Source organism: Mus musculus, chromosome 2, assembly GCF_000001635.26.
Source record: "Mus musculus strain C57BL/6J chromosome 2, GRCm38.p6 C57BL/6J".
In the NCBI taxonomy this organism is placed as follows: Eukaryota; Metazoa; Chordata; class Mammalia; order Rodentia; family Muridae; genus Mus; species Mus musculus.
In genome coordinates, this window is record NC_000068.7 from 54,051,315 (window position 1) to 54,123,403 (window position 72,089).

The following is a 72,089-nucleotide window of genomic DNA, read 5'->3' on the forward strand; positions in this document are numbered from 1 at the left end:
GTATATGATATAAAAACATGATCATTTTTCTGAAGTGTGTATGTGGCTGTCTGATCAAATCATAAATTGCAGAATTAAAGTATGGACTTTCCATAATATATGAATAAAACAGTATAAGTGCTAAATCTAGCATTAACTACTTTAATAAATTATTTTTGCATAGTGGCAAATCATTTCAAGTTGGAAATAATTTCTTCCTATAAAAGAACTGTATTCTTAACCTCAGCTTTTTTCCTAAATACCCAGAACTTTAAGTAATTCCCAAACCAGGCTACTACTCGTTGAGACCACATTTTCACAGTTGGTTACAGAATAAAGTAGGCAGCAGAGACCTGGTCTTTATATTCAGGTAGTTATTACCTAATTATTACTGCAAGGCTCTATCTGGATGATCTGTGGAAGAGTAACCTTTAATCTTTAAATATCTGAAACCACAATTTTCTCTTTAAAAGGCATTTCCTGCTCCAGTATCTTTTGAGTCAGTGAATGCTTCTCCACCTGTTACCTTTTCTTTTTCCATGAAACAAAGAACGTAGGGAATTTTCCTACTCATTCTGTTTCTCTTGTGTATTTAATTGCCTGCACTTCCACTCTTGCATCCCACTGCCAATGACTTGGTCTAAGACTTCAGTGTATCTTGAATTCAAACTATGGCAAGATGCCTGAGAAGATACATGGCAGTATCTGCACATGTGTGCATTACCAAATACGCTAATGTTCGTAATGTATGACAATGAAATATAATATATAAATAATGCGTACATACTACCCTATACAAGAGATACTGTGCACACATTACAATGTTGAGTCGAAGAGATCTGAGACACAATTCCATTTGTAAGTAAAAACATAGAGACAGTCAAATAAAATGTTTTATATTTTCAAATATCTTTATGATAGAGATCGTAAAGCAGTGTTTAGGAAGACTGTAAAGAGTTGAATGAAGAAGAAAGTTTTTCCTATTTATATTAGATGATGTTTGAATGTTTCTCTTCATTTATTATCTTTTTTATTGGTTATTTTACTTATTTACATTTCAAATGTTATTCCCCTTCCCAGTTAAATTCCTACCCCTACCTCTTCTCCATCCCCCTTGCTTCTATGAAGATGCTCCACCACCCACCCACTCCTTTCTGGAATTCCCCTGTGTTGAGTCATCCAATCTCCACAGGACCAAGGGGGCTCCACTCCCAGTGATACCAAATAAGGCAATTCTCTGCAACATATGCAGCTGAAGCCATGGTCCCTCCATGTATACTATTTGGTTGGTGGCTTAGTCCCAGGAAGCTTTGGTGGCTCTGGTTGGCTGATACTGTTTTTCTTCCTATGAGGTTGCTAAGTCCTTCAGCTCCTTCAGTCCTTCCCCTAAGTCCTCCATCAGGATCCTCACACTTACTCTAATGGTTGGCTGCCTGCATTCATATCTGTATTGGTCAGGCTCTGGCACAGCCTCTCAGGGAACAGCTATACCGGGCTCCTGTCAGCATCAACAGTAGCTACAGGGTTCGGTGTCTACAGATGGGATGGATCCCTAAGTGGCACAGTCTCTGGATGGCCTGTCCTTCAGTTTTTGCTCTACTCTTTGTCCCTGCATTTATTTTTGACAGGAGAAATTCTGGATTAATATTTTTGAGTTGGGTGGGTGGACCCATCCCACAACGGGGGAGAGGGGAGCAGGCCTAACTTCTGGATATGGGCTCTACAGTTTCTGTTTCCTCTTTGTGGGTACTTCAGCTAATGCCTTCTCTGTTGGTTCCTGGGAATCTCTTGGGTTCCAGGCATCTGGAACTTTCTGCTGGATACCCCAACTCCCCATCTCCCCACTGATATACACCTCCTTTCAATTTTCTGTACTTCTCTCCCTTCTTCTCCCATACCTGGTCCTGCACCCCCTTTTCCCCTCTCCCTCCTCTCTCCTTCATAAGTCCCTCCCTTCCTCTACTCCTTTGATTATTTTCTTCCCCCCTTTTGAGTAAGACTGAAGCATCCACACTTTGGTCTTCCTTCTTCTTGAGTTTCATATGATCTGTGAGTTTTATCTTGGGTTTTCTGAGTCTATTTATTTATTTTTCTTTGCTAATATCCACTTATCAGTGAGTGCATACCATCTGTGTTCTTTTGTGACTGGGTTACCTCACTCAGGATATTTTCTAGTCCCATCAATTTGCCTAAGAATTTCATGAAGTCATTGTTTTTAAGACCTGAGTAGTACTCTATTGTGTAAATGTACCACATTTTCTGTATCCATTCCTCTGCTGTAGGAAATTTGGGTTATTTCCAGCTTCTGGCTATTATAAATAAACTTGATATGAACGTGATAAAACATGTGTCCTTTTGAGTATATGCCCAGGAGTGATGTTTCTGGGTCATCAGGAAGTACTATGTCCAATATTCTGGGAAACACCAGACTGATTTCCAGAGGGGTTGTAACAGCTTGAAATACCTCCAGCAATGGAGGAGTGTTCCTCTTCCTCTACGTCCTCACCAGTATCTGCTGTCACCTGAGTTTTTGATCTTAGCCATTCTGACTGGTATAAGGTGGAATCTTAGGGTTGTTTTGATTGGCATTTCCCTGATGAGTAAAGATGTTGAACATTTGTTTTGGTGCCTCTTTCCCATCCGAAATTCCTCAGTTGAGAATTCTTTGTTTAGATCTGTAACCCATCTTTAAAAGGGTTATTTGGTTCTCTGGAGTCTAACTTCTTATGTTCTTTGTATATATTGGATGTTATCTCTCTACTTGTTCTTTTATAAAGTTTCTCTAAAATAGAAACTTTGTAGCATTTTAGTTATTTATTTTAATATAATTATTTAGTTTATTCTTCAACAGTTTCATACGTATAAAAATGTACCATGATCATACCCACTTCCATCTCTCCCATGCATCCATGACCAACTTTTTAAGTTTTAGTTAATTCAGGTGCAGTCAAACTGACAATGAAGCTCAGTCATCATATTTGATGACCCGAAGAGATTCATTTATGTATTGAGTGTTGTCAGAGGAACATGTGAGAAAAATATTTGTGTGATTCCACATTTTTTAACTATAAGCACTAATATGTTGCTCAATGGCTTCATATACATATTTCATATATTTTGTTTTAATCTTCATATTAGTCTTATCTTTGGCATTATCCATATTATTACATGGCAGATGAAAATAAACTAAAGAGGAGATACAAAGGACCTTGGCCATGACTAGAGAATAATATCAGAGCCTGCAGACACAGTTTCTGAAGCACTGATGAACTGACGGGACAAAGGGAACATACCTGTGGATGAGTGCAGATGCAGACAGGTAATCATGAGCATCCCAGAGAACCAACATAAAGTAGCCAAACAGAAGTGCTGGAAGCTTCACGAACCAAAAACTTTGGCACATACCATCTGCTGCTGGGTTTCAGTTCCTAGAAGATAGTTTCCAGTAAGGGCACTTCTCCATGATCAGGCCTTTCTGTTCCACTTTGGGTCAGTGATGAATTTGAGAATCATCTTGACACAGAGTAGCCTGGCTTTGTGCTATTTCCTTGTTATGCAGCCACTGTACATAGCTTGGGATTCTTAATGCCTCTTGAGAGCCATATACTGGATGTACTGTCAAAATAAATGGGACTTGCTTTCATTTTGTATGGAGACAATTTAAATAACGTTGACAGAGCAGGTCAATATTTTTTTTTAAATCTGTCTCAAAATGTATTCCTCTTGAATGTGCCAGGAAAAGGCTTTCCTGCCTTCCAGATAGTAGTAGAGAGCAGACTAAGACAATAAAAGTCTTTGGCTTGAGACAAATCATCTCATCTCCTCTCCTTTCCCAAACATCTGAGATGAAAGCCGCGATGAGCGATGTGTAAGGCTGCAGCCCAGCTTGAAATCAGGACCATTCTTTTCTCTCTCTCTCCCCTGACTCTTAAAAAAAAACTGATTAGAGTCTTATTGAACTAGACACTTCATCCATATTATTCTATTTAATCTGAATAAGTACACAGTGAGCAAATATTCCTTTTCACTGAGAAAAATGAAAAGCCAAGATTCTGAGAAGTAATTCTGTATTTTTTTTAAATCACCAAGTGAATGGAAGTCTTGGAATTCAAACCTAGGTGTGTGTGATTCCAAAGATCGCTGCCTAATTTTCATTCTTTTCCTTGTGACTCCAGGTTTCATTCCCAATGTGTCACTGACTGTGAGCATCCTCAGCTGTTGCCAGGTTGGCCTCAAGCTTTTACCGGCGGAAAACCTGACCACTATCTCTAACCACATTCAAAGCTCCAATGCTAATTCCTTCGTATGCAATACCATCTTCATCCCATTGAAGTGACTGGGAAGCACAGAAAAGCCACGGGCGCATTTATCTCCTGGCTTCTCTCATACTCAATCAACCTTTAAGCCATGTTAGTTTTCCCTCTTCAGTGTTGTTCAATTAAAAGACATTTTTCTGTGTAAAGGGCTGTTACTTTAGATGAGACTACTGTAAGCTCTTGTCTTGCCCTCCCGTGGTAGTTTCCTTTGGCTATGGCCTCATGGCTCCCATGTGTTCTCCACAGAAAGCCAGGGAGATCCTGTACATACTGAAGTCAATCACCCTTATTCAAGCTGAAGTCCTTGCTCTCTCTAAATATTTCAACAGTGCTTTCTATCACTCTAAGTACAAAGATCAGAATCTGTAACAGGACCTAAAATACCACCTCGGCTGACTCTTGTGTCCTTGCCATGACTTCACATGCTGTGAGACCTTTTCTCCTGCTCTCTTCATTTTAGCTTCAAAGAGAAAGCATCACATTTCTGCCATGTTTGGGCCTTTGTACAAAGGGTTCTTTGTGCCTAGTAAACTCCAGCCACCCCTGTGTGAAAAAATACTTTGTTTTGTTCTCAGTTTATCTTCCCAAGGGAGAAAAGTTTCCAGTACCCATAGATGGATTCCTTCCACTATTTGATGCCCAATTTAACTTCTTTTGCACCAGTACTAAATTTAAAATTTTGTTTAACAGTATATAATTATCTGATAAATTCTAGACCTCATTGTATGGAGTTATTTTTACACACTATTATGTTTCCAAAACACATCTAATTTGTTGGAAAGAAAATTTGATCAAGCCTAGGGACGATGAATAAAATGCATTTGTAGCTTCTATTCCTCCCATGGAATTATGAAATAGTCTTCCCTCATATAACTACTGAAAAAGGCTTTTCCCACCCCTTTCAGTGAGCAATAAGATACACCTTTCCGTCTGACTTGCTTGCTGATTCCTGTACTACACTGGCAGCTTTACTTTAATACCTGTACTTGTGACACAAATAAAACACTCCAAGTTTAGATTTAGCTCTAAGTAATTACTAATTAATGGCTATATACGCCTCACTAGGAAAGTCACAGAAAACTTGAGGAAACAACTCTGACTGATAAGTACTGCTCTCTTTTACTAGGTTTTCAAGGATCTGACCTTTAACCACATATGAAATTCTTTTAAAAATTGAGATTCCACCTCATTCCAGTCAGAATGGCTAAGATCAAAAACTCAGGTGACAGCAGATGCTGGAGAGGATGTGGAGAAAGAGGAACACTCCTCCATTGTTGGTGGGATTGCAAGCTTGTACAACCACTCTGGAAATCAGTCTGGCGGTTCCTCAGACAGTACTACTAGAAGATCCAGCAAAACCTCTCCTAGGCATATACCCAGAAGAGGTTCCAACTGGTAATAAGGACACATGCTCCACTATTTTCATAGCAGCATTATTTATAATAGCCAGAATCTGGAAAGAACATAGATATCCCTCAACAGAGGAATGAATACAGAAAATGTGGTACATTTACACAATGGAGTACTTACTACTCAGCTATTAAAAACAATGAATTTATGAAATTCTTGGGCAAATGGATGTATCTGGAGGATATCATCCTTAGTGAGGTAACCCAATCACAAAAGAACTCACTTGATATGCATTCACTGATAAGTGGATATTAGACCAGAAACTTAGAATACCCAAGATACAATTTGCAAAACAGAAGAAAATCAAGAAGAATGGAGACCAAAGTGTGGATACTTCATTCCTCCTTAGAATAGGGAACAAAACACCCACGGAAGGAGTTACAGAGACAAAGTTTGGAGCTAAGACAAAAGGATGGACCATCCAGGGACTACCCCACCTGGGGATCCATCCCATAATCAGCCACCAAACTCAGACACTATTGCATATGCCAGCAAGATTTTGCTGAAAGGACCCTAATATAGCTATTTCGAGTGAGTGCCTGGCAAATACAGCAGTAGATGCTCACAGTCATCTATAGGATGGAACACAGGGCCCCCAATGGAGGAGCTAGAGAAAGTACCCAAGGAGCTGAAGGGGTCGGCAACCCTATTGGTAGAACAACAATATGAACTAACCATTACCCCCAGAGCACGTGTCTCTAGCTGCATATGTAGCAGAAGGTGGCCTAGCTGGCCATCATTGGGAAGAGAGGCCCCTTGGTCTTGCAAACTTTATATGCCCCAGTACAGGGGAATGCCAGGGCCAAGAAGTGGGAGTGAGTAGGTAGGGGAGCAGGGTGGGGAGAGGATATAGGGAAGTTTCGTGATAGCAATTGAAATGTAAATAAAGAAAATATCTAATTTAAATAAATAAATAAATACATCAAATAAAAAATGAAAATTGAAAATAGGATTTATCTGTCAAAGTATTAATGCTATTAAAAAATAGTAAATATGGCAAAACCCCGGGAAAGTTTATATACTGCTTAAATAGTAGGTTTTTGTTTCTTGTTCTCTTTCAAAAAACTAATTTCCATTAATTTAATATATCAATTATATCACAGATTTTTATATACCTTACACATTTTCAAGCATCTGTGTCCTTCCCATGTCTTACAGAAGGTCTATGACAACACAGGGGGAAGAGATAAGAATTTATGAGCTTTGGATTCATAAATTTCACAGGAAGGAAGAAGTAGAAAGAGTTTAAAAAGTGGAACACAGATTAAAGAGACGTTATGAAGTGAGCAGATAGCGCCCTGACCACTTTCTCCATCAGGGAGAAAACCAGACTTAAGGGACTGAACAGTCAGATACAAATGAATAAGGACTCTCCCACTTTCCCTGGGACTAAAGCACATTAAAAAAAAAAAAAAAAGGATGATTTTGGGCATCTAGAAAGAGTAAAGAGAGAGGCCTTCTTCAAGTGAAGCAGGTATGACTTCCCAGTGGAAGATCATAAAACTATTGGGGATGGGGTGGAGAGGCATTGACATGAATTTAACACTTAGTCCTGAAAGTTGTGTGACTATGCCCTGCAAAGGCTCAGTAGAGGAAGAGATACTATGAACCTACAACTCAGGACCATTTTATATAGACAGAAGCTATCTCAGTAAATGTCCCTGTGGCTCAAGACCATACTGCCTCTGTGGTTGAGCCCAAAGCATTGGCAGCCTCATAGCTATGGGTTGAATTCTGAGGAAGGAAACAAGGACTGATGGAAGGGAAGTAGTAATTCATGGTGGAGAAGTCTCTATTAGAGCTAAGTTGCAGGGAAACAAGTTACTGGCTGTTGTACCTGAGTTTTCTGGGCAAAATCTGAATTACCTTCTGCCTAAATCTCTGTTTTTCAAGTTATTAGAATCCCTAGTTCTTACATTCGCAAATAAGATTTTAGGAAATAAGAAATTTTAATTTGTTTACATTTACATTTGTTTTGGTGAACTTTTCATAACAATGCACATTTCTCTTGTAATTATAAAGTAATAAAATAGTAATTGGCATTTAATACCATATGCATAAAATACTAAAATAAATATTCAAATTCTCTGCTGAAGGTAACCACATATTTCCAAGGTAAAAATTCTTACTTTCACTGAGTAATTATTCATTGTGATTCCTACCAAAAGCTATGCGAGTTTTGAAAGAATTACTGAAACAAATCGATGCAACTGGTGACAGGAACCACAGTCATCTCATTATCTGCTTCTTCTTCTTAGAATTCACAGAAACGAAATTCTAGTTAGACTCTCTGAACCACAGGACTCAGCCTCCACTCCCAGGGGTTTGAATTTTGTGACTGTTGAAAAGACTTGTCTCACAGGGAGGAAGTAGAAGCTGCTGTCTTTGTATACATACTTGAAAGTGATGGAGCATGCCCCATAGTCCTGGACCATAAACATGCTAGTCAGAACAGATCTGTGAAGTCATGACTTCTATCATTGCACAGAAAAAAAAATGAGTTTTTTTTTTTTTCAGAATCTAGAAAGGTGATTTCTTAGGAATCTTATAATTTACTTCCCTAAATCACATCAAATTTAGTGGAATCTTTCTCAAAAAGATGCCTTCTGTTTACTTTTAAATATACAGAGGAAAGAAGATTCTCTAAAAATATAAATTACCAACTTCACGTATAGACTCTCTTCCACATAAATCATCTCATGGGAATGATGAGGGAGCTACCAGGATGCAAGAGTAAACAACTTAGAAAGCAATTTAACCTTGCCTTTCAAATTGTGGAAATACTAAAAAACAAAGGACAAGCCTTTCTTAGTTGATTCACCTCAAAGGGCTTTTCATAGTCACCATTTCTCAAACTCGGGACCCAAACATTGTTTTAAGTCTTCTTCTTGCCCTGTCTATTTTGAGCATGTAAACTCTTTCAGCACTATAAAAGTGAGCTAGGGCCTCATTTAATTTATAAGCATAGGGAACAGCATAAACTAACAATGACTCCCTGGCTAATACATGTAGCCAGGATGGACTTGCTGAGGCTGTAAGACCCCAAACTCTTGAACCCTCTGAACAATATCCCTTTTCTGATTTTACTTGTCAATATGCCTTAGCATACCAAATCGAGGTTGAACGTGTGCTGGAGTCTTCTTGCAGATTAGAGTAATAGGAAAAGAAAAGAAACTTGTTTGCAGCTAACTCAGCTTTAACTTTTGGCTCCAGGTGAGCAAATCCAGCAGCCATCTAAACCGATGGATTCCGAAGGATGTTGTAAGTTTGAGCTCCTTCAGAGTACATGTTATAGCTGTTGTGACAAAGCTGTCCCCAGGTAGTGTTGTATTTGATGAGAAAAGGCAGTAGTTCTGAATGTTAGATTGTTCCTTGGAAAAGATAAGGGTCCACCTGAACCAAGTTTGAGTGGAAAGTTTGAATGGGTGTTAGGATCAGTCTGATAGTGTTTCAGAGAAAGGATCTGGTGTGTTACCATCTCCTTACTGTGACAAAATATCTGATGGCAGTAACTTAATGGAGAAGATGTTTGTTTTGACTAGTGATTTTAAAGGTTACAGTGAATTCTAGTGGGGAAGAATAGCAGAGTCCATGTTGGTGGGAGTCTATGGCCAGGGCTTTGCAAACATCTTACAGATCAGGAAGTAGTGAGTTAGACCAAAACTGGAGGTAGATAAATCCTAAACCTCACCACTAGTGTTCTTTATCTTCCAAAATAGTGCCATCATCTGGGGACCAAAGGTTCCATCACATGAGTGTTCAGAATATCTCACAGTCCACCATATCACATGGACTGATTAGATAGACACAAGACTGCTAGAGGAAAGGTGTGGTTCTCTAGACTGGTTGTCTATATGGCACTGTTAGCATAAAAATGGGAAGATTTGTGTGCTAAGATCACATTTGTGATTCCCTGGCTGCTGCTGTGACATTGTAGTCTGGTCACATTTTTACCCCAATTCTGAGCAGGAATGATCCTTTAGGTTGAGGCCTCAGACCTGAACATCAGCAGAGCTGAGAAAGTTGTATCATTCATTTCTATAGCTCTCTGATTGTATCTTCTCCTGACCAACTCTTGTGCTTCCAGATGCCCAGAGGACATGTGACATGGATAAACCCCAGGACTCCTTCTAGGAAGCATTTCTCTCTGACAGTTTGAGACACATCATCTGTTATTTTTAAGTCTAAGCTGGAAGATGATTTATTGTGGCTTCAAAGCATATGCTACTTTGTGTTTTATAAATGGAAACTGGGTGAGATGTATCCTCTGAAATGCTTGGTTGGGCTATGTTTAATCAAGCCCTAGTGCTAAGAAAGATGGTGTTCTTGGCAGAATTTCAAAACAAAGGCCACTTTGAGGACAGGACATGAAATTACATTATAGCAAGGAGTATTTAAGCTAGATACCCAGATGACAATGCCAATTACAGTGACTTTGGACTAGAAGACTCTGAGGTCACACAATGTTATAAAATTAGGTCAGGACATTTTTGATAATAAAATACACTGAAGGGAAATGCTACCTAGATACAGACAATTTAGGTCTTATGAATTTTTTATTCTTTTCTCCCCTCTTTTGCTATAAAATATAAAATCTATCATTAAGAAAATATTTAACCAATACAAGTGCATAACATTTTCTCTACTAAAATAAACCCTGGTAAGAAGCAACATGTATAAATCATAGTTTTGCCACAATTCAATATTTGCATTTTGGAAAACAAATCCTGGAGGATGTGTGCCAGCATTTATCAGAAGCAGAGAATGTCATCACCCCAGAACCAGTGTTGCTTCAGGAGAGATTGGTGGTTCCTGCTCTGTAGCCTACTCATCTGTGTCCACTAAGAACACCTCTACCACCTAGAAAGCCATCTAGACTCATGCATTTCTCTTGCTGGATTTGTATTGCTATGTGTTTTCTCGGAGATGTGGCATAATAAACAGCCACAGAAGAGTAGAAAAGTGTTTTGGAGTTTCAACAGAACACTAGCAGAAATCTCATACCCTTCAGACCAGGGTCTACTTTCTTCTCAAATGTTCCAAGAGACAATGCTGTAACCACACATTTGAATTTTGTGTTTGCCTTCAAGCCTTTAGACAGAGATTTAGTTTTCCTCCTTAGAAGCAAAAAAACATTTTTCTTATATTTGACTTTTAGTGTGACAGAGACCACATCATGTACTGGATTAGAAGAAATGGTTTACCCATTACATCTTTTACCCATATGATTAGAAAACAAAATCCTGTTAAATCCCAGAGCTGTCTGCCTCAGGGATCCTTTTGTTTTGGATGAATAGGTGCCCTCAGCCCATTTAATTTCACTTTGGACGCAGAGAGCTTAATATAAGGACCAGCCTTTGAACTTGGAGAAAGCTGAGAGACCACAGCTACACCTGCCTATCAGTAAAATAATCTGAAAGCCATTTTGAGGGGGACCATCTGAACAATCCTATTAGGAGTGATCCATTTAGAAGTGGGATCAAAGACTTAAGATATTTATGGCAGATATACATGGGGGAGTGTGAGAAGAGACAGGCATATAAATGAGAAAGAACTTGCTAATTTTTCTTACTGTGCTTCTGAGCTTGTTAACTCAATAAACACCCACATCCACTCAGGGCACACATTCTCCAGTTCCCAAAAAGGTTATTGCTTGTTCCAGCCAGATAGCACAACCACCTGCAACGTGTCTGAGCCTTCCTGTGTGAAAAGAAAGAGGATGAAATAATAAAGCCACAAGATAAGGCATTGCAGTGACATAGAGTGTGACCACCCATTTAATTTTTAACTCTCCTTTTAACGTGTCCTCTATGTGGATAACCACAAACAGAAAACATATTGTTCCCCAAACAGTTTATTTGGTACTCACATACCTCCAGTTATTTAAAAATACCATAGTTGTTAAGATGTTTTTTTTTTTTCTTGTGCTCCCTCAATTTCTCACTGGTCAGTTTTACTACGTGAGTTTATTGCATTTGTGCAGCTGCATATAGGAACTCATAGTGGTGTGCACAAAATCTATGCAAACCTAAACCATAGCAAATCCCAGCATGAAGAAGGGAATTGGGTACATAATCCCACCCTTAGCACTGGAGCTATTGGCAGTTGTTAGATGCTAGAAGGAGACTCAATTTTATCTAAGAGTTGCTCCTGGTGAATCTCCCATACTCCAGAGGAATACCATGTATCCAAGAATGTTTGGGCAGCACAAACTGGCCTTGATGAGTTTAATTTAAAAAAAAATATTGACTCAAATTTGGAAGGATGAATAGATCTGGGAAGAGTTAAAGAGCTGAATATTATCAAACAGAATATAAAACTGAGAATTCTTGTGCACGTGTATAGTTTGCCTCTCTGTTTGAGGCAGCTCTTAAAATTGGAAGAGAGAAATATACTATTAGCCCTAGTCTCTTTGCATTCCTTTCCCAACATTACAAGCTACCAGATCATTTAGCTTTTAAAAAATCTAGTGCAGTATTAGAACCATTTCTAGTTGCTTTCCTTGGAGTATTTCTGAGTTTGCTTATGATGGATAAAATGTGATATTGTGATCAGACCCATTTTAAAGTTGGAATAAAGAAGGAACAGAAGTGTTGGAGTCTTGCTTTCCACTTAAAAGATTTCTTTCTTCTGTCAGTGCAAATTAAACCCACTTTGATTGAAATCATTCAGTTGACTTTTCTTTTTGGCTTCTTCTGAGGAGTAGCCTGTGTCTTTTGTGCTTAGAATTTGTTGAGAAGACCTGCTTTTCCTCTTCTGTACCGAGTAGGCAGTTTAGACTCAAGTATAGGAACTTGTATATTTTGGAGGGAGTGAAACATTAGAAACATGGATTTAGATGAGTACATCAAAGAGGCAGTTACAGCAAGATGGAGGAAGCCTTTCTGTAGGGCTCAGATGCTATTTGATGACACTTTTAGCTTTGGGTTTGGTGGAAGCTAGTGGTCTGTGAAGTTACTAGATTTCAAAAAGGTTTAATGTGTTAGTCATAGGATGCTAGTTCTCACACAGAGTTGGGCAAGCATAGCTTGTGTACCCACCAGGTATTTCAAACTTGCCTTGATTTATGGTCTTCTTTATTCCTTAAAATTATAGAGAAATTGCTTCTACATTGAAATGTGGAACTTGGGGTAACCTAAATCTTCATCCAATATGGCTTCAGTATAAGCAATACCTTATTCTCTTTAAAAAAATTTAGATGATGAGAATTATGCCTGCTTATGAGGTGGAATGTGGCACTGCAACCCACATTCATGGTGTGTGATGATCCAATTAGAATGATTGGCATGCTCATCAACTAAAGCACATCGCTTTTTTGTGTTAGCAGCATTAAAAAATCCTCTCCATTAACAAGCTTGAAGTATGCAGTGGGATATCTTCAACCAGAGTTACCTTCCAGTGCCACAGAACGTTAGAAAGTCTTCTTATCCAATGACACCCTTGTACCTAATGATCTCTCTACAGGAACATTGCTTCTCAGTCACTGGCAATCATTACTCTCTTAGCTTTAGGCAAATGTTAAATGTCTCAGGAAGTTCTCATTTATGTTGTCCCTGTCCTGGCTTACCTCACCTAATATAATATCTGCCCTTTCTAGTCACACTGCCAGAAATGATGGAACCTCACTGTTCTTTATGGCCAAATAACACTTCATCATGCCCCTGTGACATATTTTCTTTATTTAACCATCCATTAGTATATTCTTAGGGTGATTCTGTGTCTTGGCTAATGTGACAGGCACTGATGTGGATATGGGAGTGGAGCTTATTGAAATCATACCACAAATCAAGCCTCAGGCTCTTTCCTAACACACACTTTTATATGTTCTTTCTCTATGCCGATTACTTAAGTAACTGCAATAAACTCACCTTAAAAGATGTTTATGGGTTCCAGGACTCAGCAGAACTTAGGAAATTAGTCTGAACAGGTTAGAGGGTGCGCCAGAGAACCGGACAGCTTCTGGGACGGGCGGAAGCACAGAGCCGCTGAGGCAGCAGCCTGGGCGGGCCGCAGACAACCGGCCACCATCCGGACCAGAGGACAGGTGTCCGCCTGGCTTGGGAGGCGGCCTCAGCCTCAGCAGCAGCGGTCGCCATCTTGGTTCCGGGACTCAGCAGAACTTAGGAAATTAGTCTGAACAGGTTAGAGGGTGCGCCAGAGAACCAGACAGCTTCTGGGACGGGCAGAAGCACAGAGCCGCTGAGGCAGCAGCCTGGGCGGGCCGCAGACAACCGGCCACCATCTGGACCAGAGGACAGGTGTCTGCCTGGCTCGGGAGACAGCCTCAGCCTCAGGAGCAGCGGTCACCATCTTGGTTCCAGGACTCCCTGGAACTTAGGATTTTAGTCTGCACAGGTGAGAGTCTGCACCACAGAAGCTGACAGCTTCTGGGAACTGCCAAAGCAACACAGCTTCTGAGAGAGGCCCTGTTTTGGGCCTTCTTCTTCGACCAGGAGGAGGTCCAAAAACAAGATATCTGCGCACCTTCCCTGTAAGAGAGCTTGCCAGCAGAGAGTGCTCTGAGCACTGAAACTCAGAGGAGAGAATCTGTCTCCCAGGTCTGCTGAGAGACGGTAACAGAATCACCAGAAGAACAATCTCTAAACAGAGTCAACTATAACTACTAACTCCAGAGATTACCAGATGGCGAAAGGTAAACGTAGGAATCCTACTAACAGGAACCAAGACCACTCACCATCATCAGAACCCAGCACTCCCACTTCGCCCAGTCCAGGGCACCCCAACACACCCGAAAACCTAGACCTAGATTTAAAAGCATATCTCATGATGATGGTAGAGGACATCAAGAAGGACTTTAATAAATCACTTAAAGAAATACAGGAGAACACTGCTAAAGAGTTACAAGTCCTTAAAGAAAAACAGGAAAACACAATCAAACAGGTAGAAGTCCTTACAGAAAAAGAGGAAAAAACATACAAACAGGTGATGGAAATGAACAAAACCATACTAGACCTAAAAAGGGAAGTAGAAACAATAAAGAAAACTCAAAGTGAGGCAACACTGGAGATAGAAACCCTAGGAAAGAAATCTGGAAACATAGATTTGAGCATCAGCAACAGAATACAAGAGATGGAAGAGAGAATCTCATGTGCAGAAGATTCCATAGAGAACATCGGCACAACAATCAAAGAAAATGGAAAATGCAAAAAGATCCTAACTCAAAATATCCAGGAAATCCAGGACACAATGAGAAGACCAAACCTACGGATAATAGGAGTGGATGAGAATGAAGATTTTCAACTCAAAGGACCAGCAAACATCTTCAACAAAATTATTGAAGAAAACTTCCCAAATATAAAGAAAGAGATACCTATGAACATACAAGAAGCCTACAGAACTCCAAATAGACTGGACCAGAAAAGAAATTCCTCCTGACACATAATAATCAGAACAACAAATGCACTAAATAAAGATAGAATACTAAAAGCGGTAAGGGAAAAAGGTCAAGTAACATACAAAGGCAAGCCTATCAGAATTACACCAGATTTTTCACCAGAGACTATGAAAGCCAGAAGAGCCTGGACAGATGTTATACAGACACTAAGAGAACACAAATTCCAGCCCAGGCTACTATACCCACCAAACTCTCAATTACCATAGATGGAGAAACCAAAGTATTCCACGACAAGACCAAATTCTCACATTATCTCTCCACAAATCCAGCCCTTCAAAGGTTAATAACAGAAAAAAACCAATACAAGAACGGGAACAATGCCCTAGAAAAAACAAGAAGGTAATCCCTCAACAAACCTAAAAGAAGACAGCCACAAGAACAGAATGCCAACTTTAACAACAAAAATAACAGGAAGCAACAATTACTTTTCCTTAATATCTCTTAACATCAATGGTCTCAACTCCCCAATAAAAAGACATAGACTAACAAACTGGCTACACAAACAAGACCCAACATTTTGCTGTTTACAGGAGACACATCTCAGAGAAAAAGATAGACACTACCTCAGAATAAAAGGCTGGAAAACAATTTTCCAAGCAAATGGTATGAAGAAACAAGCTGGAGTAGCCATCCTAATATCTGATAAGATTGACTTCCAACCCAAAGTCATCAAAAAAGACAAGGAGGGGCACTTTGTTCTCATCAAAGGTAAAATCCTCCAAGAGGAACTCTCAATTCTGAATATCTATGCGCCAAATACAAGGGCAGCCACATTCATTAAAGAAACTTTAGTAAAGCTCAAAGCACACATTGCACCTCACACAATAATAGTGGGAGACTTCAACACACCACTTACACCAATGGACAGATCATGGAAACAGAAACTAAACAGGGACACACTGAAACTAACAGAAGTGATGAAACAAATGGATCTGACAGATATCTACAGAACATTTTATCCTAAAACAAAAGGATATACCTTCTTCTCAGCACCTCGTGGTACCTTCTCCAAAATTGACCACATAATAGGTCACAAAACAGGCCTCAACAGATTCAAAAATATTGAAATTGTCCCATGTATCCTATCAGATCACCATGCACTAAGGCTGATCTTCAATAACAAAAAAAATAACAGAAAGCCAACACTCACGTGGAAACTGAACAACACTCTTCTCAATGATACCTTGGTCAAGGAAGGAATAAAGAAAGAAATTAAAGACTTTTTAGAGTTTAATGAAAATGAAGCCACAACGTACCCAAACCTTTGGGACACAATGAAAGCATTTCTAAGAGGGAAACTCATAGCTCTGAGTGCCTCCATGAAGAAACGGGAGAGAGCACATACTAGCAGATTGACAACACATCTAAAAGCTCTAGAAAAAAAGGAAGAAAATTCACCCAAGAGGAGTAGACGGCAGGAAATAATCAAACTCAGGGGTGAAATCAACCAAGTGGAAACAAGAAGAACTATTCAAAGAATTAACCAAAGGAGGAGTTGGTTCTTTGAGAAAATCAACAAGATAGATAAACCCTTAGCTAGACTCACTAGAGGGCACAGAGACAAAATCCTAATTAACAAAATCAGAACTGAAAAGGGAGACATAACAACAGATCCTGAAGAAATCCAAAACACCATCAGATCCTTCTACAAAAGGCTATACTCAACAAAACTGGAAAACCTGGACGAAATGGACAAATTTCTGGACAGATACCAGGTACCAAAGTTGAATCAGGATCAAGTTGACCTTCTAAACAGTCCCATATCCCCTAAAGAAATAGAAGCAGTTATAAATAGTCTCCCAGCCAAAAAAAGCCCAGGACCAGATGGGTTTAGTGCAGAGTTCTATCAGACCTTCAAAGAAGATCTAATTCCAGTTCTGCACAAACTTTTTCACAAGATAGAAGTAGAAAGTACTATACCCAACTCATTTTATGAAGCCACTATTACTCTGATACCTAAACCACAGAAAGATCCAACAAAGATAGAGAACTTCAGACCAATTTCTCTTATGAATATCGATGCAAAAATCCTCAATAAAATTCTCGCTAACCGAATCCAAGAACACATTAAAGCAATCATCCATCCTGACCAAGTAGGTTTTATTCCAGGAATGCAGGGATGGTTTAATATACGAAAATCCATCAATGTAATCCACTATATAAACAAACTCAAAGACAAAAACCACATGATCATCTCGTTGGATGCAGAAAAAGCATTTGACAAGATCCAACACCCATTCATGATAAAAGTTCTGGAAAGATCAGGAATTCAAGGCCCATACCTAAACATGATAAAAGCAATCTACAGCAAACCAGTAGCCAACATCAAAGTAAATGGAGAGAAGCTGGAAGCAATCCCACTAAAATCAGGGACTAGACAAGGCTGCCCACTTTCTCCCTACCTTTTCAACATAGTACTTGAAGTATTAGCCAGAGCAATTCGACAACAAAAGGAGATCAAGGGGATACAAATTGGAAAGGAGGAAGTCAAAATATCACTTTTTGCAGATGATATGATAGTATATATAAGTGACCCTAAAAATTCCATCAGAGAACTCCTAAACCTGATAAACAGCTTCGGTGAAGTAGCTGGATATAAAATAAACTCAAACAAGTCAATGGCCTTTCTCTATACAAAGAATAAACAGGCTGAGAAAGAAATTAGGGAAACAACACCCTTCTCAATAGTCACAAATAATATAAAATATCTCGGCGTGACTCTAACTAAGGAAGTGAAAGATCTGTATGATAAAAACTTCAAGTCTCTGAAGAAAGAAATTAAAGAAGATCTCAGAAGATGGAAAGATCTCCCATGCTCATGGATTGGCAGGATCAATATTGTAAAAATGGCTATCTTGCCAAAAGCAATCTACAGATTCAATGCAATCCCCATCAAAATTCCAACTCAATTCTTCAACGAATTAGAAGGAGCAATTTGCAAATTCATCTGGAATAACAAAAAACCTAGGATAGCAAAAACTCTTCTCAAGGATAAAAGAACCTCTGGTGGAATCACCATGCCTGACCTAAAGCTTTACTACAGAGCAATTGTGGTAAAAACTGCATGGTACTGGTATAGAGACAGACAAGTAGACCAATGGAATAGAATTGAAGACCCAGAAATGAACCCACACACCTATGGTCACTTGATCTTCGACAAGGGAGCTAAAACCATCCAGTGGAAGAAAGACAGCATTTTCAACAAATGGTGCTGGCACAACTGGTTGTTATCATGTAGAAGAATGCGAATCGATCCATACTTATCTCCTTGTACTAAGGTCAAATCTAAATGGATCAAAGAACTTCACATAAAATCAGAGACACTGAAACTTATAGAGGAGAAAGTGGGGAAAAGCCTTGAAGATATGGCACAGGGGAAAAATTCCTGAATGGAACAGCAATGGCTTGTGCTGTAAGATCGAGAATTGACAAATGGGACCTAATGAAACTCCAAAGTTTCTGCAAGGCAAAAGACACCGTCAATAAGACAAAGAGACCACCAACAGATTGGGAAAGGATCTTTACCTATCCTAAATCAGATAGGGGACTAATATCGAACATATATAAAGAACTCAAGAAGGTGGACTTCAGAAAATCAAACAACCCCATTAAAAAATGGGGCTCAGAACTGAACAAAGAATTCTCACCTGAGGAATACCGAATGGCAGAGAAGCACCTGAAAAAATGTTCAACATCCTTAATCATCAGGGAAATGCAAATCAAAACAACCCTGAGATTCCACCTCACACCTGTCAGAATGGCTAAGATCAAAAATTCAGGTGACAGCAGATGCTGGCGAGGATGTGGAGAAAGAGGAACACTCCTCCATTGTTGGTGGGATTGCAGGCTTGTACAACCACTCTGGAAATCCGTCTGGCGGTTCCTCAGAAAATTGGACATAGTACTACCGGAGGATCCAGCAATACCTCTCCTGGGCATATATCCAGAAGATGCCCCAACTGGTAAGAAGGACACATGCTCCACTATGTTCATAGCAGCCTTATTTATAATAGCCAGAAGCTGGAAAGAACCCAGATGCCCCTCAACAGAGGAATGGATACAGAAAATGTGGTACATCTACACAATGGAGTACTACTCAGCTATTAAAAAGAATGAATTTATGAAATTCCTAGCCAAATGGATGGACCTGGAGGGCATCATCCTGAGTGAGGTAACACATTCACAAAGGAACTCACACAATATGTACTCACTGATAAGTGGATATTAGCCCAAAACCTAGGATACCCAAGATATAAGATACAATTTCCTAAACACATGAAACTCAAGAAAAATGAAGACTGAAGTGTGGACACTATGCCCCTCCTTAGAAGTGGGAACAAAACACCCTTGGAAGGAGTTACAGAGACAAAGTTTGGAGCTGAGATGAAAGGATGGACCATGTAGAGACTGCCTTATCCAGGGATCCACCCCATAATCAGCATCCAAACGCTGACACCATTGCATACACTAGCAAGATTTTATCGAAAGGACCCAGATGTAGCTGTGTCTTGTGAGACTATGCCGGGGCCTAGCAAACACAGAAGTGGATGCCCACAGTCAGCTAATGGATGGATTACAGGGCTCCCAATGGAGGAGCTAGAGAAAGTACCCAAGGAGCTAAAGGGATCTGCAACCCTATAGGTGGATCAACATTATGAACTAACCAGTACCCCGGAGCTCTTGACTCTAGCTGCATATGTATCAAAAGATGGCCTAGTCGGCCATCACTGGAAAGAGAGGCCCATTGGACACACAAACTTTATATGCCCCAGAACAGGGGAACGCCAGTGCCAAAAAGGGGGAGTGGGCGGGTAGGGGAGTGGGTGTGGGTGGGTATGGGGGACTTTTGGTATAGCATTGGAAATGTAAATGAGCTAAATACCTAATAAAAAATGGAAAGAAAAAAAAAAAGATGTTTATGAGGACTGTGTAATACAGCATATAGAAACCGGTCAGGATGGAACAAAGCTACAAGTGACAAGTGAGGACAATTTTATTGTAAATAAATATGCAAGTCCAGTCTATAAAATTGTCTTTTATTTTTCTGTTATTGATATCATGCCAAGGAGCCTTAACATCTTAGAATAAAATTCTTACTTAAAATTATAATTTGAGACACTTGATTAAAATTGTAAGTAACATTATAAGGGGACTCTCTATAATTATAGACTTTTACACACACACACACACACACTCACAGACACAGGCAATAGAATCAGACAAGTTAAGTCTCATTTTGAATCTTCTCCTAAAATCCACACTCCACCTCCTGGAGCCATCTGCCACTGGCAAGCTCCAGTTCTACCAAAATGATAAATTGCTATGCATTCCTCTATGGTAAATCATTATAAGAGCTGTAGGGGTGGATCCAAGTTGTTAATGATTAAGCCCCATGTGTGTGAAAAAAAAAAAAAGAAATGTTCTAACTGACAATCTTTCCCCCGAAGAATTAGTTGGGCAGAAGTGTGGAAAAATGTGTGGGTCAAGATGCTCTCAGACCTGGGTTCCCACTTCAGCTCAAGAGCATTTTAACTTTGCTCCCCTGGGTAGGTTCCTAGTTCCTCAGGCTCCTCATTTTTCTTACATCGGGAGTATTTGTAACTTCTAAGTTGGTGGGCTTGAAAGTAACATGTATTAAATAGTGTATTCAGAACTAGCAGTTACAGATCATCACTCACCTGGAGGTCTAACAATAATGACAATAATAATCATTGAGGATTTATATTATTCACAGTCAGTTTGTAAAATTGAGTTTTTAGAATCAGTTTGGACTATGCCTATAACATCATCTAATAGTTGGTGGAGGATACAGAAAATAGGACTATATCTTGCAAAAATTGTATGCATTGGTATCAGTGTGGAGGGGAAATCTATTTAAAAAAAAAAAACTTTTTGGCAATGGAAAGGTGGCTCAGCAGTTAAGATTACCTGCTGCTCTTGTAGAAGACCCAGGTTAGGAATCCAGCACTCACAGGTTGCCTTTATGACTACAATTTCAGGGGGCATGATACCCTCTTCTAACCTCCACTGGCACCAGGTATGTACACAGTCCACATTCATACATGCAGGTAAAGCATTCATACACATAAAATAACTACTAAAAACTTAAATGAATAATAAAACCTAAACTTTTCTGAATTTAACATATAAAATTGAGGAAAGTCAGATAAATTTTAATATTGCTCAGTATTCTTAATGTTCTTATATCTTAATAGTCTGACATATAATTTCTTATAAATAAGCTGTTTGTAATTTTCACAAACCATGATTACTATTGTATAATGCACTGTAAGTAGGCAATACTACTGGTGGCCACGCACTGGACCTTAAAGCGTTTTCTTAGTGTCTCAACACTCTTTCTGTATTCTGGGAATCATGAATTGAAAATATTTTCATCTCAGAAATAATTGAACTATGGAATACTGTTAACACTATCATTGTTTACACAGCACATAAAGTATGCAATGAAACCCAGCATCAGCATCAAAGACCCTAGATTCTTCTTTGCATAGATTTTCTTTATCGGAATAAACAGTGAAGTCTTTCTTTGCTTTGTGGAATGGAAGTTGGAGAAATATACCTACTCTGTGCAAAGAGTTCAGTAAAATGTAATCTCTCTTGATGTGAGATTCTCAGGCACACCTTTACTTAGAATTAAATGTTTACAGAAACTCTAGAGGAATAATTCAGTAAACACTCTTTGAAAATGGAGAATATTACTCAGCGGTTCATCTTCTTGTTTAGAATGTAATTAGGGTCTTTACATTGGAGTCTTTATTATTCCCTAATAAAATATAAAAGTGACTAGGTATTTAATTTGACTTGCAAAGTTCTCTACAAGTGGACTGAAATAGCACATAGTTTACTTTTTCATATGTAAAAGCATGGTTTTATAAACAATGTATGAAGAGTTTTAGCATTAGTCAAATGCTAAGATGCAAAAAGACCAGACACCAAACACTGCCTCAGAAAGGACAAAAGCAAAATCGAAAAGAAAAATTGTAAGTTGGTATTCAAGCTATTGGCGATAAAGAATCAACAAAGGATTAACCACAGGCCAAATCATGTCCGGGGATTTGGTGTTGTGTTATTAGCTACTGAAAACTTCAGGAAATTATCAGCTCCTGCAAACTAAATTATCATAGTGTAAATTGACCATCGTGCCAGAAAAATGAGGACATGATGTCTGGAAATTATCATGTTCTCTCATATTCGTCTAAATGACCCTGGGAGGTTGTATATGTGCTGCACACACTGCCAACACTCTGCTACCTTTGCTCAGATTCAGGCTCTCACTCCTGCAAACCAGAAGGAGAGAAGTGCTTCCCTGTGGACAGGCACTGTATGATAAACAAGCTCCCAGTCTTCATGGTTGACAAAGCACTCAACCACACCATTAGCTCCCTACCCCTGCCTCTACCTGGAAATAAGAATCAAAAAGCCCACCGGTGCATTTGCAAGATGCAGCAGAAGCTCATGGCAACATGGATAGTTGCAATTAAGGGGCTGGTTTCTTTGCTCAGAGGAAAGGCACGTAAAGTATTTGGAAATCCAAAAAAAAAAAAAAATGAATAATGTTGGTTCAGTTTCTTTGGGTAATAAGAAAGTTAGCCTAATTCAGTGAGAATAAGTTTAGATGACAATGATGGAAAATTTAGAAGCAGAATTAGGGAATGCTCAAAGAATAGCCATAAAACAGAATATGTGCTTAATGCACATGATTTCCAAATCAGAAAGGCCATAAAAGCACCTCCATCAAAAAAGTTTTATCAGATCAACTTCTGTAATGTTGGGTAATTTTTATTGAATGTACTCTTTGCTGATTTAATGATGAATATTGTATTTATCCCATAGAGTCACAAGACTTTGAAGAAATTCTATCAATAAATGGATCAGTGGATCTCCTTAAAGTTGTCTAATAATATATTATCACAGGCTTTCTAATATAAAATGTGCCATAAATGTATATTACAGACATGTTTAAAGCCATCTAGGCACAGTGAGTACAGGTAATTCTAATTTCATGACCAAATAGAGACATTAGATTTTAAGGCTTAGATGGTCCAAGTTCATATTACCAGGTCCAAGGTAAACCAGAAATCCAGGGTGTTGTCCAGGACACTTGGGGCTATACCAACTTTGATACAGAGAAACTCACAAGAAATTCTAAATAGTTGATCTTTACATTGTATCCAGTTGTATGTTTCTGTGATGATCTTTGTATATAACTAATTAGTTATATGTAGTTATTTAAAATATTAAATCGGGGCAGCAATCTCTTGTTTCCCAGTTGCACTCTATCTGTTCCTTGTTACATTTCATCTGATAACATAAAGCCATATTTCTCTTGGTGATAAAGGAAGCATGACAGGACCCAGAAGGCAATGAAATGGCCATTCATGAAGAGGCAGAACATAATTAGGACCTTTTGTGGTTTTATTATAATAATGAATAAAAATCTAAACCATTTCCTAAATGTTGCATAACTCCCCTCAGATTTGTTGTTCACTGGAACAACTTACTGAAAGGAAAACACAATTACTTTTTAGCAAGGTGAGAATTCATAAAAAGCTTTCTTGCTTGGTTCTTTTAAATTTTTGCTCTTCAAACATAAATGTGCATAACATACAGGAGTATTAAAGATGTCAACTTACTAAAAATTTTCAGTTAGTTTTAAAAACTTTAGAAAATATTGCTGCATTGTCTTTTTTACAACTCTTCTATGGTAAAATTAATAATTACAAAATTTTATGAGGCTAGCCAACTTAGTATTAATTTTATGTATTAATGACTCCTGGAATCTTAAAAATGTATACATATCTATTGCGTCCTGCTCGACCGGCAAGAAAGACGCAACAAACCAGAATCTTCCGTGGCAAAAGCTTTATTGCTTACTTCTTCAGGAAGATCCCAAACCGGGAAAATGGCACTGCTTTTATAACCCGCAGCATGACGTTTCAGCACCTGATATGGCGTGACAGCTCCCGATTCATTGCTTGCCCATCGCCCCACTATTACACCCCGAGAATGGGAGTGACTAGGAGTGAATTCACTCTTGCACCTGCGTACAAGGCTTGTTTACTAGTTAGGCACAGCGGAGGCCCGCGCCATCTTATAATGGCGATTGCTCGCGGCACACACGGCTCTCCTCAGAGATTACTGGCAGCATGCACGCGATTGCTCGCGGCACGGCTCTCCACACATATCTAAGTAAAAAACAGACTTTTTATTAAGTATAACTTAATAAAACTCCTGTTCTTAAGAATAAAAAAGATAGAAAGAAAAAAGGCTTAAAGGTTAGAATCCACAAGAGTCCAGTTCCAGTAGGCTTTGGGTCCCAATGAGGAGGTGAGGAAACAGCGATGGAAAGAGACTAACACAATCTAAGGGTGAATCCTGATAGCTGGTGTGTTTATTGAAAAAAAGTGTATGTGAAGCGGGTGAGGGGAGAGCTACAACTTTTAAACTCTATATTTGCATAGTTACTTATTCACGGGCAATGTTGAAAGCAGACTTGATGATTCCAAGAAGTGTACGAGCTTATCACAGATGGTTTTTAACCTGTTTTAGCCCTGATTTCAACATCCAGAATGAAAGCAGTAATCAACTTTATTACAATATTTTTCTTTAAAGGAAAAGCAATGCAGCTAAGTCCCTATTGATTTTTAAGGTTCAGCAATCCCTCCAGGTGCCCCCTTTATCCTTCCTCCTGAATGCTCTCAGCCTTTATGGTCAGAAGGTACCAAACAGTAAGAAACAAACCTATAAGAGCAATTTTCACTCCTCAAGGTGCCTGGTGCAGTGGTTGTACCATGTAGCCTTCCTATGTGTCGTAGTCTTACAATATGGGCCTGTTCTCATACACTCCCCAAAGGGGAGGTCCAGACATCTTAATTTTTCCAATATGCCATATCATCCTGATTCCTTCAAGGTATGTTTCTGTATATGGCAGAGGGGGATCAAGCCAGTCTAACTCCTTAACAGAATCTGCTTCTTATGGGGCATAACAGATCTTGCCATCCATGCTGTATGTCAGTCACATACTCTCAGAATATGCTGTAGGTACTATTCTATACTTATTACCTGAACTTTTGCCTTCAACTGCTAAGGTCCCAGGCTTTGGGTCTGGGCCCATTGTTTCTCTAGTGCACTTTCATCTTTGAGACCAGGTATAAGTGCTTAAGAGTTTCTGGAACCATCTTACAGTTAATGCTTCTTTAACTTGTTTATTCTTGGTACAAACAGGGGGCATAAAGGGGACTCTTGTGTAGGCATAGGCAGAGTCATTGTACTATATGCTTTCACAGTGACATGGATTTTTTTCAAAAAATTGTTTTGTCTAGAGAAATTGTCATTGTATGCATTCATATCCTCTACCAATGTCCAAACAAAATTCCCAATGTAAAGAAAATTAAAAAAAAAACATACTGAAACCTGCATAACACACAGTGAGAATCATCAAAAATGAAAGTAAAAGTATATTAGAGAACTGTGATTCACCATGTCCATATGCAGAAACTTTGTTAAGCAACAGTGGTCGCCATGTGGTTCATGCTAAGCACCAACTGGAATCATTCACATCCTGTCTACTAAGTGTGCAAGTGTTTGGAAATAAGGGCTTACCATTAGCCTATGAGAGGCAATCAAGGGTTACGGTGATAGTCTATATTGTTTGGGTTGTCACTTGGAATACCCTGACCTGTACTGGATAGCCCTGGTGCTGGGATTGTCACGTTGGTAACATGTGGGCATCAGACTAAGGGAGTTCTCACATACACAATTTTTTTCTCTCTTAACATGTGGAAAGAACACATCTGGAAGTTCAAGCATCTGGATCCATAAGTTAGCAGTTTCATATAGACCTGATGGAGTTGAATCTTTGAACGCACAACTCTACACTGTCAGGAAATTTGGTTTCAGTTTTCATTTTAAAATGAGCTTGAATTGCATTTACAGTGATTACAACCAAAAGAATAATAATTAATTTTCACATCTAGGCTAAATTAATCCTCCTAAAACATGAGTATAATTTTAATCATAAGAAGATTAAATATGTAGTATTTAAAGGGAGTTTTATATATGGTTTTCTTAATTAGACAATTGTTGACAATTCACAGTGGGGGGGTGGATGAATAAAATACCTGCCCCTCAGCTGAATTTGTAGAAAAATATTAGTACCCTCAAGATATCCATTTAGAACTCTTTGTTCTGGCTTTCCATATTCTGTCCATCTGAAATTTGAATGTATTAAGTAATATAAGCTCTGGGTATGCTGCCAGAAGACATGAAGAAAAGTCAAATTAAATTGTTTGCATCATTCAGGGAGGGTATTAATTACCAAGAAGTCCAGAATATTTTTTTTCTAGAAGAGAAGCTATAGTATGTGTGGTTTACACAGCCATATATCCGAAGAAGATGTGAACGTGGATCCAGCAGGGAAAGAACAGAGTCACAGGCGCCTTTAAGTTCCATGATGCTTTGCCCTCTACTTCCAAAATCTGAGGTAGGACTCAGCGCAGAGTCATGCCTATTATAGATGCTAAATAATAAATATTTATTGACGACAAATATAAGAAGGGCTGGCAAGGTCTCTTTGTCCCTTCAAAATGAAACAATTCAGCCAACTGACAAAGTGTGTGCAATTAGAGTAGGGCCCCATCGAAGAGAAAAAAATAGAAAGGAATTAGCCATGGTTCACATTTCCCCTCCAATGCTTAGTCTTACCAGTCAGCAGTATTCGATTGGTTCATCAAATTGTCTAAATGTAGAATTTTCTTACTGCTATTTAAAGAGACCCAAGTCTGCTTGTAAAATTCTAGAAATGTATTTTCACTGACCGTTAAGTTTGGAGCCCCTTATTTTGGCTAGCTTTAGCATTTTTTTCATGCTTGTATTATATATATATATATATATATATATATATATATATATATATATATATATATATATATATATATAAAATATTTGATTTTTCTGTCTCTTGAGATTTCTTTTTCTCCCATTGTGTAAATGAAGATAGAAACATATATCTTAAAACATAAATGTAAAGTGTTTATTTTCAGCACTCCGAAGCCAGAAGCAGGCATATCTCTGTGAAGTCAAGGACAGCTTGGTTTATATATTGAGTTCCAGGATAGCCAGAGGTACATTGGGAGACCCTGTCTTGAGAAAAAACAACCAACCAACTAAATAAACAGATAAAAAGAATGACATGACTCCATATATTTTATTGTTATTTTATTTACTGAACATTTCAAGAAAATTTACATGCAAATTTTCTTTAATTTTGTTATTACTGTTGTTATTGGTATCATTATTTGTTGTTGTTGTTTTAAGGCATTTATTGTAGAAAATCAGAGAGAGGGAGAGAGTATGGAAGTAGAGACTGGCCATGGCCATGTGGAGAGAGGGCAGAGGGGGACCAGGATGGTGAGAGGCGAGAGTAAGAGCAAGAGTGTAGGAGAATGGTATCATTATTATTATTAAAAGCAAATGTAATATAAAATAAGGCATTAGGGAATTTGTGGTGCTTACGTTTAGCTTGCCGAAGGTTAGACATTTTCATACAAAATGGAAAGAGCTGTGCATATGAGTATGTGGGCTTGCACGTGCGCACACAGACACACACAGACACTCACACACACACACACACATACCACGTACCTGCCATAATCAATACTGCTTAGAATATAAACTGCAGGATCCTTCTCAGCTTACAGGAAAATAAATAAAGCAAAAGAGACACTCTGGATCCCAGGGGGATTCTTTTCCCAAAGCAATCAGACATCTGGAGTCTTGGTCTGATAAAAATCAATGGCTCTTTCAGGGCAGTACATCTTTTAGATGCGACTGAGGAAAGCAGTGCATAATGATGACAGAACTGGAGGAGGGAAAGGCAAGCAAAGAAAAACAATCATACGTAAAACTCTAACCTTTTTTGCTGTAATAGACTGTGCCAAAACATAGTCTGTGGGATAATTACATGCATATATTTATAGGACTCTGAATCTTGAAATGGTAGTGAAACACAGTTCTTTAGAGTCTGGCTCTTGTGGGTACAGTCTTTACTTTCTCTTTTGTATATCTGTCTGTGCTTGTGTGTTATGATCCAAATGTATAGGAACTATCACATTTTATTCAGTAGTAAGTATAGTGTGCTATGTGCACATAATTGCAGGAAAACACTACGAGGCAGTTTGAGTCATGAGCTCCTAAGATAGCCGTTCTAATGGACACTGAATCTGAACTGAGAGGGGGCAGGGCCCAGGGCCGCTCAGCAACAGCACAGATGACCTTTTCTGTATTGATCACTCTATGCTCGCAGTCACCCACTCAAAAAAATATTGCAGCAAGCCAAGTACTTATATACATTCAGGCAGAAGACTACTCATGAGGCTTCCAAAATCACATAGTTGGATACATACAAATAAAACATGCTATTCTCATTTGTAAATACTGTTGTTTGGGTTATGAGGCAAGCTACCATTTACAAAGTGAATATTTGCAAAATGTGTCTAACTTCTCTTCTAACAGTCTTTAGTGAACCTTCTGCTCAAATAGATTTAGCTTCTCAAATATATTAGGAATAAAGCAAATAAAACATGAATACTAGTTCAGTTTTTTAAAAGTTATCATCACTTTCACTGAAGTGCAATTTCACAAAACTATATATTTCCTTAAACTATCTAGCTTTCCAAGAATTTTAAAATCATAGATGTTGCCGTGAAACTTATCAGGACTTTCAACATCTTAAGCATTTATAACAATACAAAAAGACCTAGAATGTGAAGTGGGCCATGAAAACAAATAGTCACGAAGCATTTAAATGCAGATGTTAGGAATCAATTACGGCTGGAATGGACTTTAAAACATATCCTGTTTGAGCCTTTGTGCACATGTCTAAATGGGATTTGGCAGGTGGATAAAAGATGTATTGATTTCTGTTTTGGAGATTGCTGCAGACTTGCTGCTTCAATAGACTTTAAAACTAGGCTTGGATCTTAACAAACTGAAACCTGGAATTCTTTCCTGGCATTATAATCCCCCTACTCCCCCTGCCCCCAAATATGACAAATATAAAAACTGGGGTTTGGAACAACTGTTGTATGCTGCTGCCCAACCTCAAAAGAAAAAAATATTCTGGGGAAGAAAGAACTGCTAATAATTTCTCTTTAACACCAAAGAAGTTGTATCAGAAACCTTATATTCTTGTTTGAATGAGTTCCTAGAAGTTCCCCTTGATCCCCAGTTCCTGAGGGCTCTCTCTCTCTCTCTCTCTCTCTCTCTCTCTCTCTCTTTCTCTCTCTCTCAAAGACATCACACTATGGTGTGTGAACTACTGTGTACTTCTATTGAACTGTTTGAATTTTTCCTTGATTATTTAAAATATCATGCCTCAAGTGGATAAGCACTTGGTTTAGGGGAGAAAAGAAGTTCTGAAAGCACCAAGCTAGAAAACAAGACGTACTTTAACACACATATCTGAGATTTATAAAACATCGTGAAAATGTTGAGCAAATTAATTCAAAAGAATTGCAATATCCCTCTAGAATCAACCCTCCTTGAGGCCACCCAGCAGCTGAGAAACCAACATGAGCCCAAAGTTCTAACCCTTCCTTGAATAAGACAAGAAGGCACACATTGACTCAGGGCCACTGAGAAACCAAGTAGATTGGCCGTCAGGAGTCATGGATTATTCACTAGAACAACCATGACTTCAACCCCAGCACAGCAGGGTCACCTATGCTCTGAATTCCCTCAAGGTAACCAGCACTTAAGTCCTTGATCCATCTTCAGACCCTAGAAAAATAAAATGCATCAGCTAGGAGAGGCTGCTTCTGTGGAGACGACTAAATTAGGCTTAGAAGTGTCAGTGACTATCTGTCTAGCCTGATAGTCTGTGCACCTGCCAGCTCTATGTCATGAAACCTGCTCTCTCCTGCTGTAGTTCTAGAAAGGCTTTGGGACTTACCAGGTAAGTCCCCCTTGGGCTGAACAGATCAAGGAAGCTCTTTACAGAAAACTGAGTGGCATCACGCCCCCTACCCGTTATCTCTCCATCATTTCTGACCACATTGTAGATATAAGCCTGGGACGGAATATAATCTTGTCTGTATTTACCCTCTCAATTCCTAGTCTCCTTAGGCTAACATTGATTTCTTAGGTGAAATGGAGAATATGGTTCAAAACCTATTTTTCTGAAAGCTTCTTGGTAAGAAAAGAAAATCACACCATAAACTCTGGGCAGGACTAAAAGTTTCATTTAATGTGTTTGTTCGAATGAAAAGCACAGAGATTCGAAGACTGAGTAGGAGGAGTGGAGTGGACCTGGGAAAGCGGTTGCTGTGTGGCCACCAGGGAAGAGGGTGTGTAAAAAGCTTCTAGCTTCACCTATGAAAACCAGAACCACTTGGCATCTCTAAGTAACAGATGGATGTGACCTGAAGAGAAGGGTTGTTGGCATGGAACTGTCTCCAGAGCTCTGTATTTCAGGACGCATTTCCAAGAAATGCACTGATCTTAAATCCCAGCACTCTGCTCCCATAGCCACTCTAGTTAAGCACTAACATTTACAGGTTCCGTCTTATCTCACAGTCACAGTTCCCATAGAGCGAAGAACAAATACGGGTGGAGAGATGAAAGTGTATGGCCTGCTGAGGTATAGGGAATATGTAAGAAGAGTAAAGAAATATTAAGAAGAGGAAGGCAGAGGTGATCTTGGATGCCTTCTATTATACGAGGGCTATTTTCTCCATTTGTAGGACTTTTGTTTTCAAGAAATACCTGCTCCATGTGAAGAATTTCATATATTGCCTTGAAGGGTTAATTCCTGCCCACTCCCCGGAGCTAGCTGTGAGCATGCATTTTGCACACATCAGGCTATAAAGAAAGATTTATAGGGCCTCTGGCAGATGTGTTTTCAGTGCAAGTCCTTATCTCCAGAACCCTGAGCGTACTGTGGTGAGCTCATGAATCCCCTGGACAGACAGACCTTCAGTGGGCGCTACAGCTGCAAACACACAGGAGTTAAGTGTGAGATGCCTGCCTTGTTACAAGATAAACTCATCTCAGCGTTTTGTTTTCCTCTGAAACACAGAGGCAGCAGATTCACTTGGTGCCACAGAAACTGTCTACAAAATAAGATGTCTGTCTCATTTCCTCTCCCACGTGTTCACAAACGGAACGTGTCCTCCTTCCTACCTGTTGACTGTTGACCCCACTACACAAGAAAAGAAACAATCAAACCTTCTCTGTAAAAAAAAAAGTCTAAACAGAACGAACTCCTCTCTCTCTCTCTCTCTCTCTCTCTCTCTCTCTCTCTCTCTCTGTGTGTGTGTGTGTGTGTGTGTGTGTGTGTGTGTGTGTGTCTATGTGTGTGTGTGTGTATAAATGTGTGTTCACTTAGTTCACTTATCTTTTACACTGTTAACATTAAAACCCAGAAAACCCTAGGCTACAATTTCTAGCAAGGTTGACTCTGAGAGGAACCCAGGAGCCTTTGAAGTACAGGCCATGTAGTGTAAGTTGTACCATTTCTTTCTGTACAAATGGGACATTGTATTTCTGTTTCCTGGTACTATAGCAGATTCTGAAGTCTTTGCATTTTTTAATTATTATTATTATTACAGTATCCTGGTAGAAAATAAGACAGGAAGAAAAACCTCTCAAACCTTTGTTCGTTTGAACTTCAAACTATTGGAACCTTTAGGATGTTTCCTAGGCCCTTCTTTTTAACATTGTTCAGTTTCTGGGCCCTAAATGTGTCTGTGTGGCCCCCATCTAATCTATAGCCATGCCAGCCATGTGTTCTAGTTTGGTTTGTAGTAGTCTGCAGCTAACTCCTTTGAGCCCTCTGCTTGGCCCAGGCCAATGGATGGCTGACTTAAGATGAAGACAGATGTTTGGAGTCTCTCTCTCTCTCTCTCTCTCTCTCTCTCTCTCTCTCTCTGTGTGTGTGTGTGTGTGTGTGTGTGTGTGTGTGTGTGTGTGTGTTATTTTTACTTAATTGATGGACTGCATATGTTAACAGGACACAATATAATGCTTTAATACATGTACCCATGATTAATTCATCACCTCAAACATTTCTCATTGCTTCACGCTCGCTTATCTTCCTTTCTCTAGAAACCATAATACGTCAAAAACAACTAAGCCCTTCTGACTTGGAGACAATGCTTACCCTGGCTGGTATTGAGAACTTTGACCACTACTTTTCCTGGGAATCTGTACTTTTCTTTTTCTGGGGCAACATCCCCTTGCCTTCCTGCTGACGTGGGTAGGGGAAAAGATGCTCTCCCTAAAGACTGGCTTGGCTGTCTCCTCCTTTCATTAGCGGGGTAACCTAGAGTTCCCCGAGGAGCCTGGCACGGAAGTGTAATTTCCCGCGAGAACCTACCTGACATTCGAAACGAAATGAAATTTTAAATCATAAATATGCGAGAAAACAAAGGCCGCTGTTTTCGAGATGGCTTTTATGCCTGGGGCTTCGTGTGTGTCACAAATCCCTGGGCTCTCTGTCCAGCCCCTCCTCCCCTCCATGGATCTAAGGATCTATGAAGTAGAATCGCAGCTATGGCCAGGCGAAACCTTCTGGCTGGGACCCAGAAGCTGCGCAGCCGACCTTCCCCTCCTCCAGGAGAACAGAATGACTACCAGGAAGCCAGAAACAAAACACTTAAATGTTGCATTTATTAAGGAAATGTTAAATAAGAAAAAGAGTCAAACGGTGTCACGGATATCAAGAGCACTTTTGTGGCGTAAACCGTGCAGACAGGAGCTAAGAATTCTACTCTGGATCTTTGTCCCGGGCGTAGCTGGAGCGCTAGCCTCCCATAAAGACCCAGCTGGAAATGCACTAAAAGAAAGCACTTACCCCATTCACAGTCTCAGACTCCCCTCCCCCCACCCGTTCTCCCAGAATGACAAAAAACTCTAACCCGCAGGCAGGCAAACAGGCCACTAGGACACAAAAGACTTATCAAATATTTGTATTCAAGCAAACTAACACAAATCCCCTAAAACCACAGGTTACTATCGATCAAAGTTTCACTCTCTTAGTAGGTCGCAAAACCCACACGCATCTATGTTCCTTCCCAATTAGGTCTGCAGCGTGGCGAATAAACAGTCACTTTTTCCGGTCACTGGGCCTCTGAATACACACCCATCCACACCCCGCCTTGCTCGGCCTCTCAAGCTGTCCCCAGTGCTGAGCCCACCTGCAGGTGGAAAGGGGCCTTCGCCGCCTGGTTCATCTCCCAGTATCCCACGCCAGCAGCCACTCCCAAAGTTCTGCGCCCTGCTTTTGCCACCTGCTGCTGTATCCCGAAGTCTGGGCGCTCCTCCTGTACAGTCTTGCTTGGGGCCTTTCGAAGAGCTATCAGAAATCGGTCACTTTTTCCCCAAAGGCAGAAGTCAAGAGAAAAAAACTGACTCCGACAGGTTTGCGTTGCTCGGTCCGTGATGGTGAGGGGTGCATCGCGGCTGGCGGAGTACTGGAGGTGCCAGAAGGGAGGCACCCGCCGAGGGGGACCCGAGGGCCACTCAGTAGGGTCCCACGACCACTGCCTCCACCTCTTTAGACGGCCTCCGGTCCTTCACTAGGAAGTTGATCATGCCTTCGGACTTGATGAGCAGGTTGCAGCCAAGGAAGAAGATGCCAAAAACCACAGTGAGCGAGAGCACACACATGACTGCGATCTGCACCACACGCATGATGTACAGGCTGCGCTCGTCGGGGCCTCCCTCGGCGAAGCCATCGTCGGTCACCACCGACGCCTGGGTGCAGCAGCGCACCGCGCGCTCCAGCGCCTCGCTACTGTTGACCAGGAACAGGCCAGCCACGTCGGTCTGGTTGCCCAGCACTGAATTCATCACGAGAGCAAGCGGGAGCCGGGAAGGCGAGGATCGGAGGGGTGGGGACCAGAGTGGCTGTAGCGCGGGACGAACAGGTGCCCGGCGGAGCGCTGGCTTGATCACTTGTGCGCGCAGGGCTCCTCAGTCTCCCTTTCAAAGTCCCAGGTCCGTAAGTGTCTCAAGAACCTCTTCAGGGCGCGCCGCAAGCTGGCTCCTGTGCGCTGTGTTCTGCCCAGGCAGTGCTCGTTCCCGGCGCTCGCACGACTGGGAGCTCTTGGAACTTGGCGGGTTGGGCCGGAGGGGCCGTGGGAGGCGCGGGCCTTGGCGGTGGCCCGGCTCCTGCTCCAAGCGAACAGCGGCCCCTGCTGGTGATAGAGCCTTGCTGCGCCCGCTCGGCTTAGAGGGGCGGCTAAGATAGGAGCTAACCTAGCAGCAGGCTTTGTGCCTTCTGCATTTCCAAGGGCTAGGCAGGGTTCACTATGCACTCCTGATCTGAAGAGCAAGTAAAGAACTTGGAGAGAAAGGCTGAAAGTTGCAGAGGACCCGGATCACACCCTCTCTTAAGTGTGTCCTTCGAAGCCACCCTATCACCTCTGAGCAGATGTAAGGTGGACAGGTACCAGATGGCGCTGGTCAAGGTACTGGCCTGCTGCCTGTGTTTGGCTGCTGCCTGTTCTTGTAAGCTTTCTGGTGGAGTATTGGAAGACAAGGCAGGTGGGAAGACTGGGAATTTCTTCTCTCCCCACCCCCACCCCCGTTTTTTTTTTTTTTTAAGTAGGGGGTGTTGCTGATGTTATTGTTGTTTTAAGGAAGGGAGAATGGAGGAAAACCTTAGAAATCATAAAAGAGCTACGTCCGCACCCTACTTGGAAAGCTCTTACGTGTGTAGTAAAGCGGGGTTTGTAGTGAGCTGTGAGGCCCAGGCAAGGCGCAGGTCTAAGGAGGTGCTTGCTCTCTTTGTGGTTTGTGTGTGGAGGTGGTTACCAAGAACAGGGTCACCTCTCTGTTAAGGGAGGTGGGCAGAGTGACCAACCACTTCATTGCCACTTTAATTGCGGAGGAGTTTTTGGATGAGCTTCCAGTGTTTTCTGTCCTTGGCAGAAAATCAGTGGTTTAAGGGAATTGCTCATCTACATCCATCAGCTAGAATGTCGGCCAGCAGCTGGGCGCCTCCCTCCAGAAGCTGTTGCTCCCACCCACCCTGCCTTCCTCACCACAAGGCAATCTGCAGGCATTTCGGGGAGCTGCAGACACTCAGTCCATAGTGGCTGTTGGGTATAAGTGCTACCAGAGGAGCCTTACACACAGGCCACTTCTACTTTGTTTTAGACTCCAGAAGATACAGGATCCTCTCTTCTCCTTCCCTTTTCTCCTGTCCCTTGAATCGGTCAATCAAAGCCTTAGAATCCTGACTTTGGTGATGATAGGCATGCACAGAGCCTTCTAATTACACCATGCTTGCTTGTTAAATTCCCTCTGTAAGAATCACTCATTCCACATTCAGATCCTCTGAATGTACTGGCATTATTGGCATCCTTGTAACGTGCTGCCATCCCTCAAGCACAAAGGAGAGCCTTTTAGGCAAGTTTTTTTTTTTTTTTGAAGTTTCAGTTTCTTCTAGCTGTCTAGATTCTTTTATTACTGAGAATAGAGAGGTGTGAACAGCAAAGAACCAGGCTCCCAGGACTTAGCCATACTTTCCGTGGCTTAGTTGCTCTAGTTTACATATATATACATATGTATATATGTATATGTATATATGTATACATTTATATGTATAGTATATTGTATACAACATATAAAATCATATACTATATATAAATTCTATATATAATTCATATATATGTCAAATCTATTATTAATGGATCATAAAGCCAGACCTCATATTTGAGAAAATATCATCAGAAGAAGTTGGGGAGCACAGATTTTCTTTTCTTTCTTTCAGCTGTAACTGACACAAACCCCGGACATAGAAGGCAAAGCCTCTCCTCATAAGACAGCCCAGGTCCATGGTGTTGTTCCTTTGATTCCCCAGCCCTAGGATTTTGTTCAGTAAAATTGAGTAGTTAAATAGAAATGAACTACAAATCCAGTTAGCACAAAGCTTGCTCTGTCACTTCCTATTAGCACTAAAGAAGTCTGGGCTAACTAGAAATTTTCTTTCTTTCTATCAAACAAAACAAAACAGCCCCCTCCCCCCCAAAGAAGAAGAAAAACAACAATCCCTAGAGTCATGTTTTTGTTTCTTTTTCCTATTTTCGGTGTAGAGTTTCCCCGCAGAGTAAAGCCCATCCCTTTACCTGTTTGGTGGAAAGTATTAGGGGCTGTAGCATAGCAATGTTTAGGAAATGCCCATATAACAGAACTTGATTTCCAGGGAAATAAATGATGATTTGGCTGCGAGATGGACTGGTGCTTCACTTTTTTCCCCCCAAGGCAAAGTTTCTCATGTAGCTCTGCGTGTCCTGGAACTCTATCTATAGACCAGGCCAGCCTCGAACTCACGGAGTTCCACCTACCTCTGCCTTTCTACTGCTGGGATTAAAGGTGTGTGCCATCATTGTGCAGCAATAATTCACCTTAATGGAAAGGTTTTGATACCTAGAATAACTCATTTGTATATATCTATTACTACTTCAGCTTTGGTGATGTAAGTGTGTGTATTTGAGAGCTAAATGATTAATATTTCAAATAGTGTGCAAGGACAGAATCACTTGCTAACTCTTTCTGAAATGTACATCAGTAGCATGCAACAAATTCTCCCAGGACATACTAGGCCAGTGTTGATGGCAGTTATAGTCTGTACTTTGGATAGCCTTGAGGGAAGACCAGACACTCTCAGTACCCAAATCATTTTTCCTTGATGCTTTGTGCATTATGAAAATATGCAGTAGACATTTAAACAGTGTATCAGACACTAAAAGGATGTTTATTGCCTTGGGGCAAGCATTTTTCTTAAATAAATTACACTGTTTTCCACAGTCTAAGTAAGATACAAGAGAAGAGCCCATACACGGGAGTCATTCATAGTAACAGACTCAATGTCTAAAAACCAAGAAGCCAAAATGAAGCAGTCAAAGTCCCCCAGCCACCAAAACACACGATGAAAGGTAAACACCTAAGCTTTAGACTGACCCTCAAATCCCCTCGCAGAATGAACACTTTTCCCATACTTTCACTTCTTTATTTATTTATATCAATAGCGATACTGTGATGGTTTGTATATGCTTGGCCCAGGGAGCGGTACTATTAGGAGGTGTGGCCTTCTTGGAGTAGGTGTGTCACTGTGGGGATGGGCTTTAATACCCTCATTCTAGCTGACTGGAAGCTAGTCTTCTTCTATGAGCCTTTAGATGATGATGATGTAGAACTCTCAGCTCCTTCTGCACCACGTCTGTCTGAATGCTGCCATGATCCCACCTTGATGATACTAGAATGAACCTCTGAACCTGTAAGCCAGGCCCAAATTAAAGCGTTCTACCACTTTCCAAATTTATAGTCTCAAAATCCACATTCTTCCAAGCAAAAGCATGGTTAGTTCTATTACAGCAGTAATACAGCTATCCCTGGAACCCACTTCTGTCTTAGTTAGGGTTTTACTGCTGCGAGCAGACATCATGACCAAGGCAACATCAGAACCAAAAAAAAGAAAAGAAACAACTATTTCATGATACCATTTATAAGTGGTACTGAAAACACTCATATCTCAATAGATGAAAACTGGAGCAGCTAACCAAGGACTGGGCAGAGGAAATGGTGGAGGGGTAGTGTTTGATGGATAGTTTCAGCTGGGAAGGAGTAAGAAAAACTGTATGTACATTAGTGACGTTTTCACAATAATATGAATGTACTTAATGCCACTTAATTGTACACATGGAATTGTTGCAGTGGTAAGTTTTATGGGTTTTATCCTAAGGAAAATTCTAAATATCTCAATTAGTGTGAACTTTGGAAAGTATACTTTGGAAGATATATCAGAAATACCCACTATGAATCATCTGTCACCTCCATAGCCTGAAGAGTGTTGCCTTTACAATAAATATTTTCTTCCTTCCTATCTTTTTGTTTCTTCTGACATTACAATCTTATACGTGTTGTTTTCTTAATTCTGAAAATATCATTTCATGGTCTTAAATACTTGTAGGTACACAGTAAATGAAAGTATATATGAGTAGACTTTTTTTTTTCCTCGAGGCAGAGTTTCTCTGTATAGCCCTGGCTGTCCTGGAACTCACTTTGTAGACCAGGCTGGCCTCGAACTCAGAAATCCGCCTGCCTCTGCCTCCCAAGTGCTGGGATTAAAGATGTGCGCCACCACACCCGGCATGAGTACACTTTTATCAAACCATATCCTTTGAGCTAATGTCTTTGAACATAGCATGAATCTCAAATATTTGTAAGGTGATTATTCCATGTTTGTTTTTTAGATGGTCTCATACACCCCAGATTAGTTTCAAACTCACTATATAGTAAAGAATGACCCTGAACATCTGAAATCCACCTTCCAAGTCCTTGATTATAAAAAGGTATGTGTCCTCATGTCTGGTTTTATGTGTTCCTGGAGAACTGAATCCAGGGCTTTATGCATACTACTTAAGTACTCTACCAATTAGCTATATCCCCTAATTTCAAATGTTCACTGAATCAATAGGACATAAAGAATACTTTGACTTAGAAATGATTTATCAATTTAGGTTGCACTCATATGATGAATTTACAAGCTTGCAATTTTTTTTTAAATTTGCACAGTCAGCTCGTAATTACTTTCAATGTGTGTGTGTTTCATAGCATCCCATCTGTTGAAAGTTGGGTATATGTCTCTTGATATTGAGGTTTCTCTTCATAAAACTTTTGCCTCTCCGAGTGTCTTGAACAGTATTCCCTATAATATTTTTGCAGCAGATTCAGCATTCAAGGTTTTAAATTAGAGTTTTAACTCATTTTTAAGTGTTATTCATTGCCGGGCATGGTGGCGCACGCCTTTAATCCCAGTACTTGGGAGGCAGAGGCAGGTGGATTTTTGAGTTCGAGGCCAGCCTGGTCTGCAAAGTGAGTCCCAGGACAGCTAGGGCTACACAGAGAAACCCTGTCTCGTAAAAAAGTGTCATTTGTTGTCATTTGTTGAATAGGCTATTTTCACTGCATTTTTTTCTACAAATGTCAAAAATTAGGTGCTAAAGTTTTGTTGGTTTATTTCCTGGTTCTCAATTTTTTTATAGGTCTACCTATTTATTTTTATGCCAGTACTAACTGTCTTTATCACTATTGCTCTAACAAAGAAAATGTTTTGATGCAAAATTAATATAGCCTATCCTAAATAGTCAAATACTTGATACATAATAACATTGACTCTTTTTTTTTTTAAGTCTTTGACTTAAATAGGAGATCTCAGAATATTTATAACATGGCATGTGCCACCTTCCATCTTAATTAAACTTTTTTTTTTTTTGAGACAGGGTTTCTCTGTATAATCCTGGCTGTTCTGGAACTCACTCTGTAGACCAGGGTGGCCTCAAACTCAGAAATTTTCCTGCCTCTGCCTCCCAAGTGCTGGGATTAAAGGCATGTGCCACCACGCCCGGCTTTAATTAAACTTTTAATTCATTTCCCTTCTTAAATACACAGAGTATGTCTAATTGTTCCTTTGATTTTAAAGGCTATTCCACATTAGTATTTATTGAAGTGAGTTAAGACAAGACAAAATCAATCAGAGAAGGCAAAGAATAAAATTAAAACAAGTACCTGCCTTTTCTTCCTTTTTTGAAAACCTCTGAATCTCTCATCATTGGCAGTACTGGCAGCTGACCTCTTCTTGTGCTACACAGCCAAGTCCATTGAGTCAGGTCTGTCTCTAATGCACATGTCTGGCTGTGTAGTAAGCACTTGCCGTGATTTTTCTACCTCCTTATACCATTCTGATATATAAGAAATACATACAATAACTCAGCGAAGCCCAACTCAACACCCGGAACACTAAAATATCCAGTCTTCGGAATGATACATCGCAGACATACAACATTCTGTTTTTAGATATGTGGCTTTTTTTTCCTTTTGCCTTCTCAGAATTGCCCCTGTATTTCATTCTAATATGCTGCCCACTCTCTAAAATATGCATGTTTTAAGGAGAAAACTCCACTGAGCTGCTGAAAGTCTTTCATGCCATTCTTCCCCTTATTAAAGAAACAAGAGATGAATGGTTCCAGCAGGAGAGAAGAGGGGTCCCCAAGGAGGCATGAAAGATACAATTTCTCCAGTTTTCAGCCTCCAATCAGTTAATCTGGGGCAGACTTTGTATTTTCTAATTCTGCCAGATAGGTATTTATATTTTACTTCAGTAAATGGATTAAAAAAATCATACAGAAGAAACCATCTTGGAAGCAATGAAGGGAACCAAATTTTACACTGTCCAGTTTACACTTCTCTATCTGAGCTGAGAAAGACTTTTGTCTTCTGCAAACTGTAGACATACTTGTAGAAAAAAAATGAGAGTTACCATTTCTGGATATTAACCAGGAGTAGCAGTGTTTCTGTTTTGTACACTTATCATTGTGACCATAACAGTCCAACAGTTCCTGTACGCACATCTGGTATTCTGCTATTGAAAATGTTAAGTCAACTTTCAATCATTCTCCTTTCCTTGAAGATCTTTATGATAATTGCTGTACTTACTTTGAAAACATTTATATAGCATCTTTTGTGCATACGATTATTTAGAGAGGTAGGACTAAGAGATAGTCTCTGTCTTCTAGAAATTGAGAAGGGATATCTGAAAGCAGTCAGTTACTGTGGCCTGTGGGAAATCTTATGGGAACTGTCTGAACTATCTAGACTGGGTACTAGGCAGGTGCTCATGAGGACATTGCAAATGAGCTTCAACTAAGGGGTGAACAGTAGAGGCCAGTTGAAGCCCATTACAGACACAGACATGAGGCAATTCAGATTTTATTTTATTATTTGCATCTTCAAGAAGTTCAATAATTTTGAAGTATTGACTTAAAATAATGGGAAAATATTAAGGAGTTTTGAGGATAGATTTTTATGTTATATGGAATTTTTATTTCCATTTGTCAGCTACATGGAGACAATGGTTTGGAAGCAGCAGAGCCAAAGAAAGTCCAAATGTTCATATATCACAGATGTTTACATTACAAAGAATACCTGTAGGCAATGCAAAGAGGAAATATAGTAGGTAAAATCAGGTAGAGTATAGAATGATGTACCTTGAATGTTAAATGAGTCATACTGCTGTTTCCAGATAGCTCAAGGAAATGACTACTACTTTCTGTAACTTGATTTTGCATTGCACTAATGTCAGCGTGCACAACTTGAACACTCAATTTGTTGTCCATTTTTCTCAGTTGTGCTTAACACCTTCTGGGAAAGGGATTCTATCCACAGGGCCAGTCTGACTAAAATGACTAAAATGGCATTTCTACCTCTTGATTCCTCATTATTTCTCTGTGCGGTTGGTTGCTCTTTCGCAGTCTGTCTCTGCCTTCCTAATGGCACACACTTACACACTGAGGAGTGACTCAACCTTTTGGCAGGGTGTTCTTTTCATCACTCAGCATTTCTCAGCAATCCATAGCTATAACACAATGCTCCACGTGGGGCTTTCATAGCACTTCAGAAATGATTCTCTTTTAGGCTGGTAGGTGACCCACTTTCTCTTTTGCAGTCACCAACCAATTCCATGACCTAACTCTTCAAATTATACCTTTGATGGTTCTAGAATCAGGTAGTCGGCAGCATCATCTATGGAAATCATACCTTGGATTTTGTAACTAGAGAGCTCATTGAATTTCATGTAAATTCTGTAGGATGTGTCTCTGAGACATCTAAGACTAGTCCCAATGTTAGGAGGCATAGAATAAAATTAATGTTACCTGATAGTTCAGGAGTTCTTAATGTACTAGAATTAGAAAGAGGGGGTTTAAAGCATGTTTCTGTCTTGAGGATGGGGGTAGTAATATTCACTCTTACTCTTTTTTTGCAGGAATAGCACGATCCAGCTGGAAGCTCTCCAAACACGGGCACTTTTATCTTGAATGCCTTAGCCCCCAAAACTGTGTTAAACAAATTTCTAATTTTTTAATGTTATTTGATCTGTAGCATCATCAGCATTAAATAGTTAAAGTAATTTAAGATGGCATGAAAGAGGTAATGCTAACAGAGGAATGGGGTGCTGTCATAACAAGTCCCTCTTAAAAAAAAAGGAATAGAGGAAAAAGCTTTGGAAGTCAATCAAGAGGCTGGAACATTTTATCATTCAAAATGAATGCTAAAAACACCTACACATTTATCAATATTGCCATACAGGTCATTATGACAAGGGATTAGAAACAAAAATTACTAGGCAAAGCTTAACTCTTTGTAAAGATGGTTTAAGTGTTCACAACCAAAGAGCTAGTTAATAAAAATCTCATGGACAAGTAGTTACTTCTCTATGAATTATTGGTGGGGGATGCTTCAAAGGCATCCAAAAAAACATCACCATTGTTCTCAATTATCCACTACAACTAAATGTTAAGACTCTATTGCCGAAGACATCACACACTTTGTTTGCAGAACATGAAGAAATCAGTTTGAACATGAGAGACTTTCTCCCTAATTGTTAGTTCTCATAGCACTGAAAGGTACAATGTAGGCTTCTGAAGATAAAAGATACCAAATGATTTACCCAACACTTGACCCTGCATACTACAATATCAACTTGCCCAGTGAATTAATTGTACCCACGGTACCACGGTGGCATAGCATTTACGGAGACAACTGTGTTCTGATCAGATTTGAGGCTCACTTCACAGGAGCAATTTCACTTCTGATACCATAAACTATGACTATGGTGTGGAGAGCACACAAAACCTTAGGTGTAAGAAAGTGACTGGTGATCTTTCGCTATTTGTGTTTATAGCCACAGTTCTATTCTGCTTTCAACTTTAGGGGTTCATCTATTGCATGATGACAACTGTGTTCTGATCAGATTTGAGGCTCACTTCACAGGAGCAATTTCACTTCTGATACCATAAACTATGACTATGGTGTGGAGAGCACACAAAACCTTAGGTGTAAGAAACAACCTACCAATGGCCATATCCTCTTACTCCTTTACTTATTCATAATCTGCCCATAGCTCTTCAGCTAGTGGTGGGGCCATGCGAGGCTCCTACTTAACCCAGGTTGCTTATGCCTCAATAGATGGACCCACAACCATCCACACATGGTCAGCACTAACTATATGAGAAGGCTAATGATAATAGTAATAGGAAAAGATATGGAGTCAGCAGGGTAATAGGTCGGTAGGTCCTGGATAGAGCTGGAGCAGGGAGATACTAGAAGATAAATCAGACCAAATGCATTTTGTATATTTATGAAATTTCAACAAATATATTAATAGTATATAAATATATTTCAACAAATATATTATAGTGTATAAAATTAGAGTTAGTTTTAAGTGTGAGAGTCAGTGATTGTGTCTTGTTGCATACTTTCAAACCATTCAAAATGAAAAATTCTTCTAAAGGATGATATGCTTTTAATGAAAACAAGCAGTGATCCTCTTATTCAGGCTCCAGAATACTGGGGTTGTCAGCATGAGCCTCCATACTCAGCTGGTACTTAAAAATCAAAGTGAGAATCCAACTAGTCATGTATGTGAGTGTGAATTTTGATTGAATTGTTTTTGGAAGCATAACACACACACATACACACACACACACACACACACACACACACGCACACACACACACACGGAGGAAAGGGGGCAAACAGAGGGAATTAACAATTAATACAATTTTTTAATCCTCATTGACTAACTAACATTTCACCCATAACCTTGCCTATCTGTAGCTCACCAAACTCTGAATTCAGCTAAGACTATGCTCTTGGAGGAACCTTAAATAATAGAAGCGAAGCAACATTAAACCCTTAGGAAACCTTGCATGTTAAAATAGTAGCAATTCATGAAAGTTCTGCAACTAAAAATGTGCATGCTACTTTATAATAGTTTTAATTGGTTGTGTAAATTTTTTTGGACAAATGTCTATCCACCTCTTACATTCAATATTAAGTGTACATGATAAATAATGAAAGTATCTGGCAACTTAAGCATAGATGATAAACCACCTTCAATATGGATATCATTCAAAGGAAGGCTCTTTATGTTACTTGAGGGCTGATTCCTTTTAGAGTCTCCATGTATGATTACACACACACACACACACACACACACACACACACACACACACGTATATACATATATTTATATCCCTTAGTTTCTCTTGATACTTCCAATATATAAGGCATCCAGGAACTATGTACTGAATCTGAAGTTTATTAAGTTTATTAGATTTTTAAAATATTTGACATTTTCTGATTGTCCATATCTTTTTGTTTTTTGTTTTAATATCTAATGCAATATAAATGTAAATAGAGTTTTGATGAAACAATGACAAGAACAGTGTCTCTACATATTTAGTTGATGTGCAAAGCTCATCATGTCTTTCTCTGCTTCTCCATTCCCCCTATTCTCTTCCTTTCCACTTTTGTAATTCTCCTTACTCCTTTTATATCCATCTCATATGTGCTGTTGCTTTCCTCAACACGTTCCTGGTTCTCATGGGCCCCTTTCTAATTTTCTTGTTTCTATATACATTTACTCCCACCTATATACACTGATTTAATATTGAGAACCTAGAATCTCCTTTAGAGAGAACATATGGTGTTTGTCTTTTTGAACCTGGATTTCTTCACTTAATTTAATATTTTCATAATATTTTAGTTGCACATGTCCCTAAGAATTGTCATAATTTCATTTTTCATTATGGGTGAATTATTTCTGTTGTGCATAAAGAAGACATTCTCATTAGCCATTCATCTATTGATTATCATCTTGGTCGACTTCATCTTTTACCATGTGAGTGAAGCAGCAATAACATGGATGTAGATTCCTTAGGGTATAAGCCTAAGTGTATAAGTGTATAAGGTATAAGTAGTATTACTGTATAATATAGAAGTTCTGCTTGCTTTTCTGAAAGCTACCACACTGATTTTCACTGTGTCTCCACAGGTTTACAACTCCATCATGGGCGAACAAGTTTCTATTTCACTGAAAGGAGAAAAGGATACATGCTCCATCTCTAACCCAGAAGCCATCTCCAAGTGATGACCACTTGCAAAAGAAAAACTAGTTTTCTCTAGGAGAGTCTCACTGGGGAAACAAACTATTCTTAATGGTAGATAGACGGCATGTCCTGCAGTAGATGGGCAACAGACAATTAACTCAACAACATCTGTGGATGTTCCTAGCCTTGTTATGTCAAAACAGAGTGGTTAGGTCTAATAGACTGAGAAATCAGAGTTGGAAAGACTCAGCCAGCCGAGTCAGTGCAAGAATGGTGGTCCCAGAAGGAAAGCCAAGGCCTGGAAAAGCAACAACAAGAAGGAGACGTCGAACCAGTAGAATGATTAACACCAAGGACACTATCCTGAGACACACACACCTTAAATTCATGCTTCACTACTTTTAGTTTAGGGAACAGGATGGGCCAGAAATTCATTGGTAAATCAAGAGCTTCATTTTTAAGTAACTTAACTACTGATAAATATTTTCTATGACTTGATAGTATATATTCCAAAGTAGAGTTATGTTAGTACTGATGACAAAATGTTGTCTTTAATGATTTGAAACCCTATAACATAACAAGCATAAATTGCACTAAGTAAACTGTAATGAGAGATATATGAAGGGGTGTTGGATTTTGTCAAAAGGCATTTTTAGTGTCTAATGAGATAATCATGTCATTTTTTTCTTTCAGTTTGCTTATATCATGGATTATGTCAATGGATTTTTGTATATTGAACCATCTTTGAATCCCTATATAAATTAAAATACCTTTATCCTTAGTACATGTAAAAATAACAAAATTCTCACACATTGCATTTGAAATCCCATTGAGAAGATTACATGTCACAACCATGTTGTTTTCATCCCAGGGATACAAGGTTGGTTCAACACATACAAATCAATAAAAACAATCTACCATATTGATGGCATTATTTAATGTTGTCTGGTTTGCTCTACAAACTCTGTTTGGTTACTTCCTAATTTTCCTATGTTTATCTTTTTCCATGAAGTGTATTTTCTTTTTCTGTGTCCATATATGGGAAACTGTCTTCACTTTTCCTCTGTCTATTTATTTCTCACAAAAACTTCTGCAGTTTTATAATGTTGGCTTAGCTGTCATAAATTATCTTACCTTCTATTAATTTTGAAATAATTTTTCTCCATCAATTTTCATAGATGATTTCTCTGAGTATCATAATACTAGTTGACAATATTTAGTTCTGAGGTTTAGATGTTTATGTATCTGGGTTTGGAGAACCTTTGACTGTGTTTTCATTGAATAAGTTGTCTATGTCTTTGATTTTAACTCAGCTTCTTCTGCCATCCCTGCTTCCTTAGGTTTGGCCTCTTGAAAGGGACTTTTAGGAAGTTTCCCTCATACTTGCTGGCCTCCCCCTCTATATATATGTCGGTGTGAATTATTTTCTCCACCTCGATTTCCATCCCTGAGATTTATTCTGTTAGGTCTTTTGATGATGTATTTTAATTGGCTCATTGATTCTTTCATTTCCATAATTTCTATTTGATTCCTTTTTTTTTCAACACCTCAATTTCTTTAAGATTTTTCTCCACTTTACTAGTTTTTTCTTTCACTTTCTTAACTTTCCAAAATTGATTTTTGTAAATCCCCTCATCCCTGCCCCCAGTCTTGTGTTAAATTCTTCATGTATTTGATAGAGTCTTACATTTGTTCATTGATTTTTTTTTTTTAAACAAGGTTCAGAAATCTTTTGCAAACAACTTAACTTGAAATGTTTTATTTTCTGGTGTTGAAACTATCTGCTTATGGGGCTGTCTGGACGCGGTGTGGGTGGTCTTATGTGTCTTGGGTTCTTTGCTGTGTTTTGCATATCTCTTAGCATCCTAGTTTCATGTTTACTGATGTGATAAAATACCCCAACAAAAGCCATCAGGGGAAGAAAGGGTTTATTTTATTTTACAATACCAAGTTATAGTCCATCGTTTTGAGAAAGCCACAGCAGGAAATCAAGCAATTAGTCACAAGAAATCCACAGTCAAGAGCAGAGACAAATGAATACCTGTTTTCTTGTGCTGAACTATATTTCTTCTGTTATATATCAAGACCCAAGGAGCTGAAGGGGACTGCAACCCTACAAGAGGAACGGCAGTATGAACCAGTACCCCCAGAGCTCGTGTCTCTAGCTGCATATGTAGCAGAGGATGGCCTAGTCGGCCATCATTGGGAGGAGAGGCCCTTGGTCTTGAAAAGATTATATGCCCCAGTACAGGGAAATGCTAGGACCAGGAAGCAGGAGTAGGTGGGTTGGGGAGCAGGGAGAGGGGAGTGTATAGGGAGCTTTCGGGATAGCATTTGAAATGTAAATGAAGAAAATACCTAATTAAAAAATTGTTTAAAAAAAGACCCTTATTAGGGAATGGTGTTGCCCACAATGGGCTGGATCATCACATATTCCCATATTAATTAACCTTTTGCAGACATGCTTCCACACTGATCTGATAAAAAGTTACTGAAATGACATTATTTTTCTCCAACTCATTTAAAGCTGTGGTAACCATCCTGGCTAGAAAAATGGCTCAATGGCTAAGATTACCAGCTGCTCTTCCAGAGGACATACACTGAGGATTCTTGTTGAGTTATATTTCCTTAGATTAATCTACAAGATACAAATCAATTTTGGTAACAATTATAATGGTTTGATAGGAGCCCTGCCAGTCTCAGGTACAGGAGAATAGACTATGTTCTTGACTTGCGTCCCATAGTTCTATCCTCTAATACACTGCACTAAGTTCTTGACAAACTTCCTTTGACCTATGCAGCCTTCCCTTCTATTGCCATGGTAAGTGGTATTGCAATTCTTTTGGCTTCAGAGTCCCTTAAATTTCGGTTGTTTCTACAGCCTGTGGGACTAGGGGACTATTGCTTTGGGCTATATGTCCTGATGGGTTCCATGTTCTACAACTGAGTTATAGAGAGTCTTTCAGCTTTAAACATCACTACTATACTTACACTGCTACATCCACTGTATGGCTTGTATCTGATCCTGATTTTGCTCCAGGTTTCATATTCTGCCTACTTTCTTCCAAGTGTTTTGAAAGGCACATTATTCTGAGGTTCGCTGGGAGCAGGGGCTCCAGTTTGTGTTCCCAGAATTGTGAGATGCCTCTGTGCTGGAAATCCTTCATAGGTGAATCTTTCCTGGGACAGTGGTGCTAAGACCACAGGCAGCTTGCTGTGTGGATGGGGCATTGAGCATTTAGTGCACATCAGCTGAGCCTTGGAACCGTTCCTTTTCTTGTTGCATCAGACTCTATATTGAGCATGAACCCGCTAGGTGGGACTGCATTTCAGGTACTATTCCCTCTGAATTTTTTTTTTTACTGTTTTATAGGAATGGTTTTTAAGTTAATCAATCTTTATTTCCTCTACAGTGCCGTTATTCTTCAAAATGAGAGTAATTACTTATACATTAAATGCAAAATATTTAGTTAATATTAGAGTGTGAGACTTGATGAAGAATTGATGCAAAAAGGAAACTATAAGATTGCCTCTTTTATTCCTGTATACAATTTCTGGAATAATTTCAAGAGGAATTCATTAGTATCCATATAATTGTCCAGATAGAAGCCATATGTTGTTGTTTGGAAAATAAATCTGAAGATCATTTTGTGCCCTGAGCTAATTTTGCCTCTAGTGATGCTAAAGCAATAGCTCAGATTACAACCAATATTTCAGGTCATGCAGTGACATCTAGTGTGTGTGGAAGAGATTGTGTTTGGATTCACATTCTAAATCGACTCCCAAAAAGAACACATTTTAAAGTATTTTAATTTTCTACCCTGAAATTGTAAATGAAGTGATTTCTTTGCTTATATTTAAAGACTTAAAACTATTTCTCATAAATAATTAGAATATATTATGGATAATACAGAAAATTCTTTTATAAAATATTTAAGGACATTATAAATAAATTATCTGAAACTTGTCAAAAACTTTCTTGAGGATAGATGCATAGTTATTTCTATATAAAGAGTGAGTGGCCTCCTTGTGCTTACCACAGGCTGTGTCCCTACACTGACTGTATAGAAAGAGGAGTCAGAATAAACCTACCCCAGGTACACTTTAGCCTAGGCCACTGTACCTGGTCTGTATTGTGAATGGGGAGACATGTATTAAAAAAAGTGAGTATCACTATCTGTGAGCATGCAGCTATGTAGTTTCTTGCTCTCTTGGGGTTGTACTATTCAAAATTTTGGTCTCCTAGATACTTCTGGATTGACCTGTATCAAAAAAGACCTTTCCATTTTGAATGTGGAGACAATAAAGTTTTTTTTGCAAGTAAACCTATATTTATTTCACGTTTTAAAAATAATTAATTTATTTACTTTACATCTGCATTGAAGCTACCCTTTCCTCCTCTCCTCCCAGTTCCTCACCCCCTCTATCCTAACTCCTCCCTTTTTCCTCAGAAAAGGGGAGGCCTCCCATGAATATCACCTTCCTTAGCATAACATGTTGCAGTAGTACTATGTGTATCTTTTCCACCTTGCTTTTAGGACAGTATCTTCTGCTGAACTTTAATTTACATAGGCTGTGTAGCTCATGAGCTCTACAGTTCCACCTGCCTTCTCCTCACACCTCAGCACAGGGATTACATACATGCTATTGAACCCAGCTTTTTACTTGTGTATCATGGATCCAAAACCAGGTCCTCTTATTTACACAGCATTCTGTTTACTGATTTAGCTATCACCTTGGGTCCTCATTTGTCTCTTTTGTTGAAAATAATGGCTTTGGTTAATTGTTCAACTTGTCATAAATCAGACATGTTAGAAAACAGAACATCAACTCTTGTTGACAAAATACTTACCTTTGGGCATGTCTGTGGGACATTTTCTTTATTAATGATTGATGTGTGAGAGCCTGGCCCATTGTGTTGTTGTCACCAGACTGAGCAAGTCAGGAAGAGCAAAGTAGGAATCATTATTCTTTCATGGTTTCTGCTTCAGTTCCTGACTCCAGGTTCATGCCTTAAGTTCATGGCTCAGCTCCCTCAGTAATGCATGGTGTAATGGCTATTCTCAGTTGTCAACTTGACTATATCTGGAATGGAGTACAGTCCAGAAATGGAGGAACCCCAGATCTTGAGTCTGGAAGACAACATGCTTTTGACTCAGATCTTGAGACTGGAAGTCACAAACTTTTGATTCAGATTATGAGGTAGGACGACACATGTAAGCCGCCTGCGGCCACACTAACTGGGTTCCTGAGTGGGAGGCTGGAGCTGTATGGAAGGAAACGGCAAGAGAAATAATGGAGACCAAGACATGTTTCTGTTCAAGGCCCCCAAGTTTACTAAGAGTCTGTGCTTATAAAGGGGGAAGGCCCATCCCCCGCCAATCCATTCTTGGTGCCTGTTGCCAGTCTGTAGGCAGATCTGTGGGATGCTGTCTCATATATCTCCAGGGCTTCTCAGCAGGTAGCAGTGTCTTGGAGAAGAGCAGCAGCAGGTGGCATAATAGAGCCATTTAGGTCTAGGTCGGAAGGCTCCACCCCAGGGGATCTCATTCTCAGAGGGAGCAAGGTCAAAGGCAGCCTACTCAAGGAGGCTGCAGACACAATTTTCATAGCGATCAACACGCACCTATAATCCAGATCTTGAGGCATATGTTTTATCTGGGCCATATCTTCAGCTCAAGGCCTAAATAAGGACAATGGAAGAAGGGAGGGTTCAATCATTCTTTGCCTGCTTGTGCTCACTTTGCAAGAACATTCTTTGGAGCCTATTTTTTTTTTTCAGGATTCCATCTTATACAGAAGTCCAGCTAAAATATCCAGCTTCCTGGAACTGAGCAACTACTAGATTCTTAGACTTTCCGTTCACAACTGGTCGTTGTTGGGTTAGTTGGACTGCAGCCTGTAAATCATTCTAATAAATTTTATTCATACACACACACACACACACACACACTCAAACACAATATATATATATTTATGTATATATTTCTCTGACTCTGGGAATTATAAGAAATAAAAATAAACTCCTTCTTCCCTACGGTGTTTTTGTTTGAGTTTATTACAGCAAAAGAGAAACCTAACTAACACTGAGAAGGCTAGGACGACTTCATGACTGGCTTCAAATTGGGAATTTCCAAGAACTGGGCAAGCTCAGGCAAATCAGTTACTAGGAAAAACAAACAAACGAACAAACAAACATCAAACAAAACAAAACAGGCTTCTGGCAGCTAGTCAGTAACTGCCATGCCATCAGAAGCTGCCCCACCACCTGGCCTGAGACAAGGACAGGGCCTTGGGGGCCTTGAACAGAAACGTGTCTTGGTCTCCATTATTTCTCTTGCTGTTTCCTTCCATACAGGTCAGTAGCAGTTTCCAGAATTCCTCAGCAACAGTTTCTACCACCCCAGGCTCCAGCAATGGTTCTGAAATGTCTTTAGAGATAGAGCCAAGACTAAGACAGAGGTCACCTATCCCTTGTCTGAATTTCCATAATGTGCTTTAATTCCAACCTGTGAGCGAACTTTGGAGTCTTTCTATCTTGGTAATGAGAGACCCCAGCATGCTGGACTTCTGCAGAATAAAACACTTTCTGTGTTTATATACTATTTGAGTCCGGGGTTTCATTCTTTGACGAATCATGGACCCTTACAATACAGTAATAAAGCTTTTTTTTTTTTTTTTTTGTGGTGGCTGTGAGAATGATCCAGCAGAAAAGATATTTATTAAACAGAAGAAAAAAAAAGACATTTCTGGCATGTTCTTGAGGACAGTAGAGGGGCTTCAATCAAATATGAAAATGAATAGAATGGCCTTGGACTGGAGAGAGTCTGGTCAGCTACCAGATACACAAGCAAAGACAGAGTGTAAGTATTCAGATGCAGGCAGGTTTCAAGAGACAGTGGAACCTCTTTTTAAATAGAGAAAGTACCCAAGGAGCTAAAGGGATCTGCAATCCTATAGGTGGAACAGCAATATGAACTAACCGGTACCCCGGAGCTCTTGACTCTAGCTGCATATGTATCAGAAGATGGCCTAGTCGGCCATCAGTGGAAAGAGAGGCCCATTGGTCGTGCAAACTTTATATGCCTCAGTACAGGGGAACGCCAGGGCCAAGAAGTGGGAGTGGGTGGGTAGGGGAGTGGGTGGGGGAGCATGTGGGGGACTTTGGGGATAGCATTGGAAATGTAAATGAAATAAAAACCCAATAAAATATTAATATGTATTTCTTTAGCCTCAGTAAAATAGAAATCCATGAAAGAGAAGTTGTCACAGGAAAGACTGCCTTTGTGAAAAATGCATGACTGTCAGCCTGCTTCCCATTTTGCAACTAGCCACAGTCACTCCTGAGAGTACAGCTAGTGAACACACAAGGTGAATAAACAGGTGTCTTAGTCAGTGTTCTATTGCTGTCAAGAGACACGACCATGGCAAAACTCTTATAAAAGAAAGCCTTTTAATTGAGGGCTTGCAATTCAGAGGGTTAGTCTAATATAAGCCTGGCAGGAAGCTTACTGGCAGGCAGGCAGACATGGCGCTGAAGAAGTAGCTGAGAGCTACATTCTGATCTGCCCGGTGAGAGAACCTTCATGTTTGGTAGGGGCTTTTGAAACCTCAGAGCCCACTCCTAGTTACATACTTTCTACAAGACCACATCTGCAACATGAAGGCCTTATGCTCTAATCCTTACAAATCTTTATGTGCTATTCCTTGGTGACTAATCCACGCAAATCTATAAGCCTGTGGGCACAAGGGAGGCATTCTTATTCAAACCAAGGGAATTGATTTTATCAGAGTTTGAAACTTGCTGATTAAATTTAAAAAACAAGATGGAAGCAAATTTGTTCTGAGTGAATACATTAAAAATAAAAAAAAACAAACTCTCATAGTGTACCAGCAGGCTCATATTCATAAGAGAAAACCTAAAACAGGAAGGAGATGAGCAGTCTGAACAGACAGACAGATAAAGTAGGGAATTATTTGAATCCCAAGACCATTGGGAAAGAAAAGGAATGGTCAGAGAGGAGACTGGTTGAAGGTGCAGTCATTAATGATCTGAGGGGTCCGTGGTCAGGGATGGGTGACAGAGAACAGCATTCTTAGGAGCAAAGGTGTTTGGAGTTAGGGGGATGAGAGGCAGGAATTGGTAATATCCCTAGGAGCCTATTGAAACCACTAATACTTACAGCATAGGCAGTCTTAAATAATGACTGGGCTGTAGTTCTTAGGAGGAAAGGAGATGTTCCCTAGGTCTATAGTTTAAAAAAAAAAAAAAAAAAAAGCAGACATGGGGAGGGATTTTAAAACTGGGCTTTTTTTTTTTTTTTTTTTTGGAACAAGGAGAACGGACCAGTTGTTTGAATGAAGCATGAACAACATCAACACTCCATCTGTCCATCTGTACACAGTGAAGACCGTGTGTGGAAGAACACATATCCAGTTCTGGAAAGATCTATAGGCATTTACAGCAGATGAGTAAAGGTTGTGTGTGAATTCCTTCACAGGCACAGTAGGTTTGGCTGTTACAAGTGTGGGGTGGGGAATGTGATTATTTAAGCTCCAGAATTTACTGCTTTGTGATGGTAATCATGCCTTGGTGACTTGGCTGCCTCCTGTGTAAAACTTGAGGTAGGGGTAGCAAATTTTCATGTGCATAGGACTACTATGCAAAATAAATGAGTTAATGTATGTTAAAATATTTAGGATAACACCTGGCACATCTTAAGAATGTTGTCAACAAACATTATCCACAGTGATGATCGCTCATTTTAATTTGCCTTCCAGAAGTGAAAAATATTGTTATTATTACTCATTTTTAATTTGCCTTTGGGGAGAAAAAAACAGATGTGTGGCAAAAGAAAAAAATATAATTGTTTTCAGCTCAGCTGCGTTTTCTCCAGTTTTCTTTGAACATTTGGTGTCCATATGCTATGCATATATGTGAACTTCTTGCAGGATTAGACCTCTGTAGTATTAAATAATAATTTTCAGCATATGCTATTTTTAATTTTAAAATTCCTAAAATATTCAGAGAAAAAGAAATCCCAAATAAGGGAGCCATCTGTTGGGTGCTTGAACCCCTGAAATAGTCTGGAATTTTAAACCATAGGATAAAAATCACCTCTGAGTTCATATGCATAGGAACTAAACAACTGGGTCTGTGAATATTGGTTTTGACTTGTTTTCAATCTTTCATTGTATTAGATGTAATGTTTTCTCACAGGCACCTTAGTCTTAGGCCATCCTTTCTCATTTGAGATTTCTGAATCATATTTAGACTGGTATACAGGTATGCCTAGTGAAATTGCTCTTTTAAAACTTCATTTTCCAATGTGTGTGTCTTACCTCATTCCTCTGAACAAATCCAATTCTTTTTTTTTTTTTAAGAAGTAAAGTGGAGTTCAGTTTTTATCTGTCCAGTAGTTCTGCACGCCCCTCACACGCCCCTGGCCTCCTTGTCTCAGGGCTCATCAGCAACTGCCCTAGCTTGACAATAAAAAAGCAACTGAAGAAATTTCTTTATAGTTCAGATAACTGCCCCTCTCTCTTCTCTTGTCACTTTTGTGCCTGAGTTTTGAATGCTTTTGTTTTTCCATTCATATTTAACTAGAGAACAAAATACTGCTAATTCCATCTGTGCCTCATTTTCTTGTTGTATCTACATCTACCTGCATACATACAAATCTTCTACCACTTGCAAGCTCAGTGTCTCTCCTTTTCATTCCTTTTTTCCTCTCCTCCCCCATCCTTTTTCCTCCCTTCTTCCAGATGCTAGCTTAAAGAAAAGACACCTGAACCTACACTGCTCCATTTTTGTTATTATTTTGTGCTCACTCATGCCACATTAGAACTTAAGTTTCCAACAATTCCTGAGCCTGTTAAGTACTCCATCAAACTGTTATAATACTTCATTGCTTCTGATGTGAGATTTTATATTGAGAAGGCTAAGCTGACACCATCACCAATTTGAAAATTGGCAGTTCAGGAGACTAGGCCTACGAATTGGGCAAGCCCAGGCAAGTCAGTTACTAGAAAAAATTCAGGCATCAGGCAGCTAGTCAGAAACTGCCCTCTCATCAGAAGCTGTCCAACACCTGGCCTGGGTAATGGGTTAGCAACAGTTTCCAGACTTGCCCATTAACAGTTTCCATCCCCCAAGTCCTGGTAATGGTTCTGAAATGTCTCTTGAGAATGTCACCTACCCTGGATTTCCCCTAATGTGCTTTAAATTGGATCTGCCAGCTCACTTGGTTGTCTCCAACTTGGAATGGGAGACCCCAGCATAAATAAAACACACACATACTCTCTCTCTCTCTCTCTCTCTCTCTCTCTCTCTCTCTCTCTCTCTCTCTCTCTCTCTCTCTCTCTCTCTCCCCCTCCCTCTCTCTCTCTAATTGTGAGAAAAACATTTTCATTATTTATTAAATAATCATTGTTCCTTCTCATTAGTAGTGCTTTTTTCAATTTTTTATTAGATAGTTTCTTCATTTACATTTCAAATGCTATCCTGAAAGTACCCTATACACCCCCCCCCCTGCCCTGCTCCCCTACCCACCCACTCCCACTTCTTGGCCCTTGCATTCCCCTGTACTGGGGCATATAAAGTTTGCAAGACCAAGAGGCCTCTTCCCAATAATGGCCAACTAGGCCATCTTCTGCTACATATGCAGCTAGAGACACAAGCTCTGGGGGTACTGATTAGCTCATATTGTTGTTCCACCTATAGGGTTGCAGGCCCCTTCAGCTCCTTGGGTACTTTCTCTAGCTCCTCCATTGGGGGCCATGTATTCCATCCAATAGATGACTGTGAGCATCCACTTCTGGATTTGCCAGGCACTGGCATAGCTTCACAAGAGACAGCTATATCAAGGTCCTTTTAGCAAAATCTTGCTGGCATATGCAATAGTGTCTGCATTTGGTAGCTGATTATGTGATGAATCCCTGGGTGGGGCAGTCTCTGGATGGTCCATCCTTTCATCTCAGCTCCAACCTTTGTCTCTAACTCCTTCCATGGATATTTTTTCCCTATTCTAAGAAGGAACAAAGTACCTACACTTTGGTCTTCCTTCTTCTTGAGTTTCATGTGTTTTAAAAATTGGATATTCTAAGTTTCTGGGCTAATATCCACTTATCAGTTAGTGCATATAATGTGAGTTCTTTTGTTATTAGGTTACCTCACTCAGGATGATATCCTTCAGATCTATCCATTTACCTAAGAATTTCATAAATTCATTGTTTTTAATAGCTGAGTAGTACTCCATTGTGTAAATGGATACATTTTCTGTATCCATTCCTCTGTTGAGGGACATCTGGGTTCTTTCCAGCTTCTGTCTATTATAAATAAGGCTGCTATAAACATAGTGGTACATGTGTTCTTATTATCAGTTGGAACATCTTCTGGATATATGCCCAGGAGAGGTAATGCTGGATCCTCTAGTAGTACTATGACCAATTTTCTGAGGAACCACTAGACTGATTTCCAGAGTGGTTGTACAAGCTTGCTATCCCACCAGTAATGGAGGAGTGTTCCTCTTTCTCCACATCCTTACCAGTATCTGCTGTCACCTGAATTTTTGATCCTAGCCATTCTGACTGGTGTGAGGTAGAATGTCAGGGATTTTTTGATTTGCATTTCCCTGATGATTAAGCATGTTGAACATTTTTTAAGGTGCTTCTCAGCCCTTCGGTATTCCTCAGTAGAGAATTCTTTGTTTAGCTCTATACCGCATTTTTTATTGGGTTATTTGAATTTCTGGATTTCAGCTCTTTGAGCTCATTGTATATATTGGATATTAGTCCCCTATCAGATTTAGGATTGGTAAAAATCCTTTCCCAATCTGTTGGTGGCCTTTTTGTCTTATTGACAATATCTTTTATGTTACAGAAGCTTTGCAATTTTATGAGGTTTCATTTGTTGATTCTTGACCTTACAGGACAAGCCAAGGCATTGCTGTTCTTTTTAGGAATTTTTCCCTGTGTCCAATAACTTCGAGGCTTTTCCCCATTTTCTCCTCTATAAGTTTCAGTGTCTCTGGTTTTATGTGGAGTTCCTTGATCCATTTAGACTTGAGCTTTGTACAAGGAGATAAGAATGGATCAATTTGCATTCTTCTACATGATAACCACCAGTTAAGCCAGCACCATTTGTTGAAAATGCTGTCTTTTTTCCACTGGATGGTTTTAGATCCTTTGTCAAAGATCAATTGACCATAGATGAGTGGGTTCATTTCTGGGTCTTCAATTCTATTTCATTGATCTACCTGTCTGTCTCTGTACCAGTACCATGCAGTTTTTATCACAATTGCTCTGTAGTACATCTTGAGATCAGGCATGGTGATTCCTCCAGAGGTTCTTTTATTGTTGAGAATAGTTTTTGCTATCCTGGTCATGTGCCTTTTCATACCCTTTTCTGACCTGTCATCTCTCATTTAGTTTTATGTGAAGTGTTTCTGGACCTATCCCCACTTATTAAATTGTTCTGTCAGTCTATCATATCTTTAGAATGTTGACTGAATTTCTTATTTAAAATATACTTTTTTTCAAACCAATTGTGACCAACTGATGCTTTTGACTTTCATGTTCCTGTTTTGTCTTCCTTGTATCTTCTCCATATTCCTGAAAGCCAAGAATCACTCCATGAACCATGGCTCCAGGGATCTACTTGTTTGGGACAGCAAAGGAAGGAATGTAAAACAAACACATAGATTCATAATTGGGGAAGCTGGGTTCTGGTGGACTGGGATCTCTGACAGAGATGCCACAGCACCCAGGAAGTTCAGCATGTTTACTGTATAGAGTTGAACAGAGAGATGGTGTTATTGTATACAGATTATATAGGGTGGTGGGGCTTATGAGACACCCTGGATCAAGGAGACAGGTTTAGCTACTCTCAATAGGACCAGTGTCTATAATGGAACATTCTTTGAACCATAAACATCTGAAGGGTACAGGGAGTGTGATGGTTTGTATATCCTTGGACCAGGGAGTGGCACCATCTGAAGGTGTGGCCTTGTTGGAATAGGTGTGACCTGGTTGGAATGGGTGTGTCACTGTGGGTGTGGGCATAAGATCCTCACCCTAGTTGCCTGGAAGTCAGTCTTCCTCTAGCAGCCTTTGGATGGAGATATAGAACTCTCAGCTCTGCCTGCACCATGCCTACCGGAATACTGCCATGCTCTCACCTTGATGATAATGGACAGAACTTCTGACTGAACCTGTAAGCCAGCCACAATTAAATGTTGTTTTTATAAGACTTGACTTAGTCATGGTATCTGTTCACAGCAGTAAAAACCCTAACTAAGACAGGGCGTAAGGTATGGTGGAATTTTTCTTCACACACTATTAACATCTACAAGTTGACCAGAGGAAGACTTTGTTGTTTCTTTCCTGAGTCTGAGGCTATGTGCTCTTAGACCTGGCTGTCCCCATGTCAACAGCAACCTATTCAATAAGGACATCACACACTTCGAGATTCTGCTGCTCTCCACAAATGGTTGTTTATTTCTTTCTTCCTTCCCAATTACTTCATTCTGCTCCCCTACTTTTTCTACTTCAATGTGCTTTTGTTGTGTCAAGCGGACATTACCCACTCTGGATAATGTACAGTGAAGAGTAGAATCTTTTAGCTCCTTCTGCAGAATGGGAATTTTGAGAAAATGGGTTTTATGAGGGACAATTTATAGGCTATGATCTGGCTTCAAACTGTCCATTTTATGTTCCTCACTGTTCATCAGTCCTAGCCACCAGGCAGGTAGCAGAAATTCTGTTCTAGTCCTTGCTTCTATCCAGGAGTCAATTGTCATTGCCCATTGCCCCCTCAGAGGGTTCTTTTTATGTTAATGGCCCTGTCATCCACACTACTTCATTTGAAGTTGAGAACTCTCAGCTTCCTGTTAGAGCTAACACACTCCCTCTTGCTGCCACAATGGGTTCTTACCCCTCTGTAAACACAATTTAAAATGTATTTTCTCTCTCTCTTAAGTTGCTTTTGGTCCTAAGATATTTTTTCAAAGTAACAGAAAAGTGGTGAGTAAAAATTCCAAAAGAATGAACCCATTCCTAGCTCTGGAATTTTAACTTTTTAGCCTGTTGTATCTAGCGATGTCTTTACCACTCCACTCCTTCACAGTCATGGCACATTCATCACTTTTTATGGACACACACACACACACACACACACACACACACACACACACACACAATAGTAGGCTTCCATATACCTTTTTTGTAAAGGCTTTGTTGTTCTTTACTCTTCCCAGCTTACTTAGTTTACTCTTCTCTCCCCTCTCCACTCAATGTGTCCCTTTATATTCCATCATTCTTTTTAATCCTGTATGCCACTACACTCTTTCTTGCCTCACTTGAAATCCTCTCCCCCCATGCCTTTGGTAATTCTCTGATTTCTTTCTTTCTTTTTTTTTTTAAGCCTCTTTTAAAAGTTTTAGTTTAAATTAATTTGCATTATACAGGATGGAATAATAAAGAATTATTCATATCCACTGACAGCATTTGAAAATAAAAATTAATACTCTTGAAAGATCTCTGTAATTCTTTAAAATATATTGTTTCTTCACATCCAGGGCAATTCAGCATAAGAAATAATAACAGATTCATAATGCCATCTGCTCAGTAAATGTGTCCAGGCTGGATGTAAATATCAGGTTTCTTTTTTTTTCAAAAATTTTATTGGATATTTTCTTTTTTTACATTTCAAATGTTATCCCGAAAGTTCCCTATCCGCCCCCCCCCCTGCTCCCCTACCCACCCACTCCCACTTCTTGATCCTTGGTCTTGCAAACTTTATATGCCCCAGTACAGGGGAATTCCCTGATTTCTATGGATATTTCACATAAAACATAAATATCTGAAGATTCAAAGGTAACATGTATAAATGAGAGTACACATGTGACATTTGTCTTTCTTCATCTGGGTTGTCTAATGTAAAAGTGCTAAAGTTAACCTAAAAGCCCCACTTGCACAAAGACAGATAACTTTCTGGAAGGCTGGAGGCTGCCGTTCTTGTAAGTTAACAAGCCAAGTGTCTTCATTTTTGTACACAAGGCTGGTTGTGCCAAGTGCACAGGATGTGCTTTGCCATATGTGTAAGCAGGAAATTGGCAGGCAGGAAGTACAGCAGGATATATGCTCATCCCTGGTAGTCTGACGTTTGGAAGTACATAACCTTGGGAACTAACTTCATAAGCACCTGGTCAACATAGCTTGTGAGCATTTTTCTGGAAATCCTGGGTATGGACTTTTCTAGTGATCAACTTCCTGGCAGTATTAAATAAAGCTTGCTATAATTGGCCAATCATGGTTTGGGTATTTCTCTTCTCAATTAAGGTTTAACACTTAATCAGAAAGATTGTTGACAGTACCGTCTATAGAATGATGAATTTCATAATTTCCTTTTCCTTAACAGAAAAATAATATTCCATCATATAAATAGGCAACAATTTTTATTATTTATTATTTATTGTTCATTATGAGTTGAACATCTAAGCTATTTCCAATTTCTGGCTATCATGAATAGAATAGTATGAACATAGATGAGCAGATACATCTACAATAGGATATGATTTCCTTAGGGTACATGCCTGAGAGTGGTATAGCTGGATCATATGGTAGATCCATTTTGAGGAAACGCAACAGTGATTTCAATACAGATTCTATCAGTTTGCAGTCCCAACAGCAGTGAATAAAGGTTCTTCTTTTGAGAGACCAAATCTTGGATTCAGACTCCATCATATGACCTAAGGTCAAGTTAATTAACAAGCCAGCACCACTTTCCAGGTTACTCTCCAACAAATCTGTACTTCCAGGTTACAAGTCTGCTCCTGGTACTTCACTTCCTAGTAAACCACCAATCAAAAGGAAAGCAGAAGTTAGGTGTATGGCTTGGTTCTCAGCACCAGCCAATTATCTTAATGGATATAACGGCTCCCCAATCAAATGTGTGCCAGGCTAGACACCCCTATGCTTGTTTACTTGCCTCTATAAATGCTTGCCTGAGACTTCTCGGCACAATATTTTCCAACACATCAATCGCTATGGAGAACTTCATTGGGATTTTGATGGGGATTGTATTGATTCTTTAGACTGCTTTATGTAGGATGGCCATTTTTTTTATAATATTAATTCTACCAATTCATGATCACAGGAGGTCTTTCTATCTGTAGCATCTTTTTCAGTGTGTAAAGGTGTTCATTGTATAAGTCCCTTTCTTGGTGAAATTTTGGTTAGGCTTATTCCAAGCCTTTATTTTTCTATTTATTTTTTATTTTTTTAGGCTATTATGAATGGTACTTTTTCTTCGATTACTTTCTTGGTATGTCTATCATTTGTATATACACAAGTGACTGATTTTTGTGGGTCAATTTTGTATTCTGCCACATGGCTGAATGTGTTTATCATTTGTTGGAGATTTCTCCTGAAGTATATAACTTGTCTTTCGGCTATAACCAAGACTTAAAGTACTATGTTCAAAAGGAACAAGAAAAGGAAACATTCTTGTCTTCTGTGGTGGTTTGAATAAGAATGGCTCCCTCTGACTAGTGTTTGAATGCTTGGTCCAAAAGCAGTGGCACTATTAGAAAGTGTGGCTTTGTTGGAGTAGTCGTGACCTTGTTGGAGAAAGTGTATCACTTTGGAAGCAGCCTTTGAGGTCTCCTACTCTCAAACTGCATCCAGTGACACAGTCTGCAGGTACTTTCTTTCAAGTTGTAGATCTTCTGGTTCCTCCAGCAGCAAGTCTGTCTGCACAATGCCATATGCTTCCCACTATGATGATAATGGACGAAACCTCTGAAACTGTAAGCTAGGTCTAATTAAATGTTTTTCTTAATGAGAATTGCCTTGGTTATGGTGTCTCTTCACAGCAACAAAATCCTAACTAAAATATCTGGATCTTACTCTGTGTGCTTTGATTTTTTTTCCCATTTACCATGATGTTAACTGTGTTTCTTGTATATGGCCTTTATCATGCTAAAATATATCTTCTCTATCCTTAGATTCTCTAGGGCATCGAAAAGGGATACTGGACTTTCTCAAAGGCTTTTTATCGATCCTATAAACTGATTGTGTGGTTTCAGTTCTTTAGCCTATTTGTAAGATGGATTCTATTTATTGATTTACACAAACTGAAGCATCTCTAGGACGAAGCTAACTTGAACATAGCGGAGAATCTCTTGGATGTTTTTTTGAAATTGGTCTGCAAGTGTTTTATTGAGAATTACTTTATTTATAATAATCAATGACATTGTCTCATAATTTGCTTGGTTTTGGTATCAAAGTAATAACTGACTTCATAAATTTGGAAATAATTTTTACTTTTCTATTTTGCAGAAGAGTTTGAAGAATATTGGTATTAGGTATTCTTTGAAACTCTGGTAGAAGTCTCTGTTGACTTCATCTGGTGCTAGGTACTTGTTTGTGAATTGGTTTTCTATTTGGACATTTTAAATTACTGCTTCTAACTCCCAGGATATTACTTAAATTATTTACTTAATTTTGATTCAACTTTGGTAGGATATGTATACATATATGTATGTGTGTATGTATATCAGAACATCTTCAAAAGAATGACCCATGGTGAACAATGACTGTGAGAGAAGCTCCTGGGAAAAGTCCGAGGGCCTTTTACCTCAGGTACATTTGGTTTCCTGGATTGTTCTTGGATGTGATTCTGGGTCTCCTCAGTTACTAGTTACACTGGATTTATAAGATATGCTTTTTTTTTCTTGTTGGATTTCAGATTCCAGTATTCCCTAAGTCTGGATATGGCCTTTTGCCTTGCTTTCATGCATTCCCAGGTATAATCAATATTGCATGTTAGGCAATTGTGTTTAAATTGGTCTGCTTGAGAACGTTCTGGGAAGTGGCTACTGTCAAAATTTAGTATGTGCTTACTGGCATTTATTTACATGTGTTTCTGATCCTGTTTTTCTGAACTCAAACACCCTTACTTGGATCATTGCTCTCTTTTCTTCAGTCATGAATAAAAGCACATTGAAACTGAAATAGAGTTGTCTACAACATTAGTCTGTAGTTACCCAATTCTTCCAGGTTCTCAGATACCAGGTCCAGCCGGCAAGATCTGCAAAGGCCAGATAAGAAGAGTGGACCAGAGACTGAAGGAAAGGTCATCCAGAGACTGCCCCACCTGGGGACCCATCTCACATGCAGACACCAAACCCAGACACGATTGCTGATGCCAAGCAGTGCTTGCTGAGAGGAGCCTGTTATAGCTGTTTCCTGAGAGGCTTTGCTAGATCCTGAGCAATACAGATGCGGATGCTCTCAGCCACCCATTGAACAGCACAGGGAGACCAATGGAGGAGTTAGGGGAAGGACTGAAGGAGCTGAAGGGGTCTTATCTGGGATCAATGGGAGGGGAGGACCTTAGTCCTGTAAAACCTTGATGCCCCAGTGTAGAAGAATTCTAGGTCGGTGAGGCGGGAGTGGGTGGGTGGAAGGCGGAGCACCCTCACAGAAGCAGGATCAGAGGGATAGGATAAGGGGTTTGCAGACGGGAAGCCGAGAAAGGGGATAATGCTTGAAATGCAAACAAGTAAAATATCTAATTTAAAAAGTTCGCTTTAAAAAAGTTGACAAGTGGCACCTGAATCAGCTACTGGAATGAAAAGTTGAAAATGAAAACCAGCACCATATATTGAGTTGTTACACCATTTCTTAAAAAGAAGGGTGCTGCGAGGTCAAAGCCCAGCTCAAGTATGTTGGGTTTTAATAACAGAATATAATCCTTGGGTTCCTGAAAAGGGCAGTTTAGATCCCAGAGAGTGGGCTCAAATTAAATTTTCCTGTCTGGTTTCTTTCTTTTTCTTTCTTTTTCTTTTTCTTTTTTTTTCTTATATTGAGCTTTAATATATGTTGGCCAGCTAAGTTGCAGAATATGATTTCAACATTCCTGTTCTCACTGAAATGTGCTTTGTTTCCTAATATGTGGTATATTTTGGAGACAGTTCTATAGGGTGCTAAAAGTTATCTCTGTTGTTTACTGTTTGAGTGGAATGTTCTATAAATATCTGTTAAGTCCATTTAACCTATGGTAGTATTTAACTTCAGATTTTATTTTTCTTTCTCCCCTCGCACTCCCCAGATGGCCTATTTAGTAGTGTGACTGAAGTACTAAAATCACTATTACTACATTTGGATCAATTGGTAGTTTTAAATCTTTTTTTTTTTTTAGTAGTTTTAAATCTAATTGAGTTTCCTTTTTAAAAATGTGTGCCCCTTTGTTACATAGATATTTAGAACTGTAATATTTTCTCATTGGGTGTTGTTCTTTAATGAGTATTAAGTGTCACTTCTCATCTTTTCTGACTAGTCTTGGTTTGGTGTCTAGTTTTCAGATATGAGAAAGGTACATCTGCCTGTTACTTGTTTCATTTGCGTATAACACCAACCCCCATCATTTTACTCTAACTATATTAGTAATTATAATAGTAACTATTATTCATTGTGAGGTATGTTTCTTGGTGAGAACAAAGGATAGATCCTGTTTTCTAATGTGTTATCTATGCCTGTTGGGGAGTTGATAGCATCAATATTGAGTTATTATTGATTAATGTGAATGAATTCCTATTGCCTTTTTGCTTTTTTGTGTCTTGTTAGACTACTTTTGATTCAGTGTTCTGGAAATGGTTATTTATGTTTCTGTTTTTTTGTGACGGGACCTAGACTCTGAAGTTTGATTGTTGGAAATGTTTTAGGTATGGAATCACTGTCTCCCCTTTTTGAGTGGATGTTTGAAGTTATTTTCTTTGGCCCTATCTTTGTCCGATGGTAGCCCTGCTCTATGTAGTTCAGGTTTCAGTTTTGGTAAAAAAAACAAATCAGTTTTTATGAGTATCAGCTCAAACCAAGTGAGGTTTCTAAGCTCAGAAACAAATCCTTTGTAGAGGTAGAAGATTCTCATAGCTAAACTTCAGGAGTCTGGGCAAACTACTTATGAAATTCTTTAAGAAAATGTAAGGGAGCTAACAAAGTTGGGAATTCTAGATTCTAATATGAATAAAATAATATAAGTTGGGAGGCAGAAAGCAGAAATGAGTCCCTTTGTACTTAAGCAGGTTTCCAGGATGAGTGGAGTGTTGGTGCAGAAGACAGAGCGCCCTTACCTAGAGGAATATTACCTAGGGATATTCCTTGGAGAGCTTTTATAGAGTAATGTATCTAGGCTAAGTCTCTAAACAACCAGTTTAGTAGACTGTGGATGTTTTAAAAAAACTATCAGTAACTCTCATATGTTCTTTGTGTTAAAAAGAACATATTCTTATTTTCTAATACAAAAGCCAGATTTTCTAAGAGAAATGATTAAATTTAGGGCTGAGACAGGAAAATACAATATGCATTTCAAATGCTGTGTAATACTGGAATGCAAGTAGATTCTCAACAAGACATGATTTTCAGAAATGTATATGCAACCAACGTGAAGGAACCAACCAACAACCAGTGCTGGAACAATTTAAGGAGTAAAATAGTCATTGTGGCAGTATTGAATTTCTGCCCATGAATGAAATAAGGCTTCATCAATCTTAACAATCCATTTTTAAAATGGAATTAACAAGCAAACAGAAGAACAGATAGTTCTTCCTCATAGTAGAATCTTAGTTAATAAGTGAAGAAAGGACAAGATGTTTGGCAAACACTTTAAATGCAGTTAGGATCCACCAATGTTTGTTAAAATTAGTGGGCAGAGTGATTGTGGAATCCATACCTCAACAGGGCTGCCTTGTCTGGTCTCAGTGGGAGAGGGTGGGTCTAATCCTGCAAAGACTTGCTGCACCAGGGTGGGGAAATACTTTAGGATTCAAAGGAAAAAAAAAAGGAAGAAAGGAAAGAAAAAAAGAAAGAAGGGAGGAAGGAAGGAAGGAAGGAAGGAAGGAAGGAGGGAGGGAGGGAGGGAGGGAAGGAAGGGAGGGAGGGAGGGAGGGAAGGAAGGGAGGGAGGGAGGGAGGGAGGGAGGGAGGGAGGGAGGGAAGGAAGGAAGGGAGGGAGGGAGGGAAGGAAGAAAGAAAGAAAGAATGGACAGAGTATTTTAAGGAAAGCAGAGTTTATAGAATATCAAAGTATCTACCCAGTTTGCTAGTCTATTAAAGATGGAAAAACAGCAAATTTACCATAACACAACCCTACACATAGTAAATTAATGCAGTTATGACCAATAAGACATATATCAATGTCATGCAACCCTTGTGATTACAAACTGATTTATAAACAAACAGAATTGGAAAAAATGTTCTTGATAGAAAAGACTTCTTCCTCTTTAATTGAGGAGACATGGTGACTTTGAGCTATGGTGCTGGTTTTGATTGATGGGATACACTGTTACATTTTCTAGACCCTGAACTACACACATGGGCACATGCAGGTGATTGCTCACTCACACACGCACATCTTTTCCTATGACTCCGACTCCGTTTCCGTTCTCCATGGTCTTCACACAGACTCTTTGACTAACTGATCTGCATGCACTTTCTTCTTATTCTTTCCCTGCCACCCTTACTACCAGAGAGTCACATACTTTCCGTGCGTTTGCTTATTATCTGTGCATGCACCTTGGCAGAAGCGGTCATTTCTTTTGTTCACCAAGGATGGTCCATGCCCGATGTGGTTCCTAAAATTTACATAAAAACTAGAAAGAAATTAAATAAGTGAGAGTGAAGGAGTTAATGAACATGTAGAAAGATTCTTTATTCTTTAAGTTAAAATGCAAAATATACCATGAAAACAGTCAAAACGTGTGATGTGGAATTATACCTGTGGATTTACTGATTTTATACTATTAAATATCTTTAATTTTTATTTTCTAGTTACTGGACTTTTAAGACAAGTGGAATGAGTTCTTGATCTCAGAGAAACATTATTATTTCAGCAATAATCATGTATGTATTTCTCTTTCTCTTGATATCTAGTGAATTTCTGGAATAACCCCTCATGCTTTTTTTTTTAAACCTATCTTTGTTATCAGACACAGATCTAATGGGAGATCTATTTGAAAGGAGAATATCCTTGTATTGTCTCATATAAAACCCTTCTGGAATTGGTTACGGATCTCTGCCTTGTGGACATAACAATGTATAGATTTATATCATTCTCATCTCTAGAACAAAAGGCATACCATGTTCCTTTAATTCCTGTTAACTGTATAATTGTATTGATGTTGAATTACATTCATTCTCTCCTGTTCCTATGACACAGACCAGTGAGTTACTAGGTAAATATGCCCAAAGCCCCTGCGACCTTACCAGGTTGATTTTTGTCTTACTTTACTTTAAACACTTGCTGTTTCCTACATCAAATATGAATAAGTTGATACTGAATGTGTGTGTGTGTGTGTGTATTCCAAAGTTTAAATGCTTTATTTCTACTCCACAGTGTTTATAACATTTTCATTATAAAATTTCAAGTGTTGGCACAGTTAATCAATTAATCCTGCAAATTTCTCAATTTTCTTGGAGCTCTCTGAAATCGATTGGATACAGCTAGACACAGAATAAAATAATGAGCCAAAATGAAAGGATAGAGAAAAATTCAAACTGGAAATTGCAGTTAACAGAATAATAATCAAGTGATTACTAAGTCTTCAGTTGACTATTATGGATTGTAGTGCCACCTGCTGGTCAAAAGCATGGTTCTTTTTGTTTAAAATCCTGTTATCTACGTAGGTGTGTTTATACAGACATAATCTCTTTTCCAATCAATCAATCAAAAATAAAAAAAAATTCAAGGCACTCTACTGTGAGCGCATTATCTCTATAAAAGGCATAATACTAGATTTGAATACTTTTATAGGATAAAATTGAAATTCATTGTTTTGTTATTTTTTTTCTCCTATCTTTATACAACTTAAAGAGTGTCACTGCCAAAGCTAAAGCTACATGACTCAGAAAACGGTGTAACAAGACACTGTCAGAATCAATCCCATTTCACTGCCTTGGGTTTTTCTAGCACTTGAGATATACTATTATATCCGAGATGGATCTAGGGTAATGTACAGTGATATACATATACGAATGAGAGGGTATGCCCCAGCATCATTTCAGTGTGTCCCAAAGATTCTTAATTTTTAGAGCATGGCTGCTTCAATTGGCTGTTGCTGGCTGCAGATGTGCCCCATCTTTAATCTCTCTCCCCGTAGAGCTGACAGCGGAGGCATCAGGTGAACCATTAAACATATGATGTTAGTGTGAGCTGAATGGCTCTCCGTCTACCTAGAAAAAGACAACACACTCACTTAAAAAAATAATAGCTAGAGCAATTTTTGAGCCATTACTTATGTTAATTATTATTGTAGATATAATAGCATGTCTTTGAAGCATGAAGACACTTAAAGGGATGAATAATTACTGAACTGCTCATTTGATCATAGAACTAAGAGTCTCAGTAATTCAAGGCAGTCTGGGTACTGATTTGTTGGGAAGATTAGCATTCATGTTTGTTGAATTCAAGGGGGTCATTTGAGGTTCACAGTTCTTAAAAAACTTGGAGGAAATAATCAGACAGTGATCTTCTATAAAGCTTTAAAATTTTTATGAAATGACACTGAAAATTTGAATATTGTCCCACTTCGATGTTAGGGCTTTTGCCTTGTCTTATTGTATTTTGTTCTGTCCTGTTTGCTTGTCACTTTTTGGAGGCCTGCTCTTTTCTGAAGAGGAAATGGAGAGGGGTAGATATAGGGGAGAGGAGGGGTGATCAGGGAGGAGGAAGGGGAGGAGGGAGGGAAAACTGTGAAGAAGAAGTGTTATTGTATGAGGGAAGACTCTATTTTCAATAAAAATTTAAAATATGAAGATTTATCCAAAGAAATAATTGGGAAGAATCTGAACTCAGACTGACTTCAGGGATGCAGAACTTCACTCTTGCTTTCTTTGTGGCTGGCTTAGCAGAGAGGAAGATCCTGTCCCTGGTTCTCAGGGATGGATTTCATCCTGATGCCTAAGAAGTAAAAGGACACATGGCAGGGTCAGCATGTCAACATCTGCCTTTTTTCCCTGCTTTTAGACACCCCATTGCTTTTCATTTCTTTTAATGACTCATTCTAAATACATTTCTCTTCTAATTTTGTGATTTCTAAAATAGTTTAAGAACTCTCTCTTAGTGACATAAGATTATCTTGATGGAAACTATTATAATAGAATCATCAACTCTGAATAATGCTTTTCTCCATAAAGACAAGTATTATGGAGAAAGGAGACCATGAGATATTATGTAAATTACCAAAGGTTGTTTTGTTGAAAATATGGGTTCATGGTAATAACAGAATAGAAATTGCTTTTAAATTGCACATTTTATTAGAAGATTTTTATTATATACATTATAGCTACAGAAATTCCCTTTTTGTGTGCAACAGAGCTAATCGTCTGGTTTTATCCCTTAAGCAGCTGTGACTTTTCTTATGCAGGACAGTAATGGGCCATGCTTGGCCCTGTGAGATAGATTCCACCCAGCTAATATTGATGGCAGATATATCTGACATCACCATGTAAGGTAACTTATATGCTGCGTTTGAAGTTTGTATCAGAATCTCAGAGTATTTCTCATGAAGGAGACAGGCATTGCGTTAACTTTTCAAGGCAGCCTATTTTACATAAGACTACTATGCAAGATTGATGATAAATACATTTTCCTAGTGGAAAGACTTATTTCCCCTCTCTATGATGTTTAAATTACTTGTCTAAATTTTATAGGTACCTTTATAGGACATCAACTATCTTCTTTTTGTTGTTGTTTTTGTTTTTTTTTAATTAGGTATTTATTTCATTTACATTTCCAATGCTATCCCAAAAGTCCCACACACGCTCCCCCACCTACTTCCCCACCCACCCACTCCCACTTCTTGGCCCTGGCTTTCCCCTGTACTGAGGCATATAAAGTTTGCATGACCAATGGGCCTCTCTTTCCACTGATGACCAACTAGGCTATCTTCTGATACATATGCAGCTAGAGACAAGAGCTCAGAGGTACTGGTTAGTTCATATTGTTGTTCCACCTATAGGGTTGCAGTTCCCTTTAGTTCTTTGGGTACTTTCTCTAGCTCCTCCATTGGGAGCCCTGTGATCCATCCAATAGCTGACTGTAATCATCCACTTCTGTGTTTGCTAGGCCCCGGCATAGTCTCACAAGAGACAGCTACATCTGGGTCCTTTCAGCAAAATCTTGCTGGTGTATGCAAAAGGTGTCAGCATTTGGAGGCTGATTATGGGATGGAAAAAATCCTATTTTGATACAGAGTTTTATAGTAAAGCTGAGAACAAGGTACACTTCATACACCTCCTGCCGCCATACAGCATGGCCTGCCTTCTCACCTCCTTTCAGATTATGTCCTGTGTGATCCTTGGTGAGCCCAACCTAATGCAGCACCAGTATCAGTGGTGGTTTTAATACACTTGGCCCAGGGAACGGCACTATTAGGAGGAGGTTTGGCTTTGTTGGAATAAGTACGTTACTGTGGGGGTGGGAGGTACTATGGCCTCTCTGACCAGGCCTACCTTCAAACCCTTGCAATACTGATTTGTTTTGTTTATTTCATTTTAATTTTATAATACAAAATCGTAGAATCCATTGTGGTATTTTACTTTTTAATTTTATTTGTTTATTGCTATTTATTTTTATTTAATTTAAATACACTTAAATAAAATCATTATTTTTCTCCTTCCTCTTTGAGAGACCTTTTTCTAGCTATCTGGGAATCAGTCTTCTCCTGGTTGCTTTCAGAACAAGATCTAGATCTCTCAGCTACTCCAGCACCATGCCTGCCTGGACACTGCCATGCTTCCTGCCATGATGATGACAGACTGAACCTCTGAACCTGTAAACCGGCCACAACTAAACATTGTCCTTATAAGAGTTGTCTTAGTCATGGTGTCTGCTCACAGCAATGAAAACCCTAACTAAGACAGCACCCAGTTTCCTTGTTTACAGTGGACCAAGTCCTCATATCATGGATTCTGCTATGGAACAATTGTACCAGGGCACACACACCACCATTCTGTTATCATATAGATTATTTTCATTGTCCTAACAGTCTCCTCTCTCTCTGTCCAGGCCTCCCTCCAAACCCTTGCAATAATGATCTGCTGTTTCCAGTTCATTTTCAGTTTATAATATGAAGTAGTGGAATTCATTGTAGTATTATACTTTCATTTTATTTGTTTATTATTATTTATTTTTAATTTAAATATAATTAAATAAAATCATTATTTCCTTCTTCCTCTTTTTCTTACACCTCCCAAGTTACCACCCCTCCCAGATTTGTGCAACTTATTCTTCTTTAATCACTATTATTACATATACACATAAATGAATAGCTATGTAAAAGCAACCTGCTGTACCCAGTCATTGCTATCTGCAGTTTGTGGGGCTGACCATTTGACTTTATGTAAGCTTTCAAGTCATTCTGGTCTGAGGAAGACTGATTCTCTCTCTCTTTAAAGTTGTTGATTGCTTTAGTTCTTCATCTAAGGCCTTAAATCCAATTAGACAGGTACCAAGGGGTGCAGAAGGGGCAGGGCTCAGTTCTATTTAAGAAGTAAGCCACTGAGTGTTTGGTCATGATAAAATAATTTTTGTAGGGGTCTCTTGGACTCCCCTGGCCAACAACTAGAGAGGGGTTTCCCAAGTATTGGATATTTACGTATATGTGTGTGTGTGTACATATCCGTATGTATGTAGGTAAATAAAAATGATGACTTTTTTCTTCATTATTAATGTTTTTTATCCATCTGACCTCTCTGTCTGAATTACTCTCCCTTCTGTCTTCTCAGTTAAGGACTCCTCAATATTTGGTTTCTTCCTTCATTACACTTATATCCTGCTATTGCCAATTCTAGAGCCCCATCATGGTCCCTTTGTTCTTTCCTTGTCTCTGTGGTTACTTTCTACCTTATATATGCATGTCTATAGATTCTGAGCTAAGAAGCACAAATAAGAGAATGTGCATGTGACATTTGACTTTCTGGACCTGGGCTACAT

The 72,089-nt window shown here is 39.3% G+C and overlaps 1 protein-coding gene and 1 non-coding gene across 2 annotated transcripts; one reads left to right on the top strand and one right to left on the bottom strand.

Annotated features, from left to right (window-relative positions):
* Window positions 1-32,778: 32,778 nt before the first annotated feature.
* Window positions 32,779-34,238, bottom strand: Rprm (reprimo, TP53 dependent G2 arrest mediator candidate). The gene has a single exon (NM_023396.5). The coding sequence runs from the start codon at window positions 33,988-33,990 to the stop codon at window positions 33,661-33,663; it is 330 nt and encodes a 109-aa protein (NP_075885.1). The 5' UTR covers window positions 33,991-34,238; the 3' UTR covers window positions 32,779-33,660.
* A 14,877-nt stretch (window positions 34,239-49,115) lies between these two features.
* Window positions 49,116-49,248, top strand: Gm22298. The gene has a single exon (XR_003954196.1). It is a non-coding gene; the product is annotated as a small nucleolar RNA SNORA51 (small nucleolar RNA).
* Window positions 49,249-72,089: the final 22,841 nt, after the last annotated feature.

Excerpts from the sequence above, each read along its gene's own strand:
- Rprm (NM_023396.5), bottom strand. The coding sequence starts at position 33,990 with ATGAATTCAGTGCTGGGCAACCAGACCGACGTGGCTGGCCTGTTCCTG.